Genomic DNA, 63226 nt, shown 5'->3' on the forward strand with positions numbered 1-63226 from the left:
ATACTATTACGAATTGAATTACATTTCACTGCAAAAAAAAAAAAAAAACGAGAAAATATGAATGACAACACACACACACACACACACACACACACACACTGTGATCAATATTTTCCCGTTTTCTAGTAAAAATATCTAAACCATTAAAAAATAAATTACTTTTGAAACCAATTTTTTCCGGCTTTTTGAAGAATACGCACCTAAGTACCTAAGACTTGTAATATTTCTTAACTCATTAGCATATTGTTTATCTTATTTTAAGCAAAAACAAAATTAAGTGGATGCACACATAAAGAGGCAAAACAATTTGCAAACTTAATAAATAAAGACATATCCTCAGAAATCATGTTGCTTTTGCTTCTCAGGGAAATTTATCTTAGCTCAAATAAATCAAATTAAGTATGTTTCAAGCAAGTTTAAATATTTTACTGGAAAAAAATAAAAATATCCTTAATATATTAAATACTTAATATAACTTATATAAGCACAGAACTTTGATACAGCAAACAGTATAATTTACATTAAAATAATGGTTTATAATATATTATATGATATATCAGCAAAATATTGAGTAACATTACAGGAGAATATAAATGTAAATACATATATTATATTTAAATGGAGCAGTGTCAAACTCACGTATACTACTGAAGTCACTCCACTCAAGGGTTTTGTTCACTGAAAGGACTCCAGTCTCCTCATCCATGTGAAACCATGATGTGTAAGAGTCTCTATGGGAGCACAAGGTGAAATAGGGTCTCTCTGTAGGGCTTTCCCGCATTGAATAGACCTGAAGGACCGGTGTTCCTTGTAGCTGACCCACGTAGATGCTTTCTGTGTACACCCTTTGAGGAAAATAGAGTCCAAGTGAACCTGTCCAAAATACACATGAAATGTCACACTGAGTTCTTTGTGGACATTCATTTAAACACTTTTTCCTACACCAGTCACCAATCACCAAAAATCACCAAAAACCAGCAATTTAATCAAATCCCATAATCATGAACGCAATATTTCAGGTTCAGGCAATAATGTTTACATGTGGTATTTTGTGCAAGCGCATAAGCAACATTCGTCTGTTGATTCTCTCCAAGTGATAAAAAAATCTATAAAACACTGTAAGATCCTCATGTGTTTCACCCGTAAATGGAGATGCAAGTGTTCAGGTTGTAATTATATCTCTCCTGTGTTCCTGTCCGACGACGGTGGGCGGCCACTTAGGAACGTACTAATATCATTAGCAAACAGCAAAACTAGATTTTCTATTTCTGTTGCTACAGTTGAAGCCTTGTCTCTGGTTTCAGACATTGATTTAATTTAGCTGTGCTGCAATGACAGGAGGCCGGATTGATGGATACAATGTGGCCAACCTTCCTGAAGGATGGAGACACAGTCAGGAACACTACAACCCTTTTTATTAAATGCCTTGTCAAGACACAAAGACAACACAGAACTGGTTTGTGTTCTTTTATTTATGGGGTCGCCAGTCACATCTGCAGACATAAAACATTCTTTGAAGACCTCATGAATTCGAAATTAAACTTTTGCAGTTTATAGTGGATCTAGCTTTGAAGCCGTCAATATGCTAGTGTACTGCTAGAAGGTGACAAAAGCTTAGCACATACAGATAAAACCTTATACATTTACATTGATCATGTAAGGAAGTGGAGCACAAAATGTTGATGACTCATCTCATACACTCAAAATGTTATCCAATCAAATGTTTTGTACACTGGAAATGCCCCTCCCCTTATCACCTGCTGAGGGATAAAGTAGTTTTGTAGACCAAAACCCAGCCATATTAGCACTTCCAGTTTCAGCGTTCTGTCATTTTGTTTATTTTTATGTTTTTTTGTTTGTTAAATAGCTGAAATAGTGTGTGTGGTTACAAGCTCATATTTTCATGTTTTATTTTATGACATACAATACATAAGTAATACACCTTTGTAATTTTTTGTTTAAAGCTTAAACTTGTCTTTAAAAAGGCGGTTGCTAACAAGTGGCTAAATGGGACTCAAATCGTTTGTCGGTCACAGAGCTTATTTTCTCCTAAAGAAGGAAAAACAATCCAAGCAATCCAAGAACAATAATAATAAAAAAAAAAGATTAGGGATCAATTAGCAAGGAATGCTAACTTCTTAAGGAAGTTAGCATTAGCATACTAAAGTTAGCATACTAAAAGGATATAGGTTAATAAAAATAATAAAAAAGGACAACCCCTTTGATATGTCCCACCTTATCTTCCTGTTTCAGTACAAAATATGTCTACTTATGAAAGATAAGTCAACAGGTCATTTAAAGTGTTTTTTTTTTTTGGTAACATGATGGATCAAAAATCTATCTGAAAAAATATTAAGATGCAATAAAATTGTAACTAGTGTTGCATGACCAGGCCCTGAACCCGAAAAATACTTGAAAATTCATTGCCTTAAAAGAAGCTGTCAGAGCTGTGTTAGCTGAAATCCATGATGTATTTCAGGTGCGTCTTTCAGTGAAAGTTGTAAGTACAAAGTGTGCTTGGCTCATAAACCATAGCCGCAGGAGAGCTGAGGGATGGCAGCATTAATCTTAGCTGATGCAGATACTGTGTTGAACAAGCCACTGGATTTGTCGTGACACTCATTCATCATCCGATGTCAGTGTATCAGGTGGAGCGCTTAGCAGCACTATGCCACTCTGAGATTCAGAGCAGGACTGATAGCATTTACTTTCATTTGTACTTAAATAAACATGTGAAACTGGAGTAGTTGTGTGGTCCTCCTGGGACAAGGATTCCCAGACTAAGAACAGTGTAATACAAGCAGAACCCATGGCCTTGTTGTTCTACTGTAGAATTCAGGGATTTTGACAGACAGATCTTTACATCTGAAAACTTCACAAATTATAGATGCATACAGGCAAGAGCCATCAATTATCCAAATATGTCTATATACCACAGTGTATACACACAGACTACACATGTTTTCTGTATGCATAGAATACCCTTTAACATGCTATATACAACAAAGCACACTGGAACACTGTATCCCACAATGCAATGCTTTCAACTTGGCCTGGCATTATGTGTGATGAATAAACCATAAGTAAGTACAGCCATGATTTTTGACATTAATTAATCGGACAGCCAAGAGTTGACATTATTATACATTTTCTGACAAAAGTGGATTAAAAATGCAATAAAACTCTGGGCCACATACTGTATGTTATCATCACAGAAGATAGAGAAGTAGAGAAGTGTTGGCCAAAACCAAATGTTTGCAGGGATTAATGATCAAATGTAGACAAGGATCCAACAAGCATAAATAAATTGCTGTAACAACACTGCAGCTTCAATGTATCAATCCGTATCTCTCCTTAACTATTCACGTAAATGTTGTGTGATTAAATTTAACGAAGAACAACTTAAGCACTGTTCAAGAGTTTAAATTTGTTGATCTTTGTCAGTGGTTCAAAGCATGTGTACAGTATGTATATTCATTTCACATTAAGCATTTAAAGAAAAATCTAAACACATTTTTTTCCCCCCTAAACCCTTTTAAACTCAATAATCAGTGTTTTGATGGCCCTAGCCAAGGTAAGAAATAATCTTAAGTCATTTGACTTCTAAACTTTTGTGGTGTGGCAGCTGCAAACTACAGCTATCCAACTGATTTGAATCATTCCAAATTCAATTTATTTCCAGGCCGGAAGCCAACAGAAAGCAGTTTATATCAAGCTAATTAACTCACAGAATCAAAAACAGTAACAAAGGAGGAATGATGCCATGACATCACAAGATTGACGTGAGGTATTCAGTCAGTCAAGTACAACAGGATGTGGCATATGGATGAGCATTATGCGAGTATTAAGGTGACGGCAGAAGGGAGGATGTTTGGAGTTATGACTGATCACTTGATCAGACTGGGCTTACTGCTCTGACCTCTCACAGCAACATCATGGATCATGGTTGTAAACACTATGATGCAATCTGACATATTGATTTCAGCTCACAGGCGAATTGACTTTGAACCTAACGTGCACATACACACAAACGAGACAGCAAAAGCTTAACAAGTGAAATCCTGTGTCACATTAATTTTGAATTATACATTATATGAAACATCTGCACATCATTTCCAGCAGTGATTTGTTCAATGCTATTATGGGACAAAAGAAGGTGTGCCAGCTCACTTCATCTTGACCTAAATGTACTCTTGAGTCTGCTACTTGAAACATTTCTGATGATGCAACAATCTAATCAAATGACAAGAGACCAATCAGTTCTGAATATAAATAAATCCACAGTCATTGGAGAGCATTCATTTAGAATCAAACAGACATACGCTATGACCTGAATTAGCGTCAATCTCTACAATGGTGAGGCCTGCATGTTTTCAAAACAAGGTCTCTCAGCGAGAGAACAGGTTAATGGATAGACGACCTCTGGACCGGACTGCTCAAACAGGAGCAGGAGTCAATTAGCTCAACATGCACACCGCCACAGAAATGTACCCTCTATGAGATCATGGGAGCTGGAAGAGTGCATGGGTCTTTCTTGCCATTTCCTTGAACTCGTCAAAAGGCGGAAACAAGTTAGCAGTCAGAACAATCCACTTTCCATAATCCACTTACTCCTCAAAGGGCTCCATTCATGACATACTGCATGTAAACACAGGGATGTGTTTGTTGCAATCACTAGCATTCCCATCTAGCTTCATGTCTGCAGCTACAATGGCTGTAAATATCACGGTAGTGTAATCTAGATGATGATTCAGTCTGACAGTCAGAACTTATATTTGTTGGGATCATCATAAAGCATGCTGATCTCGGTCTATTGGCCCTTGCCCTTTTGGCCAAGGTCAATGTGCAGAGCATCTGTCCCCAGTGATGTCCAAATCGAGAAGTAGCAGGGCAGTCAATAGCAATATTAATCAACAGCTGAGCACATTCCTCCTATAACCATAAAATTATTATTATTATTCTCAATAACAATAACAATAATAAAATCAAGTATAAAAATTATGCAGATTATTCCAGACAGATTATTCCATCTTTTTTCCTAAATCAAGATCCATTGGATGTACAGTAGACACTATGGATGTAGTGTAAGAGTACTAATCAAAGTAAACATACTTAATTAAGCGAAATGATTAAGACTCCATCGCTATAATATAGTAATGAGAATCATTACTCTGTGACCACAATGAGTTAATTAACTAAAAGGCTGCCAATTATGCTATAATTCAATACAGGGCTATTATTTTTGATTATTATGGTTAAATTCCCCTCACTCTAATGCGCACGGGTCTCTTTTCTTCAGTATGCGACACTGAGAAGGTTTAAGATAGGAGAGTGATTTAAAAAGATAAGAATCGTACAATTGAATTATTGTATTAGCCAAATATGCAACATGGTAGATTTCTATAATAGAATCAGAAAAGAGTACAATTAAACATACCTAAAGTGTACATCTGAAGCTATTATCAAACAGAAACATTATCGATCAACATCAGAAATGTAATGTCAGAAATGTAATTCAGCATCCCATTAACGTAAGCATGGAATGGACGTTCGTCATTAAGTAATCTAATTTCACATCTCCTGTGGGATAAGGCAGTATGTTTGTATTTACTTTATTAATCTCTTTTGGGATTGGATGGGACATTAGAGCTCATAAATGAGGGACCTTTGAACAACTTTCTCTTGGATGGTATCATTACGATAAGAAATTTCCAACATTATTTATTTGTTATTTAAATATAAACCAGAGACAGAGACAAAACAACAATCAAGATTAGACTAAACACAGAAAAACAAAAGCTGGAGGCCTTTTATTCTATTCTTCTTTTTTTTATTTTATATATATATATATATATATATATATATATATATATATATATATATATATATATATATATATATATATATATATATATTCTGAAATAACCTCCAGTGTGATTCATTACTCAGGATGTTCCTCAGTGTTCCCCTCCACTGCTTCAAACACATACTCACAATTTTTATGACTTTTACTTGCTGAGTCTTAAAATTCACAGTGCATGGTTGAAATGGGCCAGTGGGTGAATTTACATGGACTATTGAGTTTGAGCTGTTAGGTCATCAAGAGCTGGCATTTCCTAAATGCTAAGTCTTGCATTTTAAAAGTGCAATGTAAACCAACCACATCTTGAAAATATGTAACCTAATATGTAAATGAAGGGTGTTCATATAAGCCAGATTGACCTGACACCAACAAAACTGAATTTAAAGAATAGAGCAGGTATAAATAAGCAAATTACCAATGTTTCAGTGAAAAGGATTCCATATTAATGCCAAGGTTGCATCTGAATTTTTTAAAATCTCAGTGTAGTTCAGACTTCAATCATTTCCAGGTAAAGAATGACTCTCAAAATGACAGCCATTCACAATTCAGCACCCTTCCCCCTCCAAACACAGGGGGACCAAACGAGCACAGTTAGGTCGTAAGCCGTTGTGTTGGTTGCTCATTGTTGTAAATGATCAGTCCAACACACCATGCGTCAATGGCCACAAGAAAATAACATGTAAAGACCCATGTAGAAATTGAGAGCCCCAAACGCCCTTGGGACACAATTTCAATCAATGTCTTCTTGTCCTGCAAAGCAAATTAGATTCCACTGATGCACGGGGTAGAAATGTGACCCATAACTAACTGAGGGATCTGAGCTATGACTCCAATAGGTACAAAGCTGTGCAATTAGTCCAAATGTGGTTTCTGGTAGATTCATTAATGTCCACGCACAATGGATCATCATGTCAATAGCCTTTATTACGATACTGAAACAACACTATTGGTGCTATTTCTATCTTCTCTAAACCTTCGGTTTACTTTCAATGGTGTATCCTAATGCATTTAGAAGGATTTAGTGATAAATAATATTTTTTACTTGAATAAAATCACTTTTTTTTACGTATCAGTATAATGTGTGTACAATACAATACAACTTACTTATGGTTTATATTAAATGCCTTTACAACCTTAAGTAATATGCTTTTAAAAATACAGTATAAAATTTTGCTAAAATCTGAAAATCATAGGTCATTGAACTTCATTAAAGATTTAAATAAAATATTTGGCATTATAGATTGTCTCATTTTCTTTAAGGTATGAACAATCTACATAGAGAATAAGAAAAGTAATTACCGACATCAAATCTGTTTTTACAATCATGGTGAAAGTAGAGATGATGATGGGGAAAAATGGCAAGATTTATATACACTGCTCAAGACAAACTAAACTAAATTTAAATAATAATAAACTAAATCCCATACTTGTCAATCATTTAATGCAATATGGTCCAAAAAAACATTGTAATTTATGAACTGGCATTTATCGGTCTACAATGACAGTTGATGAAAATGACTGTGCTGATGCAGGATGGACTGGGGTGCATGGTGAAGGATTGTGAGGTGGTCTGAACTTGATTCCCTAATGTTACTTCCCATCGGATGGCCAATCTCCTGTGGCCTGATCATGAGGAAATACGTCTTGGGTTTTAGAGGTCAGAAGCCATGGCACTCCAGCAGATAAAATAACAGGGTCAAAGCTGTGTATCCACAAATCAATGCCTCACACACAATACGTGACATGGGGTCTGGACTTATTTTATGCAAACAACTCGTGATGGAAAGCTATGGGCAGCTGTTCACCTTATTAGTCAGTCATTACTTTAAACATTTTTATTTCTGTAATTACACATGCAGCATTTTTCTGCTGAAAATAAACAGTGTGCACAGATGATGTAGACAAAAAATGATTAACTGATCTTGTTTTCTACCATATTTTTGGTGACTGGCAATTTTTCTGTTTTTCATACACTCTTGAAAATAAAGGTTCTTTGTTCAAATGCATGGCTCCATAAAGAACCTTTAACATCCATGGAACCTTTCCATTGTGTAAAAGTTTCTTTATAGTGGAAAAAGGTTCTTTGTTTTTTTTTTTTACATTAAAAAAAATGTTTAGTGAAAAGTTATTTGGGGTAAAAAAAATAAGAATGGTGCTTCTATTAGAACATGCACCAACCCCCTTTTGGAAATTTTATTTTTAAAGAAAAAAAAATTAATACCAAGAGAGTCTGATCAATAGCAAACAAGAATTCTTGCTCTTTACACTATATTCAAGGAAAAACAACTGTTTAACAAATCAAACTGTAGTTTAAATGTCAAACCATCAAACCAAGACATACACGATTACATGTTCCCTAGCATGGACAAAACCTATTGCTTTTGTCATCATCCATTTTCATGGGATGGCTTGTCATAAAATAGATGAGATCCATTTTGCAAGAGGTGCTGCCAACCATCCTGTGTCTTTAATGAAGGGTTTTAAGCCTCATCTGTTATCAGAGCTGTGTACTCTATTATTTTACTGGCAGTATTTTCCTTTTGGAAGACAAACAAATTGTGTTTGCCCAGAGCTAAGCACACCTGCTGCACACCTGCCCTCTGACCACCTCTCGACACCAGGCTTTTGTTTTCCTCAAGGCAAAGAATCAAGGTGCTTCTGCATTATCTCTAACAAAGGTTAATACAGGAGCCGTTCAGTAGGATGACACCTAAGTCCTTTGCCACCTGGTGATTATCAAGGCAATATTCATTTAAATGTTTAATAAAGGTCAATTCTTAAGTCAAAACCCCTCAAAAAATTATGAAGAATGCCAATTATTAAGTGACAAAGAATAACAAGTATATCAGCTCACATTAAAAACACAATGTCTGGAAGTTTCTGCAAACTAACAAGGTTTAAATAGTTTACTATTTATTACATTCATTAAAATGCTTAATTATAAGTTATTTAATAAGCATTGCAACACCCTTCGATGTGATCTTGCAACATGATGAATTATGTATAATGTAATAATATTATATCATGATATCAAAATGCATGACAACATGCACACATTCCTCGTTTGAAAAAATAAACAAAAAACGGCTTCCAACAGACCTTATCATTGCTGATTTTACATGTATTTCAATCAATTTTGCATTCATATTGCACAATTCCTGGTAGGTTATCAGACTGATATACAACCGAGTCAATAAGACCATTAAAATGCAATTTCCTGTTATCATTTAGACCGAGAGATTCAGTTAACATCAGAATGCATCTTTGGTTGTTTTGTCACTTTTGACTTAAGTAATGTTCATTCAGTCATTAAGTAACCTAACCACCATCAACACCATTCAGGAACCACTATTGAGCGAAGAAAAATCCAACACTGTTGCATTCACACTCTGCCAAATGTCTTCTGAATGACCAGAATAGCTGTGAAACCTCTGCTATGTTCCACTTTTGTCTGTTTTCAAGCTGTTGCGATGTGACCATTCCTTTTTAATGCAACTGGCCACACACTGAGATTTAAGATCTATTCAGGAACGACTGGGACTCTAGTTAACTCCAGTTATTTTGAGAGAGGTGTGTTAGTACAGTTGGGCAGAGGGGTTTTAAATGGGATTATGATATAATGATGTATAGAGACATGCGTATTGCTTGCATGAACCATGTGGCACATTAGAGTTGTACATATTTTGGCTTCAGTACCAGATTGCCTCTACGAAACTGTCTGGTAAATCTCTCCAGTAGCATTCAGTGGTCTTTGAATGGAAATGGGGGGTGACAGATGCAGACCCTATTGATATATAGATTTTGTATTGTCTGTTTTTTGGAGTCAGCATAGTTAGAAAATAGGATGCAAAATTAAACGTAATGTAAGTAACATGATAAAATGTTTCATAGAATGTAATATTTATGATAAATGTTATAAAAAGCAAAAATTTGTGACAAAAACTGTGAAATACAATACTTTGCTCTTCATTACTTGAATTTAATAGGCCTACATAATTTACAGGATGCAAAAGTGACTCATACCCTTGCTGGTTTTATATAATACTCTTCATAATAATAATAATAATAATAATAATACACTTTCCAGCAAATAATCAGAATAATATTAGATTTCTCAATAAATAAAACAAATCAAATGTTGTTCATGAATCGACAACTTCTAAACAAACACGAAAACAATATTCAAAGGTTCTGCGTAGCTTACTGCGTTTCAAGTTTTATAGATCTTTTTTATTTTGTTTTCTGCCAAGCATTTCTGCCAGAAGCACCCCCACTGTTTATTATACCACTGCTTGGACCATGTTTTTGTCTCAAAACCTAGTGAGTAACCTACTTACACCCTTAAAACAGGTTGTTTTCAGGATACTAGGGTCAGCAAATAACCCTCTCATCCATTTTTACCCCAAAAAACTATTTAAACTATTTAGGGTTAATTTGAGATTAAAACAAGTTCATGATGACACATTACAGGTTCTAACGAGCTGTGGATTCTTGGATGTAGAAGGTGTTCTATAGAACACGGGAATAAAAATGTCTCTGAAGAACGTAAGGTTCGCTCAAAACGCAGTCTAGTTAGGCAGCTCTATAGGTTTTGAGATACAGCCCCTGTGTTGTCACTGAAGGATGCACGGAGGCGACAATTCTATTTAAGTTAAAATACGACAAGTGTAATGCTCAAGTAGCTACTGCCTCTGAACAGTAATTCACAATTTGTAGCTCTCAACAGTTATTTACCCAAAATAAAGGCTAAATAGCGTAGACTTAGCGCGAGGTGACATAAGACATAATCCTAACCTTCAGACAGGAGAAGCAGGAGCAGCGCGATGTCTCCCCAAACGATTCCACGCGTAGTTCCCATACTTGTCAATCATTAGTGTAATTTCACAATGAACAGGCAAAAGTATTTTGATTCCTAAAAAAACTGAACTTTACACTGTTTGCGATTCGCGCGAAGGAGCCACAAAAGTCCTTAACGTGAATGTCCCATTAATGGGTGACTGCAGCGCGAGCTGCTGGACCGTCAGCGAGCGCGCGCGCGCACACACACACACACACACACACACACACACACAAAGCGCAGCAGGGGGAGGTTCACATCACATCCAGCCAATTTCCTCAGATGTGTGTTTCCGTCCTGAATCATATCAGCGGTTGTCCAATGAGCCAAAGAGTTCCTAATGAAAAAAGACTACGTTTTCGGGCCATGCAAATATTCGTAAGCTAGAATAGAACAATATGACTGTATGGTTTTCAGTTATGTTGTGCATTGTATTATTAATTATTGATAGTTTGTATAAACATGTTCACTTCCCGTTTTTCTTTGTCCGTTTACATACGCAGTGCAGACACAGCCCACACAGTTTAAGTAACTCAAAATGATTAAAGAGTAGACTTCAAATACATTTAGCCTACAGATATCTGCGTTGTAGAGAAGACCGGGGCTAGTTGTATATATATATATATATATATATATATATATATATATATATATATATATATATATATATATATATATATATATATATATATATATATATATATATATATATATATATTACAGTAATAATTATCTGTGTTGGGTTCAAACAGTTCAAGAAAAAGTAAATAATTTCCTCAGAAAACTGGATTTTAAAACAAGGTAATTTTCTTAAGTGTAGTTTGGGGTAATGAACTGCTTTGTAGATCTCATCTTTACTATTTTTTATTGTCAGTAAAAGTGGAAATTAGTTATTATTATTATTATTATTATTATTATTATTATTATTATTATTATTATTATGTAGCTAAGACAGTAGTAATTGACTTTAAATATTGAGAAATACATATAAGAGCTTTAAAAAAAAAACGTGAACTGTGATGCATGGACTTTAAAATGAACCGGTCCAGTTGTATGTCAAACAGAGGTGAAGGGTAAAATATGAGTAAAATAATTTTGTCAAACTAATTCAACATAAAATAAATGAAAGGTAATAAAACATTGCAGAACATTTTGTGTGCTCTGCAAAACAGTGTTTAATAAGAATCAGGTGCACAGGCACAATGATCAACAAACAGAGCCACATGGTATTTTAAGGGCAAACCACACACAAGCTTATTGTTCCTCACATCCTCCAAAATGTTCAAAACAACAGTTCTGTGAAGAATTAAATATTGCCAGTAAAGGCCAAGGTTTAAGAGAGTTTTGGCAGTGTGGCAGTGTATGAGCCAGTTTCTGTCTGTGCTATATGCTGCTCTTGGACCCGATGACTGCTTAGCTCTCTGTGAACCGGGTGAGCATGATGCATTTCTCTGCCTCTAGGGCGACTCACCAGTGCATCACAGGGCAATCACTCCAATCAACGTCTGCCTTGATGGATGCCAAATCAAACTATAGTGGATGCCTTAAATTAAGCATACATACTGTAAGAGAAAGACTCCAACCAAAGAAGCTTTAGGTATAATTTTGGTAACAAAATAAATTATCTGTCGCTTTATATCCAGAAGAGTTATTGAGGTATTTTTCATTCATAAAGCCCCCAAAATAGAGAGTACTAGAGTACTATAGCACAAATGTCTATCCTTTTTATAGATATAAAAAAATAAGTGGAGCCAGACGGTATGGAATTTATGACTGTCTTTGCTTATTTTAATTTCTATAACAAGGATGATAATATTTTGATTAATCATTTGTATGTGTATATATATATATGTGTGTGTGTGTATATATATATATATATATATATATATATATATATATATATATATATATAGGCTACTAGGGGTGTAACGGTTCACAAAATTCATGGTTCGGTTCGATACGATACACTGATGTCACGGTTCGGTTCGGTTCGGTACGTTTTAGATACAGCAAAATGTAAAAACATCTCAACTTTTCAGAATGCCGCAAGCGCACCGCGGGTCATGTGACAAGAACTAACCAATCAGCTTCATCCTTTCCCGTAACAAAGTTGAAAGCTCAGCCAAGATGAAGGAACAGCTGATCATAGTTGTATATGGATTGCAATTTTGAAATAAATTTAGTAGCAGAGCTACTGCAAGCGATTTTTAGAGCTGTAAATCCATTTATCCTTCGCTGAAATTTCCGGGTCTTCATGGAGAGAGCACGTCATTGTTGCTTAGTGAAGACAGACGCCTCATGAGCGCTTCTGCCCGAGCGCTTTGGAAAGGAGGAGAAAGACGCGCCTAGCGTTTTTAGGCGCGATATGTGAACGGCCCCTAAGGCGCTCGCTCACTCAGCACGCGCTGAAGGCCTCGTTGCAAAATGTCGAATGCATTTAACAGACCAGAAATAGAAGATCCTCCAATAACCAACAGGTCTGGTGTTTGGGTACACTTTGGATTCCCTGTAAGCTATAATGGTGTACCGGTGTCTAAATGCTGCAGGGATAGTTTGTTGCGTGTATGTTTCTCCTTTTTTTAGTCTTTTCCCAGATACTGACACAATAAGGTAATGTCGCCGTAAATGAGTTGACATGTTTCAAGTATTCCCGCTGGTGTAGCAGATGCGACATACTGTTGTTTTTTTATCCACCACTCTCTTGCCATCACCATTATAGCTTAAAGTGCACCCAAACACCAGACCTGTTGGTTATTGGAGGATCTTCTATTTCCGGTCTGTTAAACGCATTGGCCATTTTGCAACGAGCCTTCAGCGCGTGCCTGACTGAGTAGCCTAACATAAACATGTAAGTTGTTTTTTTAAAGACATATAAAGTGTTTTTTTTCTTCTTCGGGAGTGTCAGGGGCGTTGCCTGTTACGTCGTTCGGGTTATTGGGCTACCTTGTTGAACGCATATCATTATATTTCTCTTTTTTTTTTTTTTAAATATAATTAATTAGTCCAACGAACCGTTCGGTATACATAATGCGTATCGCGTACCGAACCAAAAGCCTCATACCGAACGGTTCAATACGAATACGCGTATCGTTACACCCCTAATATATACACATATATATATATATATATATATATATATATATATATATATATATATATATATACATACATACATACATACATACATACATACATACATACATACATACATACATACATACATACATACATACATATATATATACATACATACATACATACATACATACATACATACATACATACATACATACATACATACATACATACATACATACATACATACATACATACATACATACATACATATATATATATATATATATATATATATATATATATATATATATATATATATATATATATATATATTTCAAGATTTCAAGATTTATTATTTTTTATAAGATTTATATTTACTATTATATACTGTATAATAAATATTAAAATATTTGAGTGAATTTTATTAAATATGTTATATATAATGATTATTATAATATTTTATATTAATAATGATTATCATTGTTTAAGTTAAATTATTTTAGTGGCAGTACGTAAATGAAATTGTGTAATAATATTAATATAGATTTTTTTTTAGATATAATGTCTTATCAGTGGGTCTCAGTAAGTGTCTGCACTCATACAGTTTATGAATTTAATTTTAAACGCACATAAAGGATGGCAGTTTAGTGTGAACAATACACAACAACTATAACTATGGCCCATAAAAACACAGAGTGCAAAGTTGTTGTTTCAAACTCCACCTCTTTGTTTATTAAAATATATTTGTTATGCCGTATAAATATTTCACTTGCTCTGCATATTAGCCACAGGATGGTTTTGTTTACATAGCAGCATGTAGGCTCATCACCAAAAACATGATGCATATTAAAAAAGCTCATGTTACTCTAAACCAGACACACAGTGGTATTTTCAGACATATGGTCAATGTAAATCAATATAAGGTAATGCATAGGCAGATTCATGACATTTACCACCGCATCAGTTCCCTTTGAATGTGGTTGCTTGACAAAATCATTTTCAGATGAAAGCTTGTCTTATAGTAGATAGAATCATCATTTTTACTGTCAGATTCTTAAAAATATTCTCAAATAGTACTGTACAAGTAGAAAATAGGAAAGCATTGTTTACATCAAACATGGTGGAACTATTCTCAGTGGTATTTTGCTAATTGAGCTTTGCATTTATATACCTTGCATTAAATAATAATGATGATAAGTACTTCATTAATAAAATACTGACTCAGAAAGTGCTTACTGGATAAAGCCACAGCTCTTGAACAACGTCCATCTTCCCACCGGGAAATGAAGTAGCACAATATTAGTCATTAGTCCTTTCCCAAAATCAGTTGACCAGTTTGCTTCACTTAAAGACTCTAGTTTAAATGGGTAATATGATCCTCAAAATGAAAAGCTTTCTCATTAACTAACAGAGGGAACGGGTTCAATTGAATTCCATGCAGAGTGAACAGGTTCACATGTTTCAGCTGCTTCAGCAGATCAGAAATATCCTACAAATTCAGAGATTTGGCGCGCTGTATTGAAGAGTATACAAAAACTGTATACCAACTATACATTACGTTTGTTTTTCATGCATCCAAACAGAGGGTAAACACTACTGCTGTGCTGATAAAATAATTCAGCCTGTTTGTTCACAAGCTTCTACAGAAGTCGTTTATAAGTGAGAGGTCAGCGGAGAGCCCTTTCTGAGATTAAATCTTTGCACCTTGACAGATTTTCATCTTCTGACTACTAACAGCCAGACTAGATAATAGTCTTCTGAACTCTATATTACTGGAGTCATGCAATGGCTAATTTCAGAGGTAATGTATTAGTCAATCAGTGGTTCAGAACAGGTGGATCATAACCCAAAAAGGGTTGCAAGTCTCTTTGAAACAAAAATAAAATCAGAAAATGCAACTAACCGTATTTTCTAAGCATAGTTAAGATAAATAAGATTATCACATTTTGTGGTTCTTATGTGATGGTGTTCCTGTGGCTCAGTGGTAGAGCATTGTGTTAACAGTGCAAAAGGTCATGGGTTCAATTCCCAGGGGAACACACATACTGGTTAAAAAAAACATATATATCCTGAATGCACTGTAAGTTGCTTTGGATAAAAATGTCTGATAAATGTAACATACATTTGGTTGTAGACTTCAAGGACCATAAATTGACATTACAAGTTAGACAGATTCCCTCATACATATCATATACGATGTCTCTTGCAAAATAATAAACATGGTTTGTGCCAAACACAATATTTGTGAAGTTAATTATTGATGTAATAAAATAAATAATAACAGAGTTAAAACAAATAATAAAATCGAACACTACATGCTTTATTAAAAAATACATACAAATACAATACATAGAGCTAACAATTTTTAGGAGTATAAAATACTGCAGGAGAGAACAAAAATCAGCAAGAGTCACTTAGAATAGAATATTATCATTATTATTATTCAAATATTATCTGCTTAGTAACAGTAACAGTTCTTAGCAAAGATGGGGACTGGACAGTCATAATAAGGATAACAAGAGATAACCTCTTGAGGACGGGACGACATTTGTCTGGGACGTTTGGCAAGTTATACAGGTTTGGAAGGGCATGAGGAGGAGAACATGATGACAGAATTTAAATTTTAGGGTGACCTAACAGAGAGACATTTTACACATATTCCTATGAACAGATCTCGGTTTGCCACTAAAATTATGATCTTGATGCAAAACCAGCTGAAAACCACTGCTGCAGAGCTTCCAGAGATGTGTGCTTGTGACTTTATTCGATCTCATGAATATGACTTGACAGAAAACATCAGGGTTTTTGTATTACAAACCCATTTCCGTATGTGCATGAGGTCTGCTGGTGTCATTTCCCTGATTTTGCATTAGTGTGAGCATGAAAAGTGCTGGCCCCAGAAACACTCCTCTGTGAGCCGTCCAGCTTGACCCCTATTAGAGGGCTGTCAGTTGAAGAGCAGATGGTACCCACTCTCTCTTTCTCACAGCACCAAAGGGGGGTGGCCATGGCAACCGATATATAATGGCTACCCCTCAAGTGGTGGAATCACTTGTTCTAATTTGTTAAGTACCACTTCAGCGAATCTGATTTAATCACTAAGTTCAGGTCTTCACACAACTGACATCAAATAAAACACTGCAGGTGTCCATGGAAGACAGTAAATCTGATCCCCTGGTCTCAGTTCTTATGCCTATTAACTAATTGAACATAGGATAACACCAAATTCAGTTTTACAGACATGAAAAGAAACATTTGTCACTCACAAAAAATAAAAATATCAATGATCTTGGATGCAAAATGGCCCTGTTTTTAATATTTTATATATATATATATAATGTAATACTCATTAAAAAGTTCACAATATTAAACACCTAAACAGAATGGTGCACTTATTTAATTATTTAACAATTAACATTGAATTAATTAGCCAATGAAGACCCAAAGAGCAGTACTATATACTCTGGAAAAGCTATGACTGTCCTGCAAAACGCATCTCCCATCTGAATGGAAAGTAAAATCCCAGCAGAGAGTGTCCAACATAGACAAATATAGAGTTCAACCCTGCAAGCAGATGCACAGTAAACTTTTCTGGATTGGGTTGAATGATAAAATGATGCTTTAAAGGAATAGTTCGCCCAAAAATGAAAAAGTAAAAAATGACCCTTAGAGGTGCACTGTGCTATTGAAAAACTAAATAATGGATGGACATATAGTAGTTGCTTAGACGAAGCCAATAAGAAGCATAAGTATCCAAAGTGAAGGCTTGGCACCTGCTCAGTAATGTCAATAAGTCATGTGCCTCTGTGTTTCTAAGTGCCAGGATGCTCAATGGAATTTTATCTAATGTAAAATGGCTGTGTCCCAGAGCATCGTTTATGTCAGCTGAAGTCAAGCCAAAAAATCCTCTTGGCTGGGAGTTAATTACTTTTAGGAATAAAAACAGACGTACACAGGGGCACAATAAGCTGGTATGATGAACTGCCCATAAAAATTCAAGAAAGTATGTATGCCTGTACTTAAACACATAGATCACATACAGCAGAGGCAAGATAAGGTCAAATTTAATGTAAAAACCTTTACGCAGGTCTCATATAGAAAAAAAAAAACAGTTTCCCAGTTTAAATATTCACAAAACAGTCTAAAGTGTTAACTAAAATCATTAAAATTTGTTTCCATTAATTGTAAAATTAAATACAATTTTCTAAAATATTAAATAAAAAACTTTAAATAAAAATGAACTGAAATAAAATTCTGTTAAAGTTGAAGAACTAAAATGACTAAAACTGAAAAAATAAATAGAAATATAAAAAATAATAAAACTTACATAAGCACCCAAAATTCTGAATCTTAAAATAAAATCTAATAATAATATATAAATAATATAGTATATATACCACAGTATATAAATAATGATAGTATTAATAATTTATTTTAATCATTTTTTTTTGGCTTATATGGCTTATAACAAACATCAAAATCCCTTCTTTTTGCATGTAGAGATCAACAATTGTATGATGCCTACTGAACATTTCAGTTACATGCCATTATTTATGCCGAGGTGTTAGATGACAAATAATTTAATGTGCACCGTTCTGAAGATGTAGGGCTGACATCATCCTGCTCAATTTCACAACAGGCGGATGAGATAAGCCAGAGTTTGGCAAGATATATGGTTGGTAAAAATAATACTGCTCACTCTCTCTTGGCTGTAAAGAAGAGTGATCTAGTTGGACAGTGCATGTATCACCCGCCGCGTCTCACTCTTGTGCCAGTGGGGGTGATTATTTAAAGGACGTTCTGTCGTTAGAGGTAAGTAAACGTGTGTTTTAGCAGCCTCTGATTTGTGCCTGCTGGAGACTCATACCTTCTCTTGTGGATGGAGAAGTAGCTGGATTTTAGAGGGTCAGGAAGCACTTACCAAAGGTTTTTATTGACAGGTATAAATCCTTTGTCTCTTGTGCACTTAGAAAGGATGGCTGCAGAGATTCCCCGAGGATCTGAATAAAACAGATTTTAAATCAATGCAGACCTGTAGAGCAAGCACTATCAGACAACCCCAAATGCAGCACCGCCATAAAGAATCACACAGCCGATGCTCCCAGGAGGTGAAGCCCCTCAAACTAACACATGCAACACAGATCCATCTCCTCACGCCTGCTGCAAAAGCTTTTTAACACCCCAGGTAATTGGGTATAAATGTAAGTAATCGATATCACCATACTTTCCCAATTTACTGATAAAAAAGAACTGCAAACATTCTGTATTACAAGTTTTCTTAAATATGCAAATTAGGCATTAATTCAAAATGCGCAAATCTGCATACATTTCAGAAACAGAAATCATTGGATAAAGCCAGGTTCAAACAGTATCATCAGTATCACAGTATCAAAGTATCATTGTTAAAACAGGCTCATTTAAGAAAACACTGTGCCATCCGAACCTGCTTGTGTGAGGATATCCATCATTTGTATAGATGACAGAATCAATGGTGTGGAAATAGCCTGACTGGCTCTAGATTGAGTCTCCAGGCTATGCAGGCAGGATGTGGGACACTCATTGGTATGTGGGGCAATCGCTCAATTTCAATCTCAAACAGTGGTGTAGTAATCGTTGAACTTTAATTAACTCAGGCTTCTTGTTTATTGTGATTGCGAAGCACAAACAGCGTCAGATCATCCCACAATCCGACAAAGGTCTCATGCAAACGATGACAAGACAAACCATCTCCCTCTAGACGCGCACAGTTGTATGACTGTTGATGTGGTGGGAGGTAATTTTTGTTTAAGCAGGATAACGTGTGTGAAGAGCGCATTAACAGCACAAGAGGCTGTTCAAGATGAGCTCTCCAGAGATGTCAATGATAATTGATTGTTTGCCTGTGCTATGAGCTGCGCAGTATTTATCGTAAAGCATGAAGCCTGTAGCGGTCTTTTTGTTCACCTGATTCCTTATATGCTCTCTGGTCCAATCCACAATCCATATTTTCACTGATGTCAGAATAGGGAAAGGATTTTAGAAGAAAGGAATACGACATTTCAACAGATGCTTTACAGCATATTCAAATAAGGACTGTTTCCAAACAGCTTGCTATTCTATAAATCCTCGAAAACATGCTTATCACTAAATCTGAATTAAAAAAGGAGAATTTATTGAAATAGTATGCAAGTACTATATCATAAATAAACCATCTTTGTGGTGCATAATCAGAGGCTGAGGCAGTGTGTGAACAGCAGTGGCATAATTTTTTGCTGTTGGCTAGTTTATTTTATCATGCTGTGCCTCTAGGTAAAGTGAAATAGATCTCTGTTCATTTGTTTCAGCACCCCGAGCAGTGTGGACCCATAATGCTGGCCAATATGATTGAACATACAGCTATAATGGCCCGATTTGTCATAGAGCTTGGGAATAATGAAATCTAAAGTACTGGGATCAGGCATCTGTGTACTGTGGGTCCGGGTTAACAAAAAGCACACTCAAAAATCTACACTGTGATAAGAAGAGGAGAATTGAGATTAGGGCACATACTCAAATGTATAAATAAAAGAAAATATCCTTCAGAAATAATACAAAACATGTTAACAACAGCGTAAGAAAAATAAAGAAAAAACCTAATTACAAAAAAAGAAAAACAACTTAAATTTTTTTACACACTTTTCAAAATAAAGTTAAAAAACATGTACCAATCAACTATGTTTGTCAAAAAGACTACTGTATATCTTAGGGCTCGTTCACAAAGAACACGTCTTTCCATTCCATTGCACTACTCTTTCATTGTCTTCCTATGCAAAATGCACTTGATGGACGTGTTTGACCATTGCACTCGCACCTCACATTTTTTGAAGCATCTCGCGCATGACATGCCATTCCAAAAACCAGTGCTCAAGTTAAAATAAGTTCAGCTTAAAAAAATTTATAAAAAACATCTCATATTCCACAAGCACATGGCTACGTTAATGACTAGATTACAAAAATGTATATAAAAAAAAGAATATGCAATGTAATTAGCCAATGTTTCAAATTAAAATCACTGTTTTCAAACAGGTTTTCCAAACACTCCCTTTGTCTCTCATTAGTTGGATAAACAGATAGCCCCGCCCCAAATCCACGCCATTGGATGAGTGTTGCTGTTGTTGGGGAGGTCACATGAAGAAAGCAATGTTTTGCTTGTGCCAAACTGTTTTAAGAAAAAGTTAACCTACAAATGGCTTACTGATAAGTTAATGAAGCTTGAATAAGTACTTAAACATTAAAAAATGACATACCTTAAGTAAAAAAAAAAAAAACTAAAATACATAAATTGTACTAATACAAAGCTCCTTAGGAAGCAATGAAGTAGGATATATATCTTGGCACAAAAGAGAGATCCATGAGTAAGAACAGGACATTGTGTCAGCTTCCTGGAGGTGCATTTGTCTGTCATAATTTAATGAAATGTAGTCATAAAACAGATGTCATATATAAAAAGGACATTTAAAAAAAAAATCACACTCATAGAAATGGCCCAATTTCAAATCTTTAGTCCTTAACTTATAAAAACAAATGAGATACAAGCTCTGCTAAGCTGCAACATTCTTTCTCATATTAATAACCAGCTGTGCGAGAATGACCGTACGAGAAACCATTGCTGAGAAATGCAGGTCATTTGCCCCCATCATCCTCAGCTTTATGTCTAGAGTTTGCCAGACAAAACCCCTCCATCAGCACCTGTTGTCTCTAGAGAGGGCATTCCAGCAGCTCTGCCTCCAGAAGTCCAAAACAAAACATAGAGGCAAGGTCTTTCATGCAGAAGAATCCCGCAAACTCCCTTTTTGTGTAGATCCTCTGATTAATGCTGCGTTGTGCAGAAACATGATTCTTTCTTAATAACCTTGGATAAATTACTATAGAATTCGCTTTAGATTAAACACTGCATATAACTTGAGCTTGCTTAACTTGTCATGCTCATTAAAACTGACAAGTCTGCAGAGTGGGAATGCTGAGAGGGTTCATTAACCCCACATGGTGCAATCAAAAAGCCTTTCTGCAAGGGAAGGACAGCAGCAAGTGAACTGTGCTGCCCCTGGAAAACATTGCGAGTAGCACATGGCCATTTCCCCTGAGACAGGGGTTTAAGCATCCTCATGCACTTCCCACCCAGCCCAGCTTCTGCTCCTTTTGTCTGTGGGACCACCCAAATGGAGCACTTAACCCACAAATCTGCCAGTCGTTCACTATTGTCATCTCAATCTAAGATCTAATCACTTTTCTGTTTCATAAACGCAAATCTCTGTGCCAGCATATAAGGTCATACTTTAGTTTAGCTCTTCTGCTAAGATTGACCTGAAATTGACATTTTACATGTTTGGGGTCCCAGAGACCTCAATGATGGATGTGTAAAAATAATAGACTTCAAAATTACATAATTATTCCTGAGAGAGAAAACATTATATACTATATTGTTTAACATTTGGGGTCAGTAAAATGTTTATTTTTTCTTTAAATAATTAATACTTTTATTCAATAAAGATGCATTACATGCAGACAAAAGACAATCAAATAAATGCAGCCTTGGTGTGCATAAGTGGCTTCTTTCAAAAACATAAAAAACTGTACTGACCTCAAATCAATGAAATTAACTTGATTATTTTTATTTATTTATTAATTTTAAGTCATTTAAAGGGATAATTTAAATGCAGGAGATCCCAACTATTTTATCAGCTTTATATATATATATATATATATATATATAGTTTCTCATAAGACTAACAAATGTCATTAAACATAACACGATTCCTTAATGCTTAGTATGTTTTTAAGCTTTTAAGCTTTTTTTTTTTTTATATTCGTTAAATCAAAACTTTTTTTTAACATGCATGTTTAAACAAAGGTCCTGTGGAAATTATTATGCAATAGTCATGGTTAAACTCTTTCTGAACAGATTCAAAAACAACCAGACATCTGTGAGTTGAACAGCCAATCCAGTTCAGTCCCAAGAGTAGTGTGATAACGATCTCTACCTTGGAATTCATTCCGTGCATATAACATATCATATGACACCTACCTATTTCATAAACTGTCTGCAACTACAAGCAATATAACATTTGCACATACAGGGCTTTGCTTTATTGTGCAGTACTTGCTAGTGAAATATGCTTTTTTACATTTTCATCTAAGTGTGTGTGGACATACCAGGATGAGTGTCCAAAGTAGGAATCCTGCTAGGATAACTTTATTCATTTCACGAAAAAACAGAAGAATCTTTCCAGCCTGTGGACACAAAGATTATTTCCAGTATTAGACTAAATACTTAAAACATTTGATTTTTCTAGCAAAATGGTGCATAGGCCTGCAAATTGGGCCAAATAGGTCATAATCCTATAAGAAAACTAAAATGATTATCAGCAAATAAACAGCAGGACAATAATGCTTATCATACGTCACACTGATATCATGTTCGGACAGAGAGAGAAGATGTGAGTGGCAGTTGTGGCCCTGAAAAAGAGCTCAAGTTTCAATGCTCCCCGTGCAGCCATGCACGGCTGTGAAGTTGGCTGTGCTCACTGATTAATTCGGTGATGACGAATAAGCCTCAGCCGAGGACGCTGGAGCGGACAGACACAGACGGAGAGGCCGACACCTGCCGTGTTCTCAAAGACATGTTGACTGACGGGCTTGGTGCTAACCGTTTTTTGCCTCCGCCCACAGGGATTTCAGCAGTGCAACCAAGTTTGCATGTCTAGCTCTCACCGGTCACCGGGGCACTGTCACCATCAAAGGGTGAGAAACTTTCTGACCTTTGCCAGAAACGCACACATCTGTCCACAGCGGCAAGGACCGCTGAGACAGAACAGCTGTTTGTCTAAGAGAGTTGCCAGCAAATCCAGGCCAATATTAAAGATTTGTCATTGTTCGCTGAACTAAAAGTAAAATTAATCAATGAGACAAGAAGAGAACATGCTGAAAAATCAATGCTCTAAAGTCTGGGAAATACACAGTTTAGATAAGTCAAATGTTGGGCTTTGGATTAGTTTTAGGCTTTCTTTTTCAGTTGTCAAAGGATGTCCCTGTCTTTGGTGCATGTCCTTCAACAGGATAATTTGATTATTTATTTTTTTGTTACTTTGTAATTCATTTAATTTTTTTACATATTTAACAAATGATTGTCTTATTTATACAGCTAGTTCTGTTCCTTTAATTTAAATGGATCTAAGATTACCACCCCCCCACCCCCCTCATTTTTGTTAGCTTGCACTGGAACTATTTGTGTGCTCTTTTCATCAAAAATGACTGTGCATATTGTACCTAAAATGTAGTCAATATTACTTATACTCAATATTAACTAGTACTCAAAATTGTTTATAGAACTATACATGATTATAGCAATACTTTATTTGATATTACTTAAATACTGTTCCTTTAATTTCCTGCATGCCAAATAATCCCATGACTATGGAATTAACTGTTCCCTGAACACCCTCTGGTTCAAAAGGCTCTGTTGTATGATATAAGTACCTACATAAACAGAATTTATAAATTTACTCATTGTAACCCATACAATATCAGTTTAAATGCTGTTTTAATCATTATAACTAGCTGTGATTTCACTTAAGCAAGTGATAATGTCCAATCAGTTAGGCCATTAATGCAAATAATCTGCGTGAAGCTGACTAGTCACTAAGTCAGTCAATAAATGGACATACTTCGATTTATGAAACCATAGAGTAATACACAAAAGTTTGGGGTTGGTATATATTTTTTTTGTTTCTTAAAGAAGTCTCTTCAAATGAAATTGTTGTAATATTGTCAAATATTACAACAATTTAAAATATCTATTCTTCTATTTTTAATATTTTAAAATGTGATAGCAACATAATTAATTATTCAGTTTATTTTTGCAGAGCTGTTCATAACACATATGGTTCCAAAAAAGCTTTGCAAAGCTGGCAACAGTGACAAGAAAGACATTTATTTAAAAGTCTTCGGTTTAATTATTTAGGAAGTGCGTTTGGTCCTAGCGAAATTTGAGGCTGCACTGTGTTTTAACACAAGGATAATGACTGTGAGGTCAAAATGTTTTTTTTTTTTTTTATTATTATTCAAGCAGAGTTATCAGTGCTCTGCATGTGATCATCAATGTCATGATGGGTCGGACACATTGAAAAAAAATCTTGAAGGAGATGAGAAGGAGGACGTAAATGGAAGGTTGAGCAGATACAAGGTAAAAAGGAGAGAGAGAAAAAGGAAGATGAATCCTTTCTCCCTGCCTCCTTTTAGTGCACATGACAAACTGAGATTGGCTAATTATCCCCTCTGAAGCAGCAGCCAAACACTCATAAATCACAGATCTCATAAGAGACGCACAACACGGGCTTGTATGGCACGCACCCTCGATCTCACAAACACAACGGCACACAAATGACCTTATTGCAATGCATATATATATGTGATGTAAATATTCAACATTACTGCCTTCCCATATATTCTCAGCGGTGAGCCTGTGTAATAATGCCCACATATGTGTCATCTGAGGAATCAGCTTGATGTATGAATGAAATTATTATTATGTTAATAAAGGGATGAACTGCTGTTAAATCAGGTTTGACAGATACATTACACATTAATAATTGAATGCACAGGCTTTATATTCAATATATGAATATGTTTGTATATTCAATAAATGAATATGCTTGTATTTTTGAGTGTGATAGTTAATCTCCTTCACAAATGCATGGTCAAAGCCTGATGGTAAAATGAACTCATGTAGGGCAGTTTGGAATAGGCAGTATACAGTGAGGGTTTTGCTGAGGAGAACATAAAGGGTTAGTAATCATTCAGTCTTGCATGTATAGGATAGAAGAAGTAATAATAAGTAATAAGCTAATCAAAAACAGTTTGACATTTAAGATATTGACATCATCTTACTGTAACCTCTAGCAATTAATCTTTATTTCAGAGCAAGTGTCTTCCTGTACAGATGTCTGATCTGAGAGAAATGTGAGCCACAGAGTTTAGTCCACCTCCCTCAAGGGGATCTGTCTGTGTGGAGAGAAAGTCTGCATCAGTGCCAGGACAAAATAGGTGAAACCCAAACGCTGGAGCACTCCGGGTATCCGTAGCCAGGACCAGGATACTAACACATTTATACAGACACAAACATAAACACACAAGATTACTATTACAGAGTATTGATGGAAAAACTCACTCATATATAATGTATTTTAAAAGGTTTGCATTTAATAGTAGTCAGCAAGTCAATGTTAGGTTTTTGTTTCTTTAGTACAAGTGCTTTTCATATAGATTATATATCTTTCTCTAGATTAATAACTGTAAAATATTGTCCGGATTTTACTAGATTTAACAGGAAATTTCGAATAATTTCCATTAATAGTAATGGATTCAGTCCTTTTCTGTCATGACATAAATAATCTAAAACACACTATATTGTGAGAATAATAGCATGTTAATATATAATATTTTATATATATCACTTTTATATTAATTATATATACTTTAAAAGTTAACATAAATTAAAAACTACTGAAACTGAGAAATAAACAGTATAAGTGTATTTCTTTAACAATCAAACCTAATAGATTTTCTTTTAAAAAGTTCTATTGATAAAATAATTCGAAAAGAAAAAAAAATACCATGATGACAATAAGAAAGTTTTTTTGAGCAATGGCTGTTGCAAATTCAGTTTTGCCATCACATGAATAAATTAAACTTTAAAATATATTAAAATAGGAAACAGTTATTTTAAACTGTCATACTATCTTACAACATTACTATTTTTACTGTAGTTTTGAATCAATTAAAATGTAGCCTAGATGAGCATAAAAAAAAAAAAAAAAATCATACCTACCCTAAGCGTTTGAAATGTATTTTACACAGTATATACACCAGGAAAAATGCATGTATTTATTTCCTGGTTCAGTTCATTAAATGATAACATATAGTTGCAATTCCATTTAACTCTAGAACTACTACTGTGAATACACAGCAACCAGTAACAAAGAATATAAAATACATTTTAGATACAATTTTCACTGTACATCTAACGTCTGAACCGTTCTAGGTGTTGTGCACTGAAGAGCAGATTTATGTTCATAACATAGGCTAATGATGATTATTGCTGACACAGACCCAGGCTGAGGTGAGAAGTCTTTTACTGTAGGTGATCTCTCCTGCCGGAGACTAATAATGCTTATCTGAGGAGATGCTGGTGGGGAGGGTGATGGAAGTGAGCGATATAGAGCGAGAGATTGATGATAATCTGCACATTAGTTAATTGAATACCTCTTTGTGGCACGTACCAAGGGCCACAAGAAACAATATAATACTGATCATTGATCCAACAAATCAAATAAAAAGCGGAAACACTCCACCTCTGCGCATGGAGAAAGGAAGTGGTTCGGTGACTAATGGTATCTGTCAATTAAATCCCATATACACACCTTTTCTAGAGCAAATTTGCTGTGTAATTTATCAATCAAAGAATTGACAGTCAGTCATTTAGCAAAAAGATTAGTTTACAATCAACATCATAATGCTTTAAAAGTGTTTCTATGTTTACTGTGTGAGTTAAATTATGAAAGGAGAAATGGTAGGGTAATTATTATTCAAAAGTGGGACTGTTTACTAGATTTGCAATGAAAAAAGCATTAATGCATATGTTTCTATGATTGTTGTTCTTTAAATTATGTTCTAAGGATGATAATGACTTCAGTGGCCTAGCAGAGACAGACTGACTAAAATCTTCACTAGTGCCAAGTTTAAATAGACCATTTAGTCAAATAATTTTCAATGAATCTATTTTGTTGCATTTGAATGCTGGGGTGTTGGGGGGAAATGGTTTCTAAACATCATTCGGAGTGATCCACAGGCTGAGGTCTCAGATATGGATGGAGTAAATTTCTCAGTTTAGGGTAAAAGCTGTAATTACATTACATGAAGTTCCATAAAACCCACTGTGCAGCTGGCATGGTGAAACCCTATCTCTGATAATTGACCATTAACGCCAGGCTTGTTTTTGCTCTGTGCACCTCTCTTCAACGGCTCCAGATATTATGATTGCCACTGGATCACTGGAAAGTATCACAACATTTTTGTTAACTTAGTTACAAACCCATCCTGCCAGACGGCTAAGCTGCTTTGGCTAATGTACAGTATGAGCACTGCTCTGCACTGACCTGTCACACGGCTCTCCCTGCCCTCCTCGCTTCACCCTGACAGTCCTAATGTGCTGCTGTGAGACCCTGGGTCAGAAATGTTGGCTTTCTTTCTGTCATGATTAACAGAGGCTAATTGACATCATTTGCAAAGTGAGGATTTGGTGAGTTGAATATGTAACGCTTTCGTATTACTTTCGAAAAAAGTTCACAGTCTATGTTAATAGGAGGGCAGATTGAAGGGTGCAGGTCACACTTTGTCTGGTATCAGTCACCGCCAGACTGTATCAACAACTGTAATGAGTCTTCTAGCTTTCTATTATACTTTGATGATTCCAGTGCAATCAAACTGAGGCATGTGCAACACTGATTTTGTGGACTGTCATTGCAACTAAATTATTATTATAATTGAAAAATAAATTGCACAAATACTGAAGCGACAAACCTTTTTTTTCTCATATAAAATATCAAAAGACGCTCTTTCCCACACAACTAAAAAGCATCACTGGCTGTTTGTTAGGTCAGGATTTAAAGTTGAATACCCTTTGACTCTAAATATATAAAATTCTGAATCATTGATATATTATAAAAAATAAAACCTTGTGAAGGAGCTGTAGCCATGGAACACCTTTCCTACTCATCGAGGTAAATGTAGTACCACGGAAGATCCTATATGATGAACACAAACCTTGGCAAAGAATTAAAGACAGAATCATAGTACATACACTTACAGTACATACTCTAGGATTTAACAGCTCTTGTGCATCACTACTGATACTTATGTGTGCTTTTGGGACATATTTGCGCTGGTTAAAGCAAAATTGAAAGCAATTCAGTTTTTTGTGTCAAAAAATATTTGATTTTGTAAAGGAATTTGATTGTGTATGCTTGGCTTTTTATGAACAATTGTTCTCTTTTAACATTTCCATAACAAACTACTGCATTACTGGGACTCTACACATAGAGGAATCTGCACTCATTTTCATCAAGCAGGCCTTTTTTAAAGTAGTCTCTGGGTATTACAAGCTTTATGTATACTCTCTTTAGATTAATTGGCAAAGGCAAAGCGTTTTAAATGGCGGTGGGTTGGAAAAGCCTTAAATCTGAATGTTTTTGAAGGCAGATCCAAACTGTTGGACTGATGTCCCACTCTTTTCCATATTAATCTCAAAAATGGAAAGTAATAATTCTCCATCGATTCATTAAGTAAATGCTGGCAGCTCACCAAGGCATCACAAGATCAGCTACTGTGAGACCTGCAACGTACATGGAAAAAGACATTCACACGTATGAAAACACACACACAAAAAAAATCTGGTGCATGTCTGTCTACAGTTTCTGGAAAGTTGGCTGTTTGATTGACATGCAGGAAATGCATTATCTTATTGCTGAATGACTGACAAAATTAGTTTTATCCTCATCATCACACTTAATTGTATACAATGCTGTCACTCAGAGTGTAGTAACCTATGATAAAAGATTATATCCCCTCAAAACATTGTTTTCTCATTATTTTTTTGATCTCAGACAGCAAATGATTTATAAATGCTCACACAGACATGACAGAGGAGGCCTCACAGTAATATGAAAATCCATCTGCTTTCCCTTAATCAATACAATTCTGCTGATATGATGAAGAGGCCATTATGAGCCTTAAATTGAGTTCATCTGTGAATACTCCAGGAGATGTGCTTCGTAAGAGACACGTATTAAAATTTAACATGTAACCACTTCTCTTCTCTTATTGTTAATTTATTATTATTAACTTAATTTGTGGTATTTATCTACAAACGCCTAAATAATAACCTAACTAACTCAATAATGGCTTTAAAAGCTTCAGTGATTAAAACTGATTCAAATTTCTAAATCACCAGCGAGCTTTAAAATGTTTTGTGAAACTTTGTGAGTTTTGTGAATCTTTATTTAACCAAATGAAATTAAGAATATTCTTAGAAAATGTTACCTACAACATTCAGTACATAACCATTTCAAAGTTTGGGGTTACTAAGATTGTTTTAAATAAATTAATGCTTTTATTCAGCAAAGTTGCATTCAATTGATGAAAATTGACAATAAAGACAATAAATCATTTTACTAAAAAAAAACCAAAAAAAAAAAACACTAATAAATATTCTTGTGAACTTTCTATTCATCAAAGAACCCTGAAAAAAAAATGTATCTTGGTTTCCACAAAAATGTTAAGCAGCACAACTGTTTTCGACATTTATAATAATAAGAAATATGTCTTGAGCACCAAATCAGCATATTAGAGTGATTTCTGAAGAATTGTCTGACACTGAAGACTTGACATCACGTGCCATCCTGTTTCACTACAGGAGTGAATTACAATTTAAAATATATTAAAACAGAAAACAGTTATTTTTGATTGTAATCATATTTTACTGTATTTTTGATCAAATAAAATAGCCTTGATGAGCATTGAAGAGTGATACACAAACAAATGAACAAAAATAATGAATTATCTTAACAATACCCTTTGGTACCTCATCTGTCACGTGTACATTTGAAGTAAACTGTAACAGTATTATGGATCATAAGGCCAGAGGGTGTGGCAGTTGTTTTATATATCAGAGATGAAATGCTGCGTAAGGTAATGCAACCTAAGCATTATGAATCACTCAAGAAATGAACGGTTGTCCTCTGAATCGCCTCACCCAGAAGTGCTGACTAAAGCCCTCCACTGTAATTTATTGTAGACGTGTAACTTAGCATAAGGAAGCCAAGCTGCAACTTACTGTGCATGATTGAACACTACGTTGAATTAGCAACAGCAGGAGATGCTTTTTTATTGTGCATCAGAAAATGTTTGCACTATACTGCATAAATATACTCGTGGACACGAAACTGATTTTTGTGATCAGACCCTGAGACACTACCTCAGTTATTACACTGACAACCCTCAGATCATGGCGTTGAAGTGTGTTCTCCTTGGTTTCTTTTTATATAAGAAAATACTGAGAAACCAAAGCACTGTATGGACCTTCAGATAAACTTCATTCTATCTAAACGATCTAAATTTTTCCTCACCGAATTCAATTAGGAGATCAGAACAGAGACCATTACTGCTCCTTTTAGGCCTAATCTGCTGATACAAGATTTTAATCACATGCCATCCTCTAAAGAGCACTATTAAAGCAAGCATGCCTTTGTCTTTCTTCTCTCTCTCTCTCTCTCTCTTTCACACACATTCTCTTTCTCACACACACTTTGCGACTACATCCATTAGTGTCCATAGTAACGATGACAAAGGTTAAGCCATTTTCAAGATGGGACTATGGCACAATGTTTGCAGTATAGCATGTTATAGCCAGTAATTTTAATTAAAAAACCCTCAGTGTTTGGGGGGGTTTCACTCTCTCTCTCTAAAAAAGAAAAAAAAGAAAAAAAAAGACTTGCAGGGCAAATAATGCTTTTTATTGCTTTAAGCTTTCCTTTGTCTTTCTGTCATAACCTGTAAACTCTCAAAAAACTGCAACAGACACTAAAAACATTTTGTGTCTATGTTTTGCCTCTCATTAACCGTTGTTGTGAATAAGTAGAAAATGTATTTTGGCAGTAACTCCCAGTGTATATTTGTCATTGTCATTTTATCCCAGAGCTATAGCTCTTTGTCATTTCTGTGAGGGCACATTTGTAATTTATAAATACAGCAGGTCTGACTGTAAAAAGCCTGAGATTTCAAATAAAACTAGTACAAGTAACACCTTAATACTTAAATATGATAATTTTTTTAATAACATGACTTGCAGCAGGAGTACAATAAGAAAATGATTTACATTCAAATTACATAGTTGATGCTAATCATTTGTGATTTGTAATGTATATAAACACATTTGTGATTTTTATGTACTGCAGTTTCCAATGTAACAAGCGTGAGATATCAAATTAAACTAGTACAGGTAAAATTAATTTGATTAAATATTTAAATGTCAAACTATTACAATTGTAGAGCTGAATAACATGACTTTCAAGGTGAGCATGATAGGAAATTGATTAATTTTCAAATTCATTCACATAAATAAAAGGTAAACCTTTAATAAAAGGTTCACCTAAAAGGAAAAATCTGTCATCATCATGTTTTTTTCTTCTTTAAACATAAAAGAAGATATTCTGAAGAATAACCAAAAATATGATGGTCAGCTTTGACTATCATAGTATGGAAAAATCAATGAGAGAGTCAATGGGGATCATCAACTGTTTGGTTACCCACATTTTTCAAAAATATCTTCTTCTGTGTTCAGCAGAAAAAAGTCATTCATACAGGTTTGAAACAACATGAAGGTGAGTAAATGATGAGAGAAAACTCATTTTTGGTTGATCTATCCCCTTCATGCTTGTCACAAAGAACAAAACGTAACGTTTACAAAGAGTAAAGGGTTGTACATTAACAAAATGTCTTGTTTCATGATTAGGAAAGTACAGAATGTACTAAATGAGCACATTTTTAAGTACATTTGCTGTTAACGTAACTTATCATCACCAAAGACCAAACCTCCAACGTCAATTTGTAATCACAAATATGAGGAAACTGGCTGCAAGCTTTTGGCTTCCGAGCTTAAAAACCAAATCCTTTTAAAAAAATTAAAATGCAAACAAACTCTACAGTTATACTATGTATCACATTGATGGCATCTGATGAATTGAGGGTGCTGTTCTTCAGCTCGGAGAAAAACCAAAGCCTTAACAATTTCACCAGAGCTGTGGAGGGATGACAGATGCTTCTGTCTTCAGTGAAAAGTTTTGACTCATTGCTGGACAAGGCCATATTTCATGTTATAAAGCAGGGGAGTTGCAAAGCTACAGGCTTTCTCTAGGTTGATATTCTCACATAGAGCCAGAGATATCCACTGACATTATTAAAGTGTAAAGCCAAATCAGCGATCCCATGTGTATTTTGTAGTGTTGATTTTGCTTTGGACTCACAATAGCTGCAAAGCTCTTGTGAAATATCATGCATTTGTAGAAGAATCTAATATTACCTCGGTATCATGAATCAACGGACCTGACAAGCCAACTTGTGATGTCATCCTCTGAGTCTATATGTATGAGATGATGTCTACATCATATTCAAATTCAGCACTCTAGTGCCAGATTACAGAATACTTAGACTGAAATGAAGGAAACACTGAAACAAAGAACCAAAGTCTCCAGCCCCACTGATAAAACCATTAGGCTTAACAAGGAAATGGACTGTTTCATATCCAAGGCTTAAATGCAGGTACATACTGAGTGGAACATCTGTTTTTATCAGCACTGTGGTTTACAAGGAATGTCATTAAGAATGTGAATGGAGCATTTATGAATTGTGCTAAAAGTTTCAAATAAAAAGAATGGAGGAAAAGAATGTATGGTGACAGGCAGTTCTAATAACCATAAAAGCTTGGTTATTCTTACTGTCATTGATAGTACAAATTGTCACTGGTGATTGCTATCTGAAAAGCACTTTTGCAACACACATGGATTATCCATTACACAAGAATCTTGATCTGTGGAGTCATATCCTCTCCAGCTCCAGATCTACAGACTGATGAATATGTGCTGATATGCTGCTTGTATTTTTACATCAATTACTGGGAAGTGAGTGCTCAAAGCCATTGCAGCTTCCTGTTTCGGGTGAGGCGTGCTTCTGCATTTGCCCCTGAGCCACTATCAAGCCCTGCTGGGCTTCTCGATTAAATCACATCACCCTTGCTCAACAGCAATCCACTGTTCCCCTCAACAGAGGCAAAATATATTATAGATGATGCCTCTGTAAACAATGGCTCGAATGAGTGTATGTCCAGCCTGTGACCCCTTACAATCTCTTTAACTCCACAATACATTCTCTGAGTGAATGCAGCCATCAACATGATGACAGCTTTTAGGTTTTAATCATTTCATAAAATTCAACTGGTTCAAAATTAAGTTACCATTTTAGGCCAAATGACTGAAAAGTAATTTTTTGTCCAGTGACTTCAGTCTTGATGACTTGATTTGCTTTTGTCCACAATATGATCATTATTTGCCTCATCCTAAAATAAGCAAACATAATCAATTCACTGTGACATTGAAAAAAAGGTCAAAATATGTATTTGCAAAACAAAAAATATGTGTGTGTGTGTGTGTGTATATATATTCATCAGATATTCTTCATTAGCTCTGAAACACACACAGCCAGACACACACACAGCCAGACACACACACACACACACACACACACACACATATATATATATATATATATATATATATATATATATATATATATATATATATTACTGTTACATGTGTAATATTTAATTAATATAACAATACATATTCATACATATAAATATATAAACTTGTATGTATGTATTTATACGGTATATATACATGCATACACACAAATATTAATGCATATTTATATTAATATGCATATTTATATAATATATTTAACTGTATTAGCATTTGACCCTGTTTTGTCAGGAAAAAATGATTGATTATGGTTTGTCAAATGTGCATACTATAAATAAATTAATGTTTAAAATCAGTTGTTGGTTTGGCCATGTTTGTGGAGCATTAGTAGCCTAGTACATGTTTGGGAAGCATGAATAGTTTCTTTCATTTGCAAAGAAATATGTCCGCATTCACCATATGGTCTTGTGACAGCAGTGAGATCCATCACAAAGGAATTAGCATTTCCCTCTTCCTGCTCTGGCTCTCCAAACAACTGGATGATAAAGCTAATCAAACTTTCAGACCAGGACAATCAAACTAAAGCTCAGAAAATTAAACTTGATCCTCTAAAAGGCTCCTTGTATATCTCTATCAGCCATTTGCTTTTTAGATGTGATCATACTGGAAATTGCCTATTACAACTGCTATGAACTAACTATAAACAAATGCACAGTGTATGATGCTTAACATCTGTTCCTATTGTATCATGAACCGTTTTGCCCTCACGGCAGATATGGTTCTTTAGCCTCTGTATACAGCTGCATCTGTATTGGTATAAAACACTATTTTACTGTGAAATCAACTTAATCAACGTAAAAAAAAAAAATATATATATATATATGAAGAGTTCAGATGCAAAAACCTCTAAATGCCATCTGAAATTTTCATCTAAAATTAGGGTTTTTATCAAGCGCCTATGCTTAGGTTGAGTCATTTTACTTTAATGGCAATGTGCAGGTCCTTTTCCAGGCTATTAAAGTGAAATAAGTGAACATAAATATAGGAGCCTGAAAAAATTCCTAATTTTAGATGAAAATTTCAGATGGCATTTAGAGGCTTTTGCATCTGAACTCTTCATATATATATATATATATATATATATATATATATATATATATATATATATATATATATATATACAAGCAGTAATATTATTATATTATATATATTTTAAAATGTAACTTATTCTTGTAATGTCAAAACTGAATTTTCATCAGCCATTACTAGCATTAAATAATCATTCAGAAATCATTGTAATATACTGCTTTTATGCTCAAGAAACATTTCTTCTTGTTATCAGTTGAACACATTTTTTTTTCATGTTTTAAGTTCAATAGAATAATATTTATTTAAAATATCAATCTTTTGCAACATTATAAAAGAATCCCAAAATACAGTGATAGAGGCAGCTGAGGAATCTATATCAAATACATCAGAGCATTAGTTACACATAAACTAAATATATATAAGTATATACTATGTATAATTATAATTTTTTTATTGCAAGAACTTGTTTTTATTGCTTATCAATAAGGATTCTGTGAATTCGTTTTGAAGAAAATAATTAGTCTGTCAGAGTAATTAAAAAGTAAAGGGTTTACAAACATGTTCAGTTTCTATGATTTTCTCAGCTTTTGCTCTCAACAGCCTCTGTCACCCATGCTGTGCCACGAGGGAGCTCTCAAGAATCCAGCAGTGGCTTTTTATGTAATCTGAATCCAGTCTATAGGCGTACAATCAATCTATGAAACCCTAGCTTTGGGTCTCCAATAAGCCCATGTACTGAGGCAATATTTTCACAGTGCATGATGGAATGGATCATATCGGCTGTCAGAGACCATCCTCCATGATACTGACTGCTTAAGGGAAGGTGTAAAACATGAAGCAAAGATGCATCACATTCCAAGTATTTGGAAGCTGTACAGATGTCTTTATTGAGTTTGTGTACTAGATAAAACGAATAATCAGACGGCAGCATTTGATGTACTTTTTCACTTTCAAAGAAACTAAATTGAGTTGAAACAACATTGTTACATAATGCTTACATAAGACCTAAATTGGAAACCAACCGTTTATCATCTTTTATAATCAAAACATGGATAAAAGCCCTCACTCAGAATATAATGGCTAATCAAATGGACATGTTACACCCGGTGATCACAAGCCATTGCTTGTCATTGGGACAGTGGAGACCTTTATGGAAAAACAAACACAGTAAGGACCATTTGATCAAAATGTGAATACACTTGATGACATAAGGGGAAACAGTGAAGCTGTGATGATACTATAGTGATGACTGACTGCACTCTATATGATTCTATAGTGACGACTGACTGCACTCAGTTATCACTATAGTATCATCACAGTTTCACTGTTTCCCCTTATGTCATCAAGTGTATTCACATTTTGATCGAATGGTCCTTACTGTGTTTGTTTTTCCACAAAAGGTCTCCACTGTCCCAATGAAAAGCAATGGCTTGAGAAAAACTGGCCCTGAGATAAATAAAAACTGTGTGTACATCCAACACTCTGCCCACTTAAGAGTACCTTTAAGTATATCATTTTTGTTGTGCCTCCGATGTCCTTTAACTTATGAGGCAAGAAAAACAAAATGTTTGCAAGTGAGAAAATGACTAAACGTAAACAAACATTCTTAAACAGGGACTTTAATTAAAGGGTGTTCAAACTGGAGTCCATAATTTAGCATTTTATATATATATATATATATATATATATATATATATATATATATATATATATATATACACACACACACACACACACACACACACACACACACACACACACACACACACATATAAGCTAAAACAATTTGTTATTTTTAGATCATAGTCTTTCTAAAAGCAGATTGAAAATAATAAAAAAAAAATTGTATCTATTGTCAGCCCTAGTTTTAACAGCAATACAATTTTCTAAATAAAATTTTACAGTACATTAATCCAAATGTTTAACACAAGAAATAAAAAAGTAATAATCTCCATATATGTTATGGGGTTTCATTCTTGCGACCTACAATTTGCTTGGACTTCAGTACAATAAAAAAAGCTAATTACTTAGTTTAAGAGGCATGGCAACTCTATAATATCAAACATAATAGTTTATGCATACAGTAAAATTGGTCTGTATATCTGAAAATAAATAAATCCCTTTTTATTTTAGGAAGCAGTTATCATATTTGGGATCTATGTCATCAAAATGTTTGAAACTCCTTACTGTAATCAAAAGCTCCTAGGCTTTGAGGACAACTGCTGCCATGTGTTTATTTGTAGTGAAAAGTAATACAATTAATGCTGATCATCACTGTCTAATTGTCCTCAGTAAATTATACTACTCTTATATCACAGTCAATTATGCAACACTAATTACTTAAGTTGAAAATCAGCAACACTTAAAGGTACTCTAATTTGCTTGCACAATCCAGTCCAAATGTTAATTGGAGTTTTAGGTCAAGCAGACCACTTACTATATGTTTGTATAATTTACTGCTTGTTTTCATCACAGACCCAAAATTGAGGTCAGAGTTTTTATTTTTCAGTCCAAGACAGCCGTAAAATATCATTTTGGAGCAAAAAACAATAACGTCATCACTCCTGGTTAGTGCAATTCAATTGAAAACAGACTTTTTTTCCCCTGCTGTCCCCTCATCAGTTCTTCTTAACATCTGCTGATCACCAGCACCATCACTGAAGTTGTGAGAGCCGTTCAGAGCGGCAGTGTACTGTAATCACCAGCCAGTCCAACTAATGGAAGCTCATCGTATAGCCAGGAGTTTAGTCACACTGGCCATACAGTATATCTGACAGATAATGGCTACTTGCCCTTAAAATCCTGATCTACAACATAATCTGCACTATTGCAAAGTAGACGGCGCATTACGGCGTGGTGCTTTCAAAAGCCCATTATGCTTTAATCCTTCACGCTCCTCTAATGTATTTCCCACAATGCTCCCCTCCCAGGGCATCTTCCAAAACAAACATGGCAGAAAAGCTTTCTTTGAGCTGTATTTTTTTCAAGAAACAAGTAGTTTAGCTGATCAATACAGTCTCATCTGACTCCTGGGATATGAGAAAGGCGCTTTCCTGCTGAACTTTGGAACTCACTACATGTCTTTTGCATGACTTATTTAATGTTTTTAATTACACAACATGCATACTTATGCAGATATACATTATTCGGACTACTTTCCACAAGGAGAGGACAGGTTACATCATTTAGCAATCCATACTGCCTCATCCAGAGAGAATAATGGCCAGCTTCCTCAAATGTCTGACTCAGACTATAGGGAGGAGAAATAATGTCATCAACGTGTAATAAAACACTGATCCATCCATCATCCTTATAGTCATGGTGGTGGTTATTGAATTTTTAATGTTTGCTTAAAAAGCTTTTGCTCTTTACACATCTTCACCAACATTTTCAGATTTATGTATTTGTTTTCTTGTAAACCATAAATTGTTTGCTGACTGATTTAAGTTACCTGTCATGTAAGTGTTTACCTAATGTAGTCCAAAAATCAAATTTCACCTTCTATTTACAAAAACCAGTTTATTTATATTGTTCTCCACCAACATTTTTGTATTTTATGACTGTATTGTATGTTTAAATGCCTCTTTGAAGCAGCATGCAAGCAAGTTGGAAAAAATAAACAATGACATACAAGAAGCTGAAGGGGGCCATCTAGAGGGGAACAGAGTGAACTACAACCTTTGAACCCATTTCACCTTTTTCATCCCCCAAATTGTTCACTATAAGCTTTCATTGATCATCCTGGGAATGACATAGTGCCCAGCACATTCTTTGGAGGAGAAGGTAAATCGATAATGGCTCTGTCTGAGAAGGGACCTCAGTATTGATCTTAAAGAAGACTAGACCCCTGCCATACGGTAGGAGAGATACTGTGACTTGTCTTATGAAATCAGATACCCCTGACAACCTATTTGAAACCGGCTCAAACCTGGATGACTGTTTGAGGACCAGGTTGTTTTTAAATATTGCTACGGTCTCCTCCTTCCAACATCTCAGCCGAGGTTTTTGAGAGGCCCCCATTATTCCAGTTTCAGCTTGTTAACCCCAAAATGCAATGCGATCAATGAAAAGTGAGGTAATCTCCATAGGGCACCTCTAAAGCCAGGTCACATTCAAACACATGGTAATAATAGTCTCAGTGACTGGGAATGCAATTGGCTGCTATTAGGGCTATACAGTATATCTAGCCTATATGTAAGGTCCTTCTGTACCAGATTAATAAGCATGGTTATTGAAAACTCTTCAGTTAAAAAGGATAATTATTAATGATGATGTTAGTTATAATCGTGTAATAGTATGTAAACTATATTAGGATAATAATATTTTATGTTAATTAGCAAGTTGAGGTGTAATTGAAGGTGATTCTTGCCTGCAGAGAGTGTCGTTGTGAATTGTGTGTTCACCACCAGAGAAATATTGCTCTGCCCATTCCCAACTGTGGCAAGGGGCTTATAAAAACACTGTAGAAGAGGTAAATAGCTGTCATTTAATTATGTTTATTTAATATATGCCATTGTATTTAATATATGCCACTGGCACTACAGGTTTGTATGAGATATTACATAAAGGTTTATTTTGCTCATAAAAATTCTAATGCATCCAAGTTCAACCTTTACATATTGTGCATGCAAATTTATCCATATTTCTGTCTCTCCCTCACCTTTTTTGAAAATGAAAAGTCACTATCAATATTCATATTCATAAAAGGCGCAAATCACAATGATCTGTAACCCAAACATGTTACATTTAATTTCTAAATGTAGAAAAGAAGAAGAACAGAATTTATCTTGACCAAAATAATATTATCTTAGGGGAAAAAGCAGAGGAAAAAATTAGGACATCTAATGTATGTGTGTGTGTGTGTGTGTGTGGCCCTAGATGAATCGGTTTACTTAAGAAGGATAATTTCCTGTTTTGCCACATTCAGTTAGGAATTTTAACATTAAATTGCATGCCTTTTTTCTTGAACGGACGCTCGCTATTACAGATCATTGTTTTTTTATCCGATCTGCATGAGTGTTGAATAAGTTCTCATCTGTGTCAAGCCGGTACATTATTAATTACACTCTCTCACTGTTTGGAATCACAAACACATTCCTACTTTGATCAGGCTTTTGGAAGGGCAGCCGCAGCAGCAAGAGCAAGGCCCATAGATGAATATTCAATAGTGCGTGCTGACGTTCCCTGGTGACTTTTCAAGAGCGTCCAAACACGCAACTCATACGACGTCCCTTCACCGTAGTGGGATTCGTAAACTCGCGCTCTGGACTCACTGGTTGAAATCCAGCTGCTTGCACGAGACCAAGTCAGCTCTACACGCACAGCGCCCACAACATGGTAAGAAACATATAAAAACCTTTTTACTTGTATTATGCGGTTTTTCACTTCTATACGTTAACTCTCGAACGTCCAAATTGCCACAACGATATGCCTCCGATATATTGGAAATGGTTGGACAGGTATGGTGTTATCTTTATTTTCACATTCATTTTTTTATTTATTAAATCTGACTTTGTATTGCCTATTATACGAACTAACAATATTTAGAGAGTCGAGTAAATTACTTTTTCCTTTTCATCTCCGATTCAGGGTTTTGCTATAACAATGTTCGTCATTTACATCATTTCGCACTGTTGATCTTTTTAATATAACACTCATGGTTTTACTTCGCTTTCATGTCGAGTCGTGTCTGTTCCTGCAGCAGCAGCAGCAGCATTAGTTCAGCAGATTAGACTGTTGCTAAGAGAGCTGTTGATGTCAGTCAGTTTTATCAGTGTTGGAGCTACATTATGACTGACGTGTGTTTGCACAGGTTCAGTCTGGGACAATAGTGTGTGGAGGGTACAAAAGAAAATGCTGACACAAATCAGCTTTATTTACCTTATATTCAATTAAAACCGCACCGTTTTCATTTTTTTTTCTAAGTTTTGCTCAAGCCTATATAAAAAGTCTATATTTTCAAGCCTTTTTATAAATGCATATTTTAATGTCTTGTTGTAAAACTGGTTTAAAGACCATGCGATCTTTGCTGAAAGGGCAAAAGCTAAGAGTTAAGTATCTTAGGAATTTCATTACTCCAACCACCTGAGTAATATGGTGGAAACTCTTAAAAAAAAAAAAAAAAAAAGAAAGAAAAAAAAAAGTCATTATTGTTTCCATATGGGGTTCACAACAACCAATCACAGTGTTTTTTTCCGAAACACCCCCCTTGGAATGGTTTTTTAAGAGTGTGAGTGTTTGCAAAACTTTTCAAATGTGTCTGTTCTTAACAAATAATCATTATATCGAAATATATTCAATATAATTATTATAATAAGTTTAAAATAATATAAGTTTTAATATATATATATTAGTGCTGTCAATCGATTAAAAAAAATTAACTAATTAATCGCACAATTTTTAAAAATTAATCGCGATTAATCGCAATTAAAAGACTTTTTGGATATGTAAATGTAAAATGTAAATAATGTAAACTCAAGACAAAGAAACTATTTAAATTCAAAATATGATTGTTTATTGGAATTTTTGTTTAACTTGTAACATAGATTTTCTCATGTAAACAACATACCTGCAATAAACCATTAATATCCTCCAAATTAACTGTTGGCTTGAAAGCCATATTTATTACAGAAATAAAAACACAGGCATGTAAGTACCATTTGAATTTCAAAACAATCAATGCCAATAAAAAACAAAAATGATTTCCATGTTGAATTCTAAGTGGACTGCAAAAAAATTCCAAAGTATAGTCATTGCCAGTGCTTTAAGTGGGCCGGTACTCACCGGTACTCAGTACCGCCACTTCCAAATATAGCTCTTGAGCGTACCGCCACCTCTCTGTGCGCCCAGAACGTGCTTGTAGCGTACCGGTACGCTCATTTGGACATCTGTTTTAATAGAGGTTTTAATCTTTTACCTGCACTGCCGATTTTCAGAGCGCCCTTCACAATGCAAGCTTCCTAATTCATCCCACCCAGAGCAGAAACTACATTACCCATTCACCCTTAAGTTATACAAGTGAATAGCGCATGTGTCGCTTTTCCCACTGTTAAGTGTCAACAACTCAATGTGGCCGGAGAAGGTGTGTGAAACTCGTTGTGAGTTATACTAAAGCAAAATCTTGAGTATTTATTGTCTGATAAACATTAAAAACTGTCTGCTGAGGTTGAGTCGTCCTGCAGCCCCCGCTGGCTGTTCATTGGCTGCAGCATCTTTTTTCTAAGTTCTAAAAAAATACCATAGACGGCAAGGCACAAATTTAGATATTCATTTATCTAATTAATCTATAGCCTATGCACAAAGACAATATGATCTTTTTGTCCCCTTTTTGTTTTAAAGCTTGATGAAGAGAGAGAGCGCAAGTTGCTGCATCTGAGGAGGACAGTGATGCACGCGTACAGGAGTGATTGACAGTTCGCGGCACTGTGTACAAAAAATACTCCGCTACACAATTATTTCGTTATTTTCGTTTAAGCGTATTAACTAAGCGTATTAACGTTAGCGTTACAGAAAGGTCTGATTTACGCACTGTTACAGTCATTGTTTTTTTGTTTTTTTTAAACAATGACATTTGAGTTCATGATTTTAATATTGCTGTTTCTTGTGGCAGACTAAATGAAGAGTAATGTTTCTTGTGGCAGACTGAAGAGTAATCCGGCAGAGTTTTATACTGAAACTTTCCGTCTAAAAGTCCTTCCTTGGTCTTATCCATATTTCTTTGCACGCTGAACACACATAAACCACAACTGGAAATAATAAAAACTGCAACCGCGTTAATTGCGTTATTTTTTTTTAACGCGTTAAATATTTCAAATTAATCGAATGCGTTAACGCGCTAATTTTGACAGCACTAATATATATATATATATATATATATATATATATATATATATATATATATATATATACACACACATTAATGTTATTAGAAATTATTTAGAAATTATTAGAATTAATAAGGAGTTAAATAATATAACTTGTAAATAAAACATTTCACAATATTATTTTATCTCTGTGTACACACTACATTTTACTCTTGGAGATGGCATGATTTGTAACATTCGTACAAAGTTCACAAAACCCCTATATACATGGAACTGTCGGATATTTTCTAACAGAACTGTTTTAAACACCCAGGCTGGGAAGATCCAGACTCTTACTATGGAGGAGAGGGAGCACCTCCTGCCCATGATGAGGAACGCTCAGTGGGTGGAGGTGGTGGGGAGGGATGCCATTTACAAAGAGTTCCTCTTCAAAGACTTCAACCAGGTAAAAACTTCTGGAAAACTGCCAAGAGAGACTAAGGCTATAAAACTATTAAGAGTTATATATAGTACTTCACAATTCTTATACATGCTGCTTGCATCATACTTTTATATACTGTATGCACAATGATAGGACATGCTCTTTCCCTTTCAGGCTTTTGGATTCATGTCCAGAGTAGCATTACAGGCTGAGAAAATGGATCATCACCCTGAATGGTTTAATGTGTATAATAAGGTAAATAGATAATTGGCTCATCGGTGTACCATTTTGATTTTGATGATAATGAAGACAAAAGTTTCCTTTTACATATATTAATTGTAAACTGTATCCCATCTGCCTGTTTTCTCTCTGTTAGGTTCAGATCACCCTCAGTACTCATGAATGTGGAGGACTCTCACAACGGGACATCACCCTCGCAACTTTCATAGATCAGGCCTCTGTCCTCTGAATAGACCCTCTCACTTGAAAAACTTGTCAGTCAACCTCTGTAGCCTGTAAAACTGGACCAAAAATATTGTGAAACTTCCTTTACTACAGGCTTGACTGTGTAGCCTGCCTGTTAAGCCTGATATTTTCCCAAAAAGTATTAATGGAACAATATATTTTTTTTATTATTTTACATTCACAATACATTAATGCACTACAGATCAGAGATGAGAACTGCTAGGACACTAAAGAGACCGGTCAAGCCATATTATGCCTTACTGTGTTTTATGGCTTATAGTCCTTTTTTAAAAGTAAATATATGGTGCCTTTAATTTCATTTGATGACATGGTTAGAGCCTCAGTGAATTGTATTAAGGCTGAATATTTACTAACTTTGGCACTGTGAAACAATTAATCATCTGTCAAAGCCTACTGTTTAATTGTTGTCACAAAAACATGTTGAGTTTAAAACATGAACAGCGGCTCTAAAGAATGCAGGGCCTCATGCCAAACTTGTGTAAACATAAGGGCTGGTTTATATTGAATTTTACATAGAAAAATAATGGAAAAGGAGTAAATGCAAAAACGAGTTCCCTTATTCTGTAAAACAGAAAATATATTACACGAACAGCATATTTATTTCAAGACAAGGTTTATTGATTTATATAGGAACAACAAAAACATTACAGGACAAAACTGAACTGGACTGCATGACGTGGTAAAGGTCTAGTCCCTGAGGCTGATGTAGCTAGTGTGTTAACATAATAGCACACACCCTGACGTCTGTGGAAGGCATTTAGGTGAATGCTGTTGGTGTTGTGCTTAATACAACCATAACCGTAAAGTTCATGTAATGCTTAAAAAAATCAGATCAAAGTGCCTCAGTTTCAGTAGTTACAGTAATTACAGATTATTGCTTTAAGGCATTAAACTGCTTCATTTAGGCAAGAAGGGTAACTGTTAGAAGACAAATATCCACATCTACGTCCTAGCCTAAGGCATGTTACAATTCTTGAGACTACACTGTACTAGAGTGTTATCATACAAAATAACACTGCCCTACCTCCTACTTGAAGTACCCCAAAAAGAGGCTTAAAAAAAGTACATGGAAATTACTGAATGATTAAAAAAAAAAAACACATTGAAATATGAGACGTTATATTAGTGATTTTAAATGTAAAAACACACACAGTGGTCACAAATATTATGAGTGCTTAAGGCATTACATTGCAGACAAGATCTGGTGTGATGTTTCCATGGTACCATGTCATCATCGTAATCCTCATATCACAGACTTCATACACAAATTAATGTCCCTTTTTGCTGTTCCAGGCCTTAACTATCATTCAATTGAGTTAAGATGGAACAAAGATCCCAAACAAATACAAAACACAAAAGAAAGACTCACAAATTAAGGGGGTCTGACTTTCTGAAAACACTTGTCATGGAGTACCATAACCTGGAACATGACATTGACTGATGATTAAAATTACCAGTCACATGACATTTCTCAGGATTTAAACAAAACTGAAACAATAAGTGTTGAATAATTTTAACTATTAGGTATGAGGTAGATAGGATGAAATGTGAAAACCCAAATGGATGGGAATTTGAACCTGAAAATATTATTGAACTTCACAACCTGCTGGGTGGATTTGTTAAGTTTTGCCCTGATATCATTTTCCACAGGTCATTTAAAATCAGAGATATTTTCTCTTAAATTAGCTGAATGTTTTAAAACTGGATTATCAAATCTATGCTAGTTACGGGGAATTTAAAAGAAGGAAATAAAATAAACATTTGCAACACAGGTTCACCTGAGCAGTACTACCATCCGAAAACCGTCTGCTGTGTTTTAAAGTTTCTACCGAGGAGGAGATATAGCAAATATATATAATCCTAACTCCATGATTTATCCATGTTGATAGTATCATGGATTTGGTTCGAATCTGCATTATTTGATTCCTGGGAACTGTTAATAACATGTAAAATGTAAAGTCATTGTGACAAGATTGTGCTCTGGTATCCTGAGTTTAAGTGGCACACTTCCAAAGATAATAGTGGAAATGTGATCAAATACATATGGTGTGCATCGGTCATAAAAATAATAAACTGACCCAATGAAACAAGGAAAACTGCACTCTCTGGTGACCAAAATTAAATTAATATGTCCCAGACCCTTCACAGACCCTCACTTGTGCACCAGTCTCTACAGTCTTATAGACAAGATACTGTCGCTCCTTAGTCACAAATCCCAGAATATCAGGTGACTATGGCTTATACATAAATGAGTTAGTTAGTAAATGAATGATTAGATGATTGTGGTGAACATCCCTTAAGTCAGTTAACGGTGGAGACCCCAACAGTCAATCTCAGTGCGCTTTAGAGTTGCCATTCATGTGCTTCTTATGGTTTTTGTGGTGCTTGTTCTGTATCTTGGGCACCTCAGTGCTATAGAGGCAGTCCAAAAAGCCCTGTGAGACCTCAGTCACCATCGTTCGGTCAGGAATGGATTGGGCCATGCCATAGATTGCTCCCTACAACATAAAATGGGAAAAGTTATTTCAGGGTTATTAATTAATTAATTATAGTTTATCAGAAGAGAGTATACATGTACAAATCGACTGGAGTGCCAAGTGAGGATTTTACTCATCTGCGTTGTTATGGACAATGATTATTTTGCCTGAAAAAAATGACTATATAAATCTTAAAATGTGAAGTTCAACCAAGACATACCAAACCAGCCATACCTATTTTAAATTGTAATAATACTTCTCAAAATGTACTGTATTTTTAGATCAGATAAAAAGGAAACCCACCATCCCTGTGGTTCTCTCTTTAGGATTCTCCATGATAATGGCTACTTCTCTCTTCACATCACTGATGAACTGCTCGGCTACACCAGGCTGTGTGTGTAGCATTGTGACACAAATATGGATGCTGAAAGAGAACAACAAAGAGCCACAAACAATGAGGAACAACTTTTCTGACCACTGCACTAAGGCCTTTACATAAAAACAATCAATAATAATGATCTAGGTGTATTTTCCATAACCTGATTAACTTTCATTCTGTTTTTAGGAACATTACATTAGTTTGCATAACCTGCACATTTTACATTGAACATTTTTTTTAACCATACCTAGATGGGAACTGCAGAGTGTTGAGATTCCAGCCTTTTGAAGTCAGTGCATTAGATAAGCGGAAGATATCAAAAACATCAGAGCCTAGAGCCACCACAGACACTTCTGGATCCCCGAATACAAACATCCCATCTATTTTACGGATTCTGTGGGAAGAGAGTGTTTTTTTTGTTTGTTTTTTTTTCAAGTTGTTTTTTCTGTGTACAGTGCCTAACTTGCCGTTCAAATTTACATTTACCACAGTTGATATACAGTCAAAGCAACACATTTGCCTTTGTCGTTCATGTCTTTCATGTATTATATTAAAAATGGAATTAATACTGACCCTGCTTTGATTTTGCGGGCAGTCCCGATGACTTTCCTGGTGGCGTCAACATATCCATTCTCACCCATGTGCATCATAGTAGCCCAACAGGCAGCAATTATGCCTCCAGGCCGAGAGCCAGCCATGGAAGGAGACGCGTAAATTCCTCCCTGCCAATCAGGTGCTACGAAATACTGGTAGTGGCGAAATTTCTTGTCACTGTAGAGCACCACTGAGGAGCCTTTGGGAGCATAACCATACTGTGGAGACAGAGACAATGATTTTAAAATTAAATCAACTTTGCATTTAGCTTTAATCTTCATCATGACGATATCTGGACAGAAATAAATAAAAATAGTTGTAGTTCTGTCAGAGATCGTTTGCATAAACGTTTAATTCACAAAAAAAAAAAAAAAAAAACAGTAATATAGTGAAATATTATTACAACTTAAAATAATTGCCTTTTATTTTAATATATTTCAAAATGTACTTTATGCAGTGATGGCAAAGCTACATTTTTCACCGAAAATAGTCTTCAGTGTGACATGCTCCTACAGAAATCATTCTAGAAGGCTGTTGTTTACACTTTTATTTTTATTTTTGTGGAAATGGTAGTTAAAAAAAAAAAAAAAAAACAGCAGTGTTAAATTATTTTCGTATTATTTTTCAATCTCACTGATCCCAAACTTAACAGTATTTTGTATTCGTTAATTTCTCTCACTAGAGTTCTCACCTTATGTGTATCAGCTGAGATACTGGTCACACCATTGACCCGGAAATCAAAGGGATCAAGTTGGAAACCTGCCTTTTCCATAAAAATGATCAGGAACCCACCCAAGCATGCATCCACATGGAATGGGATGTTGTATTTTACTGCAAGCTAAAAGAATAAATAATAATAAAAAAAACATAAATTTTTATGTACAAGACAAAGAATACATTACGGAAAAATGTGTAACACAATACAAAGGCATTGAATTACATGCCAATATTACCTTAGCCACTTCCACTACAGGGTCCATAATTCCATGGGGGAACTGAGGAGCGGAACACACCAGCATTGCAGTGTTTCTAGAGATGGCCCTTCTCATTGCCTATGACCAAAAAAGTAGTCTTTAAAATGATATGAACATCAAGCTGGTCAATATTCACAAAAATGTGCCTGTCTGCTGTGAACAAACCAGACAGCTGTACCTTCACATCGACTTTCATGGTCTTCTTGTCTAGAGGTATGTGAATGAGCTTCATCCCAAAATAATGTGCTGCTTTGTCAAACGCTGCATGGACGCTCACGGGTGCAATACTAGTATAGAGACAAACAACAACAAAAAATTACACAATGGTATTGAATAAAACAACTGCTTTTAAAGTGCACTAATGAGCACCAATTCTGTCCAAGTAAAATAAAACTCAGAAAAAACGGAATGCATTTTTTTATATAATATATCCTATGTAAATGAATAGCCAACCGTAGCAAACCACTTATATGTTTAAATCATTTACAGTGTGGGTTGACAGCTACTGTTGACTGACTTAAACAAAATTAGAGTATTATGACTGCAGAGGCTTAATGTTTTGACTAGACTTGAGATAGTACATACATCTCTGGGTGTTTAATGCCACGTTCATGAGCCATGTCTCTGTACGCCTTGCATGCCATCAGAATGCTTTCTGTTCCACCTGAAGTAACCTTTCCATGAAAGGAACACACACAAAATGTTGTTTGTTTTGAGTGAACAGCATTATAATGACTTGATATTAAGAAACGTGATATAATACAATACGGTTTTCAGATTTTTAAACAACAGACTGATAAATGAGCAAATGGAAATTTGTTTAGGATTAATTTAAGCGACTCTTGATTTATCCCAAACATGCAATTAAATTTAAACAATTATTACCAATCAATTATATTAACTTAACTTATAAATATATCCTAATCATTTAGATCTTTGATCCACTGGTTCACATTTATAACTGAGTGTTTGCTGCATAAAAATATATGCTGATTTTGGCTGTGATCTGAACAAAAACAATGACTTATTGAAAAATGCATATTGATTCTCTGCCAGCAGGTGGTGCTTTTGGAGCAGCATAATATGCAGTGTATATAGAAAAGAATTACCCCTTTTAAAATAATCAATTTTTTTTTGCTTTGCAGGGTGAAAGGAAGACAGTTTTTGTTTTATCCAGCTGCATTTAATCAGTACAACTTATAACATCCAAGCAAAAGATATAACACCAACATGTCAGAAAACAATTAAAATAAATAAATAAAACAGATTCAGTGATTTGGAAAAAGGATCACCCCCTTGTGTCAGTATTTTGTTGAACCGCCATCTAATAAAAAAAAAAAAAAAATTAACAAATCTGACGTGATCAGTTTCACCACAAATATAGACAAGTGATACCACCACACCCACTAGAAATACTTAATTGTTTCTGCTTTATAATGAAACAGAAGCTGATTGCGACCAATTCCCTGAAATAATGCAACCATTGCGACCCATTTGACAGATGCATCATTTTAAGTTAGAACAACTTGAACAGTAACAAACAAAAACAATACAGTAAAACAATGAACAAACTACGATCATCAAGCCCTCTATTAAACATGGAAAAATAAATATGTCATCATATCTTAGTAGTGCTGATTTCTTAGTTGCACAGGTTGCGTGGGAATTTGTGTCAGAGTTACGATTAAAATGCGACTTTGTGAAACGGACTGTCCTTAATTGTTGTTAAAGTAGGCGATGCCCCCTCACGCCCCATGGTACCGGCCCTGACAGGATATTACCACCAGCATGCTTTACTGGAGGAATGCTGTTTGGATGGTGAACCATATTTGGATTGCCGCCAGCCATATCGTTTGGTGTTGATGCCAAATAATTCAATTTTAGTCTCATCTGTCTCAGAATCTTGAAGGTGCATTTTGGCAATGCTCAGTTGTGACTGCATGTGGATTACTTGAGGAGTGACTTTATTTCTTGCAACCCTCTCATACAAGCCACATCGGTGGAGAATGTGTGATATTATCAGGGTTGCCAACTCTCACGCATCTGGTGTGACACTTACGCTTTCAGCATCAATCTCACGCTGAAGTCCAAGCGTGAGTGTCACGCCACATGCGTGAGATTTGGCAACCCTGTATTATGGTCACATGCACACAATAACCACTCTTTGTCATAAATTCCTGTAACTGTTTCAGAGTTGCTGTAGGCCTCTTGGTAGCCTCCCTGACCAGATAAAGCCTTTGACTTTTTATTCTGTCTGTTTGCTTCAGTTGCACTACCAAGGACTGTGATGCTCCAGGAAAGCTCTTTTAATGCTAAGCTAATCAAAATGACCACATGTAAATCACAGCTGAAAGTCAAATGGCTTTTTGTGCCACTGAGATGGTGATAAGCTAGACCCGAATGAGTTTACATGTCATTTTTAGGAGGAGGGTGATCCTTTTTCAACTCTTTTTATTGTTTTCTGACATGTTGGTGTCATATTTTTCACTGGTTAAAATGTTATAAGCTGCACTGAGTAATTAAATCTGGATAAAACAAAAACTGTGTCCATCTTTATTTCAGGCTGAAAAACAAAAACAAAATGTGATTCTTTTAAAGGGGGGTAATTCTTTTCTATAGAGGTTTTCCCAATAGTGACTGTACACATAACAGCACAGCATCTGACATTGAAACGTGCAGCACTCATATTTATTCAATGACATCATAGCCTTTTGAGGTTTAATTGTCACCATGAGCCATATTGCAATTCTTGTCTTTCCGTCCCCCAAATCGAAGTCCTCTTGAAACCATAATTAAGACTTTCTTGTACAATTTAAGACTTTTATGGCCATACATTTTATATAACTAAATGCAAGACTTTTTAAGGACCCACGGTAACCCTGTTTTCTATTGTCACAATAGCTGTAAAAAAACACTAGATACACAATTAAATTCTGCTGCTGTGTGAATGTAGCCAGTGTATTCAACTCTCATAGCATTCTACAGATTGTGTTAAGGAGATATTTTCCCACATTCAGCTATTATCTGAAGTGCGAACAACTGCAGAGAGCAGAGAACAAAGAGAAATTGTACAAAATGTGGAAGACAGTGGGAAGGACTGACTGTGCCACAGGAATCTGGCCCTCCATTAAAAAGGGCACACGTCATCCGCACCACTTCTGCCTCCATCTTCCTGACCCCAGGGAACAGGTCTGGGTGGAGGGGATTGCTCCAGGCAAACTCACCATATACCTGCAAACCAGAGGAAAACAAAACAAAATCCAGGAATTGTTTCTTGTTTTACAAAGCCTCTGCTTGATTCAATTTTTATTATTATCATTATTATTATTTAAAAGTCAGTTTTTAAGAAAATCAATACTGTGGGTTAAACAAAGACACGCAAGATAGCACAAATATTCTTGTGTTTGATCAAAACAAAATTCTAAAAGCATTTCAATTTTTTTTTCTCATTTTCTTGAAAAATTAGCTGAAAGTTTAACCCTGACTATTTTATTTTACATTTTCTGTCAATTTTTTTTTTATTGAAGCAAATTTAAAATTATCCCCTGGAACACACATAGCACTTGTTGGGATTTGCTGATGTAAAGGATTTAAAAAGGCCATTATACCTTTACCAAGAGATCTGTGAGCTTCTCATCCCCCCAGTAGACTGCGCCTGACACTTTGCCTTTCGCCCAGTCTACTTCACCTGAAATCAAGTATGAAAAAAGACTGAACTGAAGGACAGAACTATGGTGGAACACTAACTTCTAATACTGTATAAACCAGTACTATTATACCCTAATAAATAATCTTGTTTGCAAAGAAACTGCACCCACACTGAAGGGCAAATTTAGTCTGAGAACATCTGGCTGAAAATTTAAAAGTTCCTTATTTATCCTCAAAGCTTTTGGGCTCTCCCTCATTATATCAGATGGAGGTTGGGACAGGCTGAAGGTGACTTACTCAGTGTCTCATACTCCCTGATCTTGTCGAGGAGCTGTTTGTGGGTGAGGCCCTGTGCTGGTAGGAGTTTAGTGTAGCACATGCCTTCCTTCAGCGTGCATAGACTCATCGACATGTCATCTAATGCCTTGTTGAGTTGATTCTGAATCTGATTGAAAAAGATTGGAAAGAAAACAAAGTGTCATTAAAACCTCTCAATAATTAATAAATACAAGCAATATAGGGAACAGAGGAATTGAAGGGAAAATAAAAACAATTACTGCAGTGCTGATATGATGTTATTTCTTCATCCATTTGCAAATTCAAAAAGAGAACTTTAATGACTAGCAGTGCTCCAAGGCAGTGGTTCTCAACTTGGTTTAAAATGCTAAAAACACATCATAGTGTAAAATTTGTAAATTTGTATTTTCTAATTATTTCATTTTAACATATTTAAAACTACATTATTGCAAAGAAAGTTCTGAAACTAGCACCTTTAGCATAATTACAGAAGAACAAACCAGAAGAAATATTATAACTAGCATGAAAGGCCTTTGAATATTGTGTTGGACAACAGAGGCCTTTAAGTCAAAAACGTCCCCTGTTCTATTGGGTGTTTAGGTTGTAATTTGTAATGTTAGGATGATTAGATGCATTCAAATAAATATTGTAATGGCGAAAGAGTCTGACAAGACATTAAAATCAACCTGTATTCAGTTCTGACATGTTACACTCTGTTCAGGTTAATGACACAAGATAAACCCTGGAATAATCACAGGTTCTAATGTGAAAGTGCATTAAAGGATTAATTTCCGCTTCAGCATGAAAGTGGTGATTAATTTTCAATCAGTGAGTCAGAAGGAGAAGTGTGTAGAAAGAAAAGGAACTAGAAAACCACTAAATGCTTACTGTTGCTCCAATAAATGGGACTTTTCTGATGATTTTAAAGAACTGCTTCTTTACCCTTGATATCAGACCTAGAAAACATGACACAATGAGCAAATTGCGGTGAAGACATGACATGAAATACCTCCACAGCAAGACAAGGCAAAGAAAAAAAAAAGATCTGTTATATAAGGTAACCCTTGTTCCCTGATGAAGGGAACGAAGACATTGGTCCAAAGTTTCAGACATTAGCAGTTCCTCTTGGGAGCCCAGACACCTCTGACATCATTGAGAAAAGGCCAATGAAATCGATAAAGCAAACATTGCATAGCTGACCACACCCCAGATATCTCGGTATAAATAGGTTTGCGTAGAATTTGCTCACTCGTTCTGTTCTGAGGAGTCAAGAAGCGTCTCAACCCACTCAGAGGCAGTTCAGTTCAGTTCAGTTGTAGTATAAGGGACACAACATCTCCATTCCCTCCATCAGGGAACGAGGGTTACCACACGTAATATAGATTTTCCCTTTTCAGTCAGTCACTTTTATGTTGTGTCAAAGTTTCTGGCACTAGGGGTCTAGTTACGAGACCATGGGGGCACAGATGTTGCCAAGCCAGCATGTCAGTGGGCAGCAATTTATGCTGCAGCATCCGAGGAACAGTTGGGGGTTCGGTGCCTTGCTCAAGGTCACCCAAGTCAAGATATTCCTGGCCCCATACACAAGCTCTTCTCCATACCATTCAAGACTCTGGATGAGACTGGTTCCATCGGCAGATTGTAGAATCTGGTAAATGTATTAGGTATAGCACAAACTGGAGCTCTACAAATGTCTGTTAGAGAGGCACCATTCACTAAAGCTGATGAAGCAGAAATGTCCCTGGTGGAGTAAGCCTTACTCCCAGTGGGCATGGTAAGCCTCTGGCCTGATAGGCCATTCAGATCACATCTACAATCCAGTATGAGATCCTCTGTTTGGAGACAGCATTTCCCTTCTGCTGTCCTCCAAAGCAGACAAAGAGCTGTTCAGACCGTCTGAAACCCTGTGTGCATTTCTAAATGGATGCACAGGGCTCACACTGGGCACAACAGGGACAGGTTAAGGTCCCTGTCCTGTGGAGGGATAGCTTGCAAGGTTACCACCTGATCTCTGGAAGGAGTGATGGGAACCCAGGGCACATATCCAAGCCGGAGTTTCAATTCTATTTGCTAACAGAGAGGGCCTGGAGAGCACCCACCCTATTTATAGAATGCATATTTATGCATTCATGCCAAAGGGGGGCATTGTTCAGGGAACACCTAACCTAGCAATGGATGGATTCCAGTGAGGCAAACAGATCTAACTGTGGCTGGTTAAATCACCTCCAAATCAGCTGGGCCATCTGGGGATGAAGCCTCCACTTGCCTCGGAGCATGACCTGTAATGAGAAAGAGTCTGCAACATGATTGAGATCGCCCAGGATGTGCGTGGCATGCAGAGACTTGTTGAAACCCTTCAAAGCCAAAAGACATTGTCAACAACTCCAGACAGTTGATATGCCAATGCATCCAGGGGTCTGTCCAAATTGTGGAAGCCAATGGTCTCAAGGGAACTACGTTCAACATACCTAGGGTAGTGTTTCTGCAGCTTAGCGGAACAAAAGGCGCAGTGGCAGGAGATGAAACGTCCATCAGGGCGCACCGTGCCTTGTCTGTCAGGTCTGTCAAATAAGTCACTGACAAATGAGGGAACGTTGCCAAAAAATATTACACTGGCTTGGTGACAGACCTGTTGCATCAGAACGTGAGGAGAAAGGTAGTCTGTGTCTGAACAGGCTCTGATGCTTAATCTCAGTGTGTGGTCATCACAGATTGGAGAGCCAGAGAAAAAAAAATCATAAAGGCCCTGGATGGGAGCGTCGGACGACACCTCCTTTTGTGGACAAAGATGCAGCGCAATCACCCTCTTCACCTTGGGCACCTCCGTATAATCCCTCGCTGGACCTCCATTGGGGGCTATGAGGACAGAGGAACTGGTGTATCGTCTCCTGGTTGAGAAGAGGATCTTCCACATTTTCATCAGTTCCTTGTGCACCTCTGGGAAGAAAGGAACGAGGGATGGCCTTGGCTTGGTTTTGCATTCAGTGCCCAGAAACTAATCATCCAGCTGAAAGCATCCTAGGCAGCGTGGGGAATCCACTCGAGCCTGATGCTCTTGGCCAACCGGTCAAGCACAGCCATCATATCATGTCATCGTCGTGTCTGCCTCAGACTCAGAGTCATCGGTTTCTGTTTGTTTTAGACCGCCCCTCAGATTGTGTGATTGACAGCTAAATCTCATCATGAGAAATTGAACTCACCTCGAGATGAGTTAGCAAACTCATCCTGAAGCTCAACTGGAAGATACGAAGTGTGGGAGGATTGAGAATCCCACGGTGATTCCCCGGCAGAACCATTCTCAACTCACCGGGCTCATCACTGTGTCCTCATACCGGAAGTAGAAAGAACTGGAACAGAAAGTGGCTGGGGTGACTTGGGCTTTTTTGGCAAAGAACGTGAGCGTCTATGGTAAGGTCCCTACAAGCAGGACATGAACCATCCATGAGCCCTGTTTCAGGATGAGCATGGCCCAAACACTGAAGTTTTATGACCATTGTGCCGGTCATCTAAGGGAGACATGGTAACCATACCCAGAAGAACAAGGGCAGAAAGGCTTGATGTAAACACACAATTCCACCCATAAAGCTCTTTCGGAGATTTGCAATTTTAGGAGAAAATTTGCTCTCAAAGATTGTCATTAGGCCCTTTCACACTGCACGTCGGACCCGGCAAATTGGCGAAACATTGCGGGGTCGCCTTCTGTGTGAAAGCAAACATATCCCGGGATTGATTCCGGCATTGAACCCGGGTCGGGGACCTAGTAACATTGCCGGGTTCAACCCGGGACGAGCGATGTATGAACAAAAGCCCAGATCTAATGCCGTGCCAAAGTGATGACTCTTTTACTGGCTGTTTTAAAGGAAGATTATCGTTCGCGCCGAAAAAATATGTACAAACTGTAATGAAGCAGAGATCAGTTAGTTCCTTACTTTCCGCGCTGACGCTGAGATCGTTCACTTGCTTCAGTGAAAGTATAACGTGCCTTAAGTTTTCGACTCGTACATTACACGTCACGCCCTGATCTAGCGACCTGGGAACAATTGCCGGAACACTTTACCCGTGTATTTGCCAGAATGGCAGTGTGAAAGGGGCTATTGAAAACTTTGGGGTACTCTCACAACATAGCTGTTTATGAGAAGGGAAAGACTGCTGCCTGTGCCATAGATACAATGCCAAGGAGATTGAGAAGAGAATGAGTCCAACTTTTCACAGAGAGATGCTGCATTCGGCTTCGAAAAACTGAATAGAAGTGAGCAAATGCTACACTGGCTATTTATACAAGGATGTCCGGGATGTGGCCAGCTATGTAAATTTGGTTTGCCAATTTCATTGGCCTTTTCTCAATGATGCCAGAGGTGTCTGGGCTCCATAGAGCAACCCTAAGTGTCAGAAACTTCGACACAACGTCTAAGTGACAAACTGAAAGGTGAAATCTGTTGATAAATAAACCATTATACTTTTTCAACAATTACATAATTGTATTCTTCTCTTGACTCATGGAAAGATATAAAGATTATATAACCTACCATTTAAAAACAAAACATTTTTTTCAAGAAATTATTAATTACTTTTATTCAGCAGGGATTAATTTAACTAATCAAAAGTGACAGTAAAGACTTGTATAATGTAACAAAAGATCAATTTCAAATAAATGCTTTTTTTTTATTGATGTACTCAATTGATTTGTACTCAAAGCATCATGAAAAAATTCTCTGCTCCCATGAAAATATTAAGGAGCACAACTCTTTTCAACATTGATAATCACAAGAAATGTTTGTTAAGCAACAAATCATGATATAAGAATTATTTCTGAAGGATCATGTGACAATGAAAACTGAAGTAATTCCTGCTAAAAATCCATCTTTGCCATCAAAGGAGCAAATTACATTTTAAAATATATTTTAAAAAGTTAATAGTAATTATTTTCCCATAATATTACTGTTTTACTGTATTCTTTTTTATATAAATGTAGCCTTGATAAGCCTTATAAAGACTTCTTGAAAATATATATATATATATTTGTACCAACCTCAAACTTTTGACTGATAGTGTAAACCTGTCAACATATTTAACATGCCTAATAATACATATGTTCAAAAACATCATGATTCAAAAAAAAAACCCTGAGCGATAAATAGCACTTACTCTCTTTTTGGAAAAGGAAATCCTTTAGCCAGACCACACCAAGTGTGCACAGCAAAGTGGTCGCAATGATCTGCAATGGCTCCAGATCAGCACATTGAGAATTCACAAAGTGTCGAGCCTCCCCTATGTACAGCAGCACCATCTCCTTATACACCTCCAAGGCACTCTGCATGAGGAAAGCAGAAATGTTCAAGAAATTAACCCAATCTAATTTCAGAAAACAGCTGAAAAAACTACAAGCTTCAGCAGAAAACAACATACAGAAACCAAGAACTGACTGCTTACCTGCCTATATTACAAGTAACAGAGACATAAATCAATCCATAAACATTTATAGAAGATTCAATAAACACCCTACTACTTAACTCCTTTAAGGCTAGGCACTGTTTGAAGAATAAGTGCAAAAATTATGGCTCCCTATGATCAGCTTACCATAATGACAGCTATTATCAAATTAAAATCTTAATAAAAAAAATAATAATAATAATTAAATAATATAGCAGACTGAGTCGTACTTAATTGTCTCAGGGGCTTGGATTCACTAATTACACTTAAGACACTTTGGAAAAGGTATGTCTAACTTCTGCCACAAGATACAAGGAGAACTTAGAAGATTGTTCCAGCTGGCCACATCTTATTCATTATGAGATGTGATTCCACAAAAAAATAAAAATAAAAATAATAATAATAATAATAAAAATAATAATATATAATAATAATAACAACAACAACAACAATAATATATTATATAAATATATATATATATATATTTTTTTTTTTTTTTTTTTTTTTTTTAAATAGGCAGTAAAAAGCATATCTGGTTGATGCATTTCACAATCACTATTTTTTTACAGCACAATGTGGTTCTGCTTGATAACAGCAGATATTGTGTCCCAATAGCATCACCCCAACACTACGCAGGAAATCTGGAGGTCAGCTAAAAGTCTTAGATAACTATATCATAAGCATGTCAACTCCAAGTCATCTACAATAAATGAGCACCTTGATTCGTCTCCAAAAGCTTGACTAATGCTATAATTTGCATTTTGTTTAATTTAAGCATGTAAAAAGCCCTAGTTATACTAAAAACCATTTGAGAAAAATGAGTGAGGTGTAATTAGACTACTAGATGAATTAAACATGCTTAAAAGGAATTCATTTTCAATCATTTTGTCAAGGAAATAATGAATGAATCAGCCAGGAGCTAAACAACACCCCCTAAATAGAGTTCTAAGTCCATGACAAGCTCTCCGACAGGTTTAGCAGGGTTTGCCAAGTACACTGGATTAAGAGGAGCAGGTAAACAGGTCATGTGAGTGAGCAACTTTAACTTTGACCAGGACTGATGTACGTTCAGGATCCAAATATAACCACGGTGTAAAATGTGGACAGCCTTGAATTGAGATCTTTAAAGGCAGCATCCTATCAGTCTTATGAAACAAGACCGGATGGATATCAGACACAGTGACAGGATGGATATCAGTGCATAACATGCCATAAAAACTGAGATTATGTTATCTTGTAAAAAGGGCAAAAGCAATAGAAGAGACACATTGCATAAGAAATGAACGAATATGCACATCTGCTATGTTGTAAAACATCTTCTGTACTTGACAGATAACATGAATGTGTAAAATAAGTGTGAGACAAAGAATAAGTAAGTTTATAGAAAATAAGATGTCGGCTCAAACTGCTTGCTTACAGCTGCTAGTGTACTGCAGACAACCACACCCTCTCTAGCTGAGCTTTGATTATTTGTCCATTGTTAAGTCAAAGAGCTCATGTTTCCAATGGAAATGTCCAGATGTCTAAAGCAGGATCAAACACAAAGTGCTTTAGAAGCTCAGTCTAGGGCTTGGTGATATATCAAGTTGTTACGATATATCGATATATATATATATATATATATATATATATATATATATATATATATATATATATATATATAAATATATAAATATATAAATAAATATATATATTTATTTATTTATTTATTTTTTACAAGCTATATGGTATGAGGCTTTTCCATTTATATTGATATAGCTATAGTTTAATACAAGCTCATCTGAATTATAGCAGTGGACAAGGGGAAAGTGCATAATCTAACTGGTCCTTAACATGAGACATGCTTCATATTAAGGGCTTTAAAATAACTCGTAAGATAGTTAACATGGCTCGCCCCAGATACACTACTTGGTCTTTTTAGTGCGTTTGAGATGTGCCATTTTCTTTAGTGCATAACTTACATTTCACAAGTATATTCTCCATTTGTAAATGTTAGAAATTCATGAAAATATTTACATTTTGCTGTCTGGACTTATGCGATTCTAAACTTCACAGACTTCAGTGAACGAGGGCGACAAAAAGACGGAGAGCAATAGAAAAGGAGCACTATCGTGGGAGGGCCTGTCTGTTTGAGGTCACAAAGACAGCCATGTAAGATCAGTTCCATTCGAGAAAAGGGTAAAGATTTCGGTTGATTAAAAAAAGAAAAGCACTGGGTTGATATGTATCATTGTAGAGTGGTTGTGTACATACACTGCCAACCCAGTTGTAATCAGTAAGACATTTGTGACCCTGGACCACAAAACCAGTCTTAAGTGTCAATTTTTCAAAATTGAGATTTATATGTCATCTGAAAGCTGGATAAATAAGCTTTCCATTGATGTATGGTTTGTTAGGATAGGACAATATTTGGTTGATGTACAAACATTTTAATATCTGGAATATGAGGGTGCAACACAATTAAATAATTCAAAATATTGAGAAAAATGTAAAGTTATCCAAATGAAGTCCTTAGCAATGCATTTTAGTAATCAAAAATAAAACTTTGATATATTTACAGTAGGATATTTACAAAATATCTTCATGGCACATTATCTTTTCTTAATATCCTAATCATTACTGACATAAATTAAAAATCTATAATTTTGACCAACACAATGTATTTTTGGCTATTGCTACAAATATACCCCAGTAACTAAAGACTTTGTGGTCCCATTTGTGCCCAAACTCTCGAATAAATGACACTTCAAATGGATAACCATCTTTCTACAAGATAAGACCACCTGAATCTCCAGCCCTGAACGAGAAACATATTATATCAAATCAAGTATGTTGACCAACAAAACAAAGTAAGTTAACAAAACACAACAGCCCTGACAAGATGTTATTTTCTACAGTCGAAGCTTTCACTGTGGCATAATTACATCACCTTTGGATAACTGGGAACTTACTATATTTTAAGCTCACTCACCCTGTAGTCCATTTTGTTTGCCAAGGTTACACACCCTGTCTGCAAAAAGTCGTTTCTTTAACTGCTCTGTGAGAAACGGGGAAGACAGCCCGAAAGATCTTTGTTCGGCTTGTTTTGAGTGCGAATGCCCCGTTGCATGACACAATCTGAGGCGCAACCTTATATCAGGAAGTACCGTGTGAGTGAAAGGGGACGCGATTTGCTTTTCAGGCGTGTCACCGCGCACGCTGATCTTCAAACACACCAAGCGTCCTTCATCACAGCGATGAGTCCAGCACACATGCTGTTAGTGTATGTGAAACTCACAACATCCTGACGATTCGCAGATTCGCCACAGTTACATGATCTTTTCCATGGAGGTCAGCGTAGAGTCTCTTTTTTTTATTAATCTAGTAATGAATCTGTTTATTGAAGTTTATTGTACTATTATTATTATTATATGGATTAGTATTTTATTCATTATTACTGTTGTTGTTGTTGATGATGATGAAACGCATTTCATTATTTAGGTATATTTTCACATTATGATTAAAAGTTTTAATAATCAGAAAGCACTACATTTAAGAATTTAAGAAGGTGCACATGGAAAACTTGATTCATATCCAGTGCAGTAAAAACATTTCATTATAGACTATTTCCAGTAGGCTAATTTAGTGAGTTGGGCTGCACTGGTGTTTTCTTCATAGACTCGTTGAATGCTTTGCACGGTCACTTGATGGCGCTATTAGTTTTTGAAGGACAAACGTAGGGTATTAGTAAAATGTTTCTACCTTGTATTGTTTATTTTGCGCTAAATAACTGCTTTTTAGGATGTTTTCTTATATGGAGTACAAAAATTCACATTCATATTCGTGAGTGACACTTATGGCTAAAGTTGTTTGTCTATATTACTATAATAGAATTACCACAGCAAATAACCATTCCTTAGTAATTTATTATAGTATTTTTACTATAACATGGTTCAAAAACACTATAATATCTACTAGAGAAACGTTTCTAAATTTTCCATGGTAAATTTACTATAAATTCCTATATAATTTTCTTTCACAATTTACTATAGTACCTTTACTATAGCATGGTTCAAAACACTATTAGGCCTACTATAAAAAAAATGACTACATTTTTATTGAACTTTGTTTAGTTGCAAAGCTTAAACCAATAGGCCTATGTATAACAAACAAATTATCCTCTCCCCTAGAAATTTTACTACATTTTCTATAGTAAATTTACTGTAGTATTTTTTCACGTGTGTTGTAACTACAATATGTAACGTTGTGTTAAATGCTATAGGTGTTTCTGTGGGTAGAAAATTAACTCCCTTTAAAGTATTTTCCACATTTTCACTAATTTATTAAATGTATATCTAGACAAATGTCATTAATTTTCTATTTTTTCTGCATGTTTGTACTCCAGTGCCATTCGATTGCCATTGTTTTCTTGTTATATCCACACTAAACAATGAATAAAACTGAGGGTAAAAAAAAAAGGAATATATTTTAAAGTCTTGGACCAAGACAAGGTCAAAACAACACAAACATATTAATGGAATGCATTTGAAAAGTATCGAAAACAAATGATGAAGGCATAATAAACGTTTCTGAGACTATTTTAATGTTACCTTCATACAGCAAAAAAAAGTTGAAAGTATTTTAATTTTAATAAAAACAAACAAACAAACAAATAAATATATCAACAAACTATTGGGACATAAAATGGACATACAAGTGTATCGCACAATGGAAAGATAGGCTACATTTAGGATTTTTTTTAAGTAACCATTTTACATTTAATTTTAAGAAAATGGTCAAAGTGTGAGAGATTTTAAAATAAAGTCAATAGCTACAAATGATCAAAATTATTTACAACTCTTACTAATTTCCCCCCCTCTATTTTCCTCATTCCCACGAAAACATGGCTTTTCCACCCCAAAACTGGCAAGTTAGTAAAATAGATTGGATTCAAGTCTATGCGCGCCACTGAATGTGGGTACTATGTAGAGAAAAGCTGTAGTTGAACCCACGCATTCAGAGCAGGACCAAGGCTTAATTATTGAGGGTGACCCCCGATTGCTCAAACCAAATAGAGTTGTAGCAAGAAGCTCTTAGCTATTCAATTATAATTGGTGTATTCGGTCATAACAAGCATATGCGTTTTAGCACAATGGGTGGACTCTAAAAGGAACCTCAACAGCACATTAAAACTGCATTACTTCTTCCAAGAAGTGTACTCAAGATCTTTCTGGTCTCGATGCGCACACCGTTCCAAAAGCGCACACGTCTCCAAAGGTGCACGTTTTACCACACAAAAGAGTTGATATTGTTTGAGTTTTAACAAGAGGTGTACATATGGCATCCGGGTTGTAATTAAATGTTTTTAAGTTGTTGTTTTTGTCTGCTCAGTGAAGTTTCCTTTCTTCTCGATGTGCAGCCTTTTCCGAGTCTGAACAAGAGAGAAGAATTAAATAGCTTTTCCGCCAGTTTGGAACAAATGGATGGCAAAAAAGCTGGTCAGCGAGTTTTAGTCCTTGATTGCCTT

At 35.6% G+C, this 63226-nt stretch overlaps 2 protein-coding genes and 1 pseudogene across 3 annotated transcripts; 1 reads left to right on the top strand and 2 right to left on the bottom strand.

Moving 5' to 3' along the window:
- The window catches only part of LOC113083905 (proto-oncogene tyrosine-protein kinase receptor Ret-like), a 20209-nt pseudogene extending 9292 nt beyond the window's left edge, over window positions 1-10917 (bottom strand).
- Window positions 10918-40377: 29460 nt separating this feature from the next.
- LOC113083902 (pterin-4-alpha-carbinolamine dehydratase-like) lies at window positions 40378-44150 on the top strand. 2 transcript variants are annotated; one of them, XM_026254726.1, is made up of 4 exons: window positions 40378-40528; window positions 43328-43459; window positions 43610-43690; window positions 43812-44150. In XM_026254726.1, exons 1-4 carry the CDS (start codon window positions 40526-40528, stop codon window positions 43902-43904), a joined length of 309 nt encoding a protein of 102 aa, XP_026110511.1. In that variant the 5' UTR covers window positions 40378-40525; the 3' UTR covers window positions 43905-44150. The 2 variants fall into 2 exon arrangements, with proteins under 2 accessions (XP_026110511.1, XP_026110510.1); XM_026254725.1 differs by having other exon boundaries at window positions 40524-40650.
- Window positions 44151-44517: 367 nt separating this feature from the next.
- On the bottom strand, window positions 44518-60732 carry LOC113083901 (sphingosine-1-phosphate lyase 1-like). Its single transcript, XM_026254724.1, has 14 exons — window positions 60692-60732; window positions 57436-57601; window positions 53179-53246; window positions 52291-52438; window positions 51954-52033; window positions 51448-51576; window positions 48931-49019; window positions 48524-48632; window positions 48325-48423; window positions 48063-48209; window positions 47351-47589; window positions 47025-47171; window positions 46702-46822; window positions 44518-46419 (listed from the first exon to the last, which is right to left on the bottom strand). The coding sequence occupies exons 1-14, from the start codon at window positions 60701-60703 to the stop codon at window positions 46255-46257; spliced, it is 1719 nt and encodes a 572-aa protein (XP_026110509.1). The 5' UTR covers window positions 60704-60732; the 3' UTR covers window positions 44518-46254.
- Window positions 60733-63226: the final 2494 nt, after the last annotated feature.

The sequence above is a fragment of the Carassius auratus genome, unplaced genomic scaffold (genome assembly GCF_003368295.1).
Source record: "Carassius auratus strain Wakin unplaced genomic scaffold, ASM336829v1 scaf_tig00039411, whole genome shotgun sequence".
Classification (NCBI taxonomy): Eukaryota; Metazoa; Chordata; class Actinopteri; order Cypriniformes; family Cyprinidae; genus Carassius; species Carassius auratus.

Bases quoted from the DNA above. Each gene is read 5' to 3' on its own strand.
- LOC113083902 (XM_026254725.1), top strand. The intron at 43,460-43,609 runs GTAAAAACTTCT...TTTCCCTTTCAG, and splicing joins TCTTCAAAGACTTCAACCAG to GCTTTTGGATTCATGTCCAG. The intron at 43,691-43,811 runs GTAAATAGATAA...TCTCTCTGTTAG, and splicing joins GGTTTAATGTGTATAATAAG to GTTCAGATCACCCTCAGTAC.
- LOC113083901 (XM_026254724.1), bottom strand. The intron at 52,034-52,290 runs GTAAGTCACCTT...ACTTGATTTCAG, and splicing joins CAGGGAGTATGAGACACTGA to GTGAAGTAGACTGGGCGAAA. The intron at 48,424-48,523 runs GTACAGCTGTCT...TTTTGGTCATAG, and splicing joins CCATGAAAGTCGATGTGAAG to GCAATGAGAAGGGCCATCTC.